Source organism: Aythya ferina (assembly GCF_964211825.1).
Source record: "Aythya ferina genome assembly, chromosome: Z".
Taxonomy (NCBI): Eukaryota; Metazoa; Chordata; class Aves; order Anseriformes; family Anatidae; genus Aythya; species Aythya ferina.
In genome coordinates, this window is record NC_140299.1 from 51,937,580 (window position 1) to 52,009,668 (window position 72,089).

At 43.0% G+C, this 72,089-nt stretch overlaps 2 protein-coding genes and 1 long non-coding RNA gene across 3 annotated transcripts in view; 1 reads left to right on the plus strand and 2 right to left on the minus strand.

The window, feature by feature from the left end:
* Window positions 1-31,330: 31,330 nt before the first annotated feature.
* On the minus strand, window positions 31,331-46,250 carry TMEM38B (transmembrane protein 38B). Its single transcript, XM_084504940.1, has 6 exons — window positions 46,086-46,250; window positions 40,266-40,422; window positions 36,974-37,158; window positions 35,819-35,906; window positions 33,738-33,855; window positions 31,331-32,733 (listed from the first exon to the last, which is right to left on the minus strand). The coding sequence occupies exons 1-6, from the start codon at window positions 46,189-46,191 to the stop codon at window positions 32,524-32,526; spliced, it is 864 nt and encodes a 287-aa protein (XP_084361066.1). The 5' UTR covers window positions 46,192-46,250; the 3' UTR covers window positions 31,331-32,523.
* LOC311427511 lies at window positions 46,036-48,699 on the plus strand. Its single transcript, XR_014687393.1, has 3 exons — window positions 46,036-46,155; window positions 47,524-47,621; window positions 47,702-48,699. It is a non-coding gene; the product is annotated as an uncharacterized lncRNA (long non-coding RNA).
* Window positions 48,700-65,249: 16,550 nt separating this feature from the next.
* Window positions 65,250-72,089, minus strand: part of TAL2 (TAL bHLH transcription factor 2) — an 8,363-nt gene continuing 1,523 nt past the window's right edge. The window contains exon 2 of the mRNA XM_084505232.1: window positions 65,250-65,647. Within this exon, the coding sequence (XP_084361358.1) occupies window positions 65,281-65,637 (357 nt within the window). The 5' untranslated portion in view covers window positions 65,638-65,647 and the 3' untranslated portion in view covers window positions 65,250-65,280. The remainder of the gene's footprint in view (window positions 65,648-72,089) is intronic.

The following is a 72,089-nucleotide window of genomic DNA, read 5'->3' on the forward strand; positions in this document are numbered from 1 at the left end:
CCTCCTTGCCTTGAAGAACACTAGAACCAGTCCTCTTCATCGCTACATCAGCAAGTCTTACATGAGTTTTTAGATCCCATTGTTACCTATAAACGCTCCCAGCTACTGAATGATGGGGTTAGAGCCTGTACCTACAGCAAAGGACACAGGCTTTGCCTTATTAGTTTTTCTGAGATACCAGTAGTATGTTAGCGTTTCATCTTAACCCATCACAACATTTGGAGATTTTTTTGGTTTTGTTTCAGCTCCAAAACTGAAGTGTGATGCTAAGCAGAACTTTCTCTACTATGATAAGAACATTCAGTGTCTTGTTTGTTGGCCTGATAAATGCTATTTCTCCAGAAGACTACATAAAACCCTATGTAATTAATTTGTTTTATCTGATTAACACTGAGCATATTGAAATTGGTCATAAAAATGGAAAGGCCAAACCTTGTGGCTTTTCTCTCCCCTGTGGTCCAGGATCAACATACATAAGCCATCTGTAATTGAGGCCATGCAGTAATCTCCCTTCTTTCAAGAGGTGTAAAGCACCATTCTGTTTCGCTGTCAAGTCACAGACTTCACTTTTGTCTTTCCCTCAGTTCATATAAGAGCAGACCGTAACTTGGGAGAGGTTTGCAACCCACAGTGCTGCTTCTCCATGAGGTTCTCCATGTGAGGACCCATCTGCTGGGGACCACTGCAATGGTAGCTCCTGCCAAGAAAGACAGATGCATACAGTGAGGATACAGACTATCCTGGACTGTAGCTTAACAGTCACACGAGTATCTGTTAGTCTGCTAAGCTACTGGAAGATTTTTCTGTACAACCTTACCACAAGCTATTATCTATGCCAAGATTAGCACCACTGAGATCAGAGGTCCATTCACCATTCAAAGGATAAGCACAGAAAATTCTCCAGTTGAGACATAGCTTACTCCCTTGTCTTTTATGTTAAAATGAGAAAAATGCAGATCAAGCCTCATCCACAAAGACTGTCACTGAGTACATGACTGAGAAAATCCAGCCCCCAAAACAGCCTATATGACAGTGATCTTCTACTTTCATCACCTGAAGAAAACAAAAAAAATGTGCATGAGCATTCAGAACAAAATGTTCTTGAGCCCAAAAATCAGCTCTGGAAAAAGAAAAGCAAATTATAATAGCTGTTTAGCTTCCACTTCAGCAACCCTACCAGGTGTTGCTTTTGCTGGTTTTTGCTGTGGTACCCCAATGCAACCGAGTAGCTGTGTCAGGTTTTGATACTGAATTTCATGCAAGTTTATTTCCTTTATGTGGTTAGCAAGTCCTCCAGGTTCCTACCTATGACTTGCAAATAGTACTGGAAGGAATCATTCTGATAGCCCAGAGAAAGACCATCCACTCCAGGTATGTCCAGGTGCTTTATGAAAAGGGAAGTCTCTGCAAAATGCCTGGAGCCCTTCTGTTAGCTAGCCACCAACATATCTGCACTTACAAAATGTCAAAGCAAAACTCAAACCAAAGGTGTTTTCCAGCATTTGAATCTGGCTAGGTAACTGCTAGCATGCTGAAGAGTTTGGGTGTGAAAAAACTCTTTTGCAGCCGAGAGAATTAGAGACTGGTAGAAGCATGCATTATTCAGCTCAGTTCTGTTCCGATGACTTGTTCAGCTTGGCGGCTGTATTGCAAAAGGTAAACAGGTTTCTACCCATAATCTTGTTGTCTCTGAGCAGCAATCCATCTGTCTCTCATTTACAGTATCGTCTAGTGGTGTGTCTTCTTACACAGGTGACACCCCCTTCAGATACTATTTTAATACCATTGAAGACAGACAAAACCCCAGATTTGCCTAAGTAAATTTAAAGGAGCTATTTAAAGATAAAGATGTAGCAAAGCTGAAGTTAATACAGTAAAGATTTCTCAGGAGGGTTCTTAAACGGAGAAATTACTGAGGAAGAAAATAATTCACTAGAAAGTGCTACCAAATAAAATGAAGTATAGCAGCTTCTAGTTATGACTCTATAGTAAGGGATATATGCATATAAAGGTATCTTGGTAAATTTCATTCCTGAGAGGCTCCAGTCAACTACAGGCAGATTTAAGTTTGACTCTAGTCTTTGATAAAAATATCTAATGCTCAATTTAGAAACTTCTCAGGAGCCTGAAGCTTGTGCTGTGCTTCAATACCCAGAAGACAGAGAAGTCCATAGTTCATGGGATAAAGATGTTGAGAAACAGTCAGCAGGGCAACGTCTGGAAACTCAAAAGCCTGGGGTGCCATGATCTGGGAATCTAAGTACCATGCAGGGATTTTGCATACTGCAAAAACTCTGTTATGAAGATGGAAGTTATTTGCCCTCTCTTAAAGAGGTAATTACCCATGCTATTCAGAGTCTCTTGTACAAAGAGATGGCTATTGTGAACCAGTTTTTCAAGTCTAACAAATAGATCACCTCCTGAGGCTACACAGACTGTATTGTTAACTAACCAAGAGTCTCCTTGACAAAGAGGACCTATAGCTATAAAAACAAGGTGGTTCTCACTGGTCATTTGAGTTTAAGAGTGAAAAGACAGAAGAAAAGCTGACTTCAGGAATGTGAGGAGACTTCACCCCAGTAGAATCATGCCTGAGCAAGAATATTGAGGAAGAGGAAAGATCCTGGGCTGATTAAAAAGGTCTGATCAAAGCCCAAAGAACACTCAGAGCAATGCCAAAGTGAAGCAAGGTTAAGCATATGCAGATGTTTCACTGTTCAGTCTCAATCTGTACATGACCTCTTGGACTATCTGAAGTAGAGAGTAAGTGTGTCTAAAAGGCTTTGCAATGCCTACTTGTTACATGCCTAGAAAGGTAAACAGTAAATGAAAAACACATGCAAAGGCAGAGCACTGGAAGAGAACATGTTTAAACGGCATGGGTGCCTCCAGATGCCAGCCGTGGTCCACAGGCAGCTGGGGGTCCTGGCCCTATATCTGAGCACAGAAGGGATCGACTGCCTATTTTAAGAAAGCAGTAGAAAAAATGCACCTACAGCCTAGAAAAAAGGAGGGAAACTTCCTAACACACTGCACGTGGTTGGTATGACATAAAGACAGCACAGTCATTTTGTGAGTAACAGCTGTGAGTCCAGGAGGGCCACCAAGCTGAGAGAAAACAGTCTGGCTTGAAAATGACACCCTATCTATCCATGGCAACTGCTGGATCCTGGCAACCCAGCATACCTGGCACAAAATCTTGTTGTGAGGAGGTGCACGGCATTTAGTGGAGCTGTGCTCCTCTGCCACGTAGCCTCCCACCGACACAGTATTCCTACACTCCCCTATTTTCACTAGTAAAACTTTTCACACAGTGGAGTCAAGATTATGAGCAGAGTCTGTAGACTATACCCTTGGTCTCAACAGCCCCAGGTACCTAGGGTACCTAGGGAACCAGGTGCCTGGTTCTCCAGCACTTTATTTCTCAGATGAGCCATCCACACATGCACACATCCACTCCCTGCCCACACATCAAAACCACCTTCAGAGCAAACATGTAGATTGGCAAAATCCTGCCTCAGCCCTCAGCCTCCCTGTACCCAAAACTGCCCTCTGACCTTGCCAACACTGCCACGTGCACACAGTGCAGGGATCAATATGGGATCGTGTTTAAAACCCTACACCAACAACATTGTGAATTTTTCTCTTTGAAAAGAAAGCTAGGTAACTGCACACAAAGAGTACTAATCACAGCACTTAAGGTACTTCTGGAAGATAGCAAAATAATAAAGGATAGTGTGGGGAAAAAAAAAAAAAAAAAAAAAAAAAAAAAAAAAAAAAAAAAGAAAACACGAAACAACAGAGTAAGGCAAACCTCTCCTGGTTTCCTGTCCTTCTGTCCTGTCGCTTTTGAATACAAACTGTAAGGTACAGAGGATGTCCAGTAGTCTCCACCTGTACAGCACCTAGCACAATAGAGTGAAATTTCAATCAGACTCTCTAGGTGTTCGAACAAGAAAAGCAGTCCGTACCAAATGATAAATACATGAAGCAGCAATTATTATTTCCACAGAAATCTCATGGGGAGGAAATACTTTGCAAGCTCCATATGCATTCAGTCCTTCATGTTAATAACTCATCTACTGCTAACTCCCTTCACTTTAAAAACATTAAAATGAATTGGAAAAAAAACAGCTAGATGGGGCATTTTATGGTGCACAGCTTGTGAGATAACAGTAATGCAGAAACTGGCCAAGATCATTAAAATGACTACATCAACTTCTGTCAAACTTAAACCATCAGAAAAGCAGTCAGTTTTCAGAAGACAGGTACTCAGCATTCTTTCAAAAAGTAGGTCCTTTTAAAAGACTTAAAGTATTTTTAGACCAAGATCCCCGCACATCAGTAGTCTCTTCAGAAAATATTTTAGACCTCTCATTTTTTGTTCTTCTATCCTGCAAGAAGCAAGGAGAAGACCTGAAGTATCTTCTATTAATACACAACCTCAGGATTATTTTTACTTATAGACAACTATTTTTGGAAAGCTTTATGCAATACTTAGGCCAGATCATTATTTGCAAGCATTTATCTGCAGTTTGTTCTAAGTACACACCACAGCTCTTAATATTTACTAACCAAAGAATCATCTTCCCCGTCTTCCTATAGAAAGTCACAAAAACCTGAAGAAGGTGTGGCTGAGGATAAAACCTCTGCTGAAATATGGGTCAGAAATCAAGAGGATTTTTTTTTTGCCCATTTAAAAAAATAAATAAATTAAATTGTACGTTTGTTTGTTTGTTTTGAGAAAAGTATGAGGGTAGAATTGGTGCACAGTAGAAATGTGTTCTGGGAGAAGCAGACCAGAATCTCCCACACAGGTATCTCACCAGTTGGTGTCATTATGGGAAACTATCTGTCCAGCTTCACTCTCCAGCAGCCATTAATGAATCAAACCTGGGCCAGGAATCATGAGCCAATACCCTCTGACCAATCTTATGCATGAAGGAAAGCTAAATAACATTCAAGAAATTGCAAGTTTAACGAAGCAAGTTGTTCTATACTTAAGAAAAAAAAAAAAAAAAAAAGAACATTTGCAGTAAAATTCTTTCTTCATACTGCCTTAATCCAAAACACATTTGGCTCTTATGAGAGCTCCACAAGACACTGTTGCAGCTTTAAGCCAAGCCCAATACAGGAAGAGAGAAGCCATTGAGTCGTATACCACAGTCCACCCATCCAAAAGAAAGGAATAAAACCCATGCCAATTTTGTTTTGACCAGACACAAGTAACTGGAGTCTAAAACTGTACCACTCTGGCAGTTAGACTTGAGACAGGAAAGCTTCACACCTTAAATATTGGTTCCAGCCCAGACCACAGTGCAGCTGCTGAAGAAGCTGTACTATTCACTGGCTGTCTGGTGAAGCAGGTTGGGGGCCACAGTCTCACTGCTTTCGTCTCACTGTCAGCAAGTCCCCATCCTGGAGATGAGCTGCCAGCCTCCGTGGTGCCAGCACCAAGCCCCAGCTGAACAGGCTGCTGGAAAGTGTCAAGATGGGGTGAGGGGAAGGCAGAGGCAGCATCTCTTCTTCTTCAGCAAACCAGTAGGCAGTACTGCCCAGCTAAAATCTCTTATCAGGAGGAAGAAAAAAAAAAAAAAAGAAAAAAAAAAAGAGGGTGGGCTTTTTGGTGTTTTTATTTTTGTTGTTGTTGTTGTTGTTTGTTTGTTTGTTTTCTCCTTCTTTTCAGCTTAAAAAGAGTCATGTCCAAATTACTGCAATGTCTTTTAATGTAGTTAGAAGCAGGCTTGTACTATTCAGCCATGATCATACCCTCTTCCAGGTGCCTATCAGAGAACAAAATACATGGGAGATTGCTGTACACACAGAAAGAAGGTTTAAAAAATTCATATATGTGTATAAAATACAGAACATATCAACTACACACAATATTTATTGACATATCTATGAGTTACTAGGCATCAATGAGAAAAAAAAAGTTTTAAATATCTAAATGCAAATATCCTAAACCGCAGACAACTGAGGTTTTCCTCATGTCTAATTCTTAAATAAAGCATTTCAGAACATGATTGAGGTATAATATCTTCCCTCACAAAGGCTGTGTATTAAATTCCTCACTGGCAAAGGAATTTTTATGGAAGGTTAATGCTTCCTGTAACATTTATCCTGGATACTGTGGCTTCTCAAATAATTTTGTGGGCTTTATTTCCTGCACTGTTATAAAGCTTTATCTTCACAGTAATAGCTTTACAAATACCACATCTTCTGCCAATATAAAGACAGCAGTTACTTCTCAGTCCCACCACACAGGTTAATTAAAGACAAAAACCAAGTTACAATCATATGTAGAGTGGACATAAAACCTAGACAGCAAATAATAACCAAGCTGAGGTTGCCATAGCCAATGCTCCATTGACTTACACAGTCAAAATCCTGTTCCCTATGACTTTGATTAAACCTGAAGTTACCACCTTTCAGCCTGGGACCTACTGCCCTCTCACACTCTGCAGAAGAGGTATTTGCTCACCTGCAGTGATGACCAGGACATTTGTATAAAACAAAAATTCTGGTGGTCAGGGCTCTCCAGTCTCCACAGAGTCACCAGACATGCAATGGGAGAAGTTCCTCACCAGAAAACAGGTGTAAATGGCAAAATAGCATCAATTGCACTAATTGGGGATTCGGTTGTTGTGCAAAATGAGTGCAGCTGGCATGCTGAGGTGTCAGACAGGGCTGTAGCAGAATAGCAACTAAGAGTAGAGTGTAAAACACAGCAAGAAGTGCGCACACAACTCCGTCTTGTACTCTCACTCTTGCTGCCATTTGGAGTTAGGTAGGTTTTTAAGCATGCTGCCATTCTAGCAGGCAGAACTAGGGCCTCCAGCCTGCTACTATCTGTGACATCTGACGAGACACAGACCGCTGTGAAGCCCTGCTCCACGACACAACTACCCCAGTGCTGCACACCTCACCTGACATACAGAGCAAGGCTGTGGGGAGGGCATGCATGCCATGGACAGTGATGAATGAAGCCAGCCACACAGGCATTTTTGGCATGCGGAGAGGATGGAGAGGAGAACTTTGCAGGAACCAGCTTGGCATGCTTTTGGTTTAAAACAAAACAAAACTAAACCAAACAAAAAACACGTAAAATAGCACATACGCATAAAAAAGTGTGTCTTTGACTTCCTTCTTACATTCATCTTTAGCATCAACAGTACAGTGACTGTGCCAGTATCCTCCTAAGTGTCTAGCAGCCCCATTAGGCCAGCTTTATTCCAGTCCTGTTAACAAGGGGCTCCATAGCTGGGGCATCCTCCCTTCTCAAATCCATGCAATGGATGCCAAGTCTAAGCATCTTGTGCCACCACTATGAAATGTTTCATAGCACTTGCCAGCAGTTGCCCCGCAAGGGGGGTCTGTGCAGTCAGAGCTGGTTCATCATGGGGCAAAGAAGGCTTTGAGGCACCTAAAAGCACATCCCACTGCATACTGGGAGAGTACTGATGAAACAGGGGTGGGCTCTTTCCAGAAGTGCTAGGCAGGAAGGCAAGGGACAGTGCTGTCAGCTGTAACTGGAGCATTTCAGGCTGGAGACAGGTAGGGCAACTATTATCCTTTCAGAAACAAAAGTGAAAATGCAAATGAATTTCAAATGTATCCATGAGGTCCAATATCAGAACAGAGGCTCAGGTCATTAGGGGAAAAAAAAAAGAAAAAGAAAAAAAAGAAAGTCAGTTAAAATTTATTTACATTAATTCTATTATCAGTAAAGATAATAATAATAATGATGATGAAGAAACACACCCAACCAAATCTTGAGCCTCAGTTACACTGACACTGTCCAACAGAAGTCTTGACTCAGAGTTGAATTAGCCCCACTCTGTCTAATTAATACCTCTCATAAAAGTGGAATCGTTGCACCCTACATGCAAGTGGATTTGATGACAAACCCTTGCAGCATTTTTTTCCTTATTTTTCCTGCTGTTGGAGGTTTCTGAATAGCATCACTACAGTGCAGGTTAGAAAACGACTCACTGGACCAATAGCCAAGAAAGGAAATATTGCTTCTCATCAGGTTGCATTCCTAAAATTCACCACATTTCAAGCAGCTTTTAAAAAATTATACTTTTGTTGGAAGGGGCTAAGGAACAAAAATAAGTCTCTATCATTTTGTAAAAAGTCTCCACTGGCAGAAGATTTGGACATCTGGTTTAATCCTGAGGGTTTTTTTTAAATCAAGATATCACTCCGGAAAGAGTCTGGTTTTGACCCAGTTTCCACAAACAGTACAGAAACCTGGGCTGATCTAGGTTAAATACAAGGAGGGTCATTGTTTTAAAAGTAAAATGACACAGTGCAACCAGGAGTAACTCCATGTACAGCACCACAGAAGCAGTACAAATGAGGTAACAGTAGGACAAACAGGTGCTTGGTAATGGGTGTTGCAATCTGTCTCCTTCAGCAGTACCAAAGACCTGAGGTAAAGGAGGAGGGGGCACCTACCAGGGTTGCTAGAAAGTCGGCTTTACTGCTACTGCCTTTATGACAACAATATAAAGTAACTCCCACAACACAGTGAAGATAAGCTCTTTAAAGAAAATATAAAAGCATTAGCTTGGCAATTCATCCGAACCTCATCATGCATCGTAGACATTTTTGAAGTTTAACAAAGAAAAGCACATCATTAAAGAATACTGCTCTATCACCATTCTTATGCAAATCCTTTCAGATAGTTGGGTGGAAAATTCCATCTAACACGCAGTGAGAAATAAATGTTGCAGGGTGGAAATTTCAGCTATACCAAGTGCATCTATCACTTGTATAATCCAAACTACTGTATGTGCCCTGACTACAGAATTAGTATTGATCCATTCACCATGTAAACATCAAGTACTTTCTATTATTACTTGAAATAGCATGCTATCACAATTTCTATTTCCTCCCTCTATCTTAAATAGAAGTATTGCACATTAGCTCTTCCCTTCATGTACTTTTTTGCACAGCTATCTAACTACAGTGTTCAAGGCTGTGCTGGGTTTCCTGCAGACATCTGCAGTATTACCATCAAAGTACTTTATTTTCAAGTCATCTCTGATGGAAGGCAATACAACTCTCATTTACACGGAAACCTGTTACTGTGGTTTCTCTTGGTAAAACACACAGAGTCCTTTGTTTTAAGATTTCTGTTGTGACTACCATTATGAAGGACTACATCAAACAGCTTTTCCCAAATGCTTCCAAAACCCGTACACACTTCTCATGAGTACCACTAAGATAAGAGTGGACTTCGAGAGTCCAGACAGCTATGTCATCTCAGCATACACATATAAATAAATAAATAAATAAATAAATAAATAAACAAATAAATAGAAACACGATTTCCATCTTACCTGTCTCAACAACAAAAAAGCTGATGTAGCTATAACTTAGCACTGGGAAGTGCTGGGAGATGCTTGGAAGCATAACGTGTTTCACCTGTTAGGATCTCTCTTTGTCTCTGAGCAGAGTGAAAAATTTTAAATGTCATGATGAAATTTTAGACTTGAGAGATGGTCCTGAAATCTGGAGACTTCAGCAAGACAGCAGTGCTGACATGGAGCTGCGTGGCACGTTAGCTGTTCCTGTAGCATGCCACCACCCACACTCTTTGCATGCTGGGTGCTGGGTCACACCACCAGCAGTGTTTCACTCATTATTCAGTGCAAAAGGAAGTGTCTTCAGCCCATACAGCTGCTAGAGTCTGAGAATAATTTGATTCAAGGGTAATTTAAGGATTGCAAGTGAGACTCCTTCCCGAAAGAACGAACACACTTTGGTGCCCACATCTCACGGCAGCCTCGGTAGAAACGGAGTCCCCAGTGTTCGTAATAGTTTGAAAATCCCCATCTGCAGCTTCTGAAAACATTCACACCTCCCTCCATCTGATCTGTATTGGTGTCCCCATGTATAAATAATGCATCCTACTGAAACTCCAGTCACTGTTCAGGCTACTGCAAAAATAGAAATGCTGTGACACCCTATCCAGACAAAACCTACAAGAACCAGAGTCCTTCCAGGTAGCTGCAAAGAAAGCACGGTCTGTAGGCCAACAAGGAGGCATTACAGCTGAAAACATTTCATTGATAATGCCCTGCTGACTCCTTTCTGGAGCCATTGATTCGAGTCCCTGTCTGAGCTCAAACACTGTGCGTCAGATGGCTGAGATCATGTCTCCATGGCAGCCAGACCCCTAGCCATTTAAAGCTTTAAATGTCAAAGGAGACTTTGTGGACTGCATCAGGGAGTCCTGCAGCCTCCAGGAAGAACAGGCGCACGTTGCCCAGAGCAAACCCCAATGCCTTCATTTACTTCTCTAAAATGAGAGTGGTAATAAAGACCTTGTGTAGTACTTCCAAAAATGTCCACCGGAGAAGGTGTGGCAGGGACTGCAAGTGGCATATGCAAAAGCCAGTGGTCCCCTTTGCTTTGTTGATGCAAGAAATGGTATGGTTTGCTGCACCAGTCAGAAGTATTGGGCACCTGTCCCTAATCCCACAGAGCACAAAAGTCCTGAGCCATGGCTGTGCATACCTTCTGCGCTGGGAGATCTTCTATCCCATGTAGGCAGAAGAAACAGAGCCCAGTTGCTCAGGATTGCTTTTTGGACAAGCACACACAGCAGAAGCACTTATGCATTCCTGATCCCCACAATAGCAGCACAGCTCCACAAAGCATGCACAAGAGATGAGTTTTCAATCTACTGCTCAGCCACATTGTGGGCTACCAAAGATGCACTCTCTTTCATCTTCCTAAGTGAAAAAAGACCAGAAGACCTAATAGACTAATAAGCACACTGCTTGAAAAGCCCATCGTCCCCAGAGAAGACAAGGAAGATGAGAGGGCCCTTTTTCTCCAAGAGAACAAGAGTGTACCTTCCAGATTTCCCTCCAACAGCACAGTGAGGCCTCCAGCCTCACAGGTCACGGTGGTGCTTCTCACCACATTTTGGATGCAGGCTGCCTGATTCTGCAGCACACCAGAATGTTGGCTGGAATCAAAATTCCAGCAACTGAGCCCAGAAACATCTGGGCAGTCTCAAGCCACACAAAAGTGATGGGTGTAAGTAAAGAGTAAACATGACTGAGGAGGAGGAGAAGTACTCACAGTCTGTAGGTCCTCATGCGCCCCCCCCGTTACGGGCTCATTTTCCTCAGAAGGACTGCAGCCCCTCCTGAAAGACCTGCATAGAAAATAAAGGATCCGGACTGTAGATGAGCATGGTTCAAACATCATTCTTTTCAACTTCAGTGGAATGGCAGTGGTTTATGCCAGTTTTTAATCTGACCAGTGGGTGTTGGTGTGTTGTGGGGAAGGGGTCATTCCACCACAACAAGAAGGCAGGAAGAAAGTCCTGTTTCTGGGCAAAGTATGTAAGCTTCAGAGTCACACATTTCTTATTGTTTATTAATCATCATATAGATCTGTTGTCCTGAGCAAATGTTGATAGCCATCTTGGTGTTAGTTGATGAGAAGCTCAACATGAGGTGATTGCCCCCCTCTCCTCTGCTCTCATGAGACCCCACCTGGAGCACTGCATTCAGCTCTGGTACCCCCAGCACAAGAACATGGATGTAAGCAAGCCCAGAGGAGGGCCATGAGGATGATCAGAGGGCTGGAGCACCTCTCCTATGAAGACAGGCTGAAGGAATTGGGGTTGTTCAGCCTGGAGAAGAGAAGGCTCCGTGCAGACCTCACAGTGGCCTTCCAGTGTCTAAAGGGGGCCTGCAGGAAAGCTGGTGAGGGACTTTTTGTCAGGGGGTGTAGAGATAGGACAAGGAGCAACGACTTTAAATTAAAAGAGGATAGATTTAGATAGAAGGAAGAAATTTTTTCCTCTGGGGGTGGTGAGGCACTGGCACAGGCTGCCCAGAGAAGCTATGGATGCCCCATCCCTAGAGCTGTTCAAGGCTGGATAGGGCTTTGGGCAACCTGGGGTGGTGGGAGGTGTCCCTGCCCATGGCAGGGGGGTGGAATTAGATGATCTTTAAGGTCCCTTCTGACCCACATCATTCTATGGTTCTGTGATCTTCTGAGCATGATTCTTTTGATACAACCCAAGCAAGAATTAACCCTCTCTTCTCAGAAAAGCAAGTATGCCTATTTGCTGGGATGCACAGGGATTGTCAGAGTCAGACCCACGAAGGCAGAAGACTGCTTCCAATTTCTGTCAGACACTGAAATGTTCAGACAGTGACAGAAGCAACTCACTTTCAGCTCCCAGCTTCCCAACTGCATCTCAAGATCAACACAAGCAAGGGGTCCTCCAGTTGTTTTACTGGGCCCTGTCTGAGCTCTTCCGCTGTTGGGAACTTTAGATGCAAGCACAATGCCAGTCCTGTGTGCTTTGTCAACCAGCCATAGCTGTTGGACTGCTGTAGCAATCAGTGACCGAAGACAGAGGGAGAAAGGTGCTGGACACAAAACTGAAAACCCAAGAGTAGCACCCTGAGGAGAGGGAGCTCAGCTGCTCTAAAGAACTGAGGGTGAGATTGTCAGGCACATTGAAATGCATTGGTAGCTGGGCAGGTACCTTTGCAGCTCCCTTTAGGCTTCACCAAGACTCCAGTCTTTGGGAAAATGTTTACAAGCACATCATAGAAGGAGTGGGAAGCCACTGGAAGAGAAAAGAGAAGACAGAGATGTGTAAGGGAGATGAAGGGGTAAATGCATCATGAACTCTCTGTCCGCAGATATGAATGGAGTTATGCTCCACTGCCACTGGAAAAGCTGACAGCAAGGACATAGTGTGGTGTGTTAGTCTACCATTACCATTTTGGTCATTTATTTATCCTTCTCACATCTCCCAGGCTACCCTAATCATCACGCCAAGATGTTCCTAAGTATCATTGCTGTGCTCCTTGCCCAATCCACTCTTTGCCAGAACATGAGCTTCCTTTAATTTCACAGATACATTTCAGACACCATGAATCTCAGTAGCAGAGACCTCTGGACCATCCCTTGTAATTTAGGTTTGTCTGTTTGTTTATTTAAAGATGTGTTATAAAACATGCTGAAGTGTTCTTTTTTAATTAAGCAATGTAAAAAAGGAAACTGTGTTATCAGAAATGACTTAATAAGTCTTGCTGTTAATCTCACACAAATGCTAATTATAAGGTCATAAAACCATTCTCCTCCCACTTAGGCTAAAATAGTCAAGTCTTACACATAACCAGGCACCTAAGAAGCAATTAATGCTTTATCACTTACTTGTAGCCCATCCTCATCAATATCTGCTGCTTGAACCTAGCACACTCCTGAAAAAGGCTGGCAGAGGAAGACTTGTAACACACTATTTTCCTAACATTATGGCTAAAGCCTCTAAAGCATAAAGTGCAAAGCCTCGGAGCTCTCTATGGCACTTAGGAATGTTCTCTATAATACTAATTTTATTTATTAAAAAAAAAAAAAAAAAAAAGGAAATAATAGCAGAAGCAGACATGGTGGGCAGCCCCCTTTGCCAGCACGGCAGCCAAATACTTTTCCCTCAGCCATCAGTGTTCCTGGCACTGATTGCCCCTCAGAAGTGGCAGGGCACACATTGTGCAAGCATCAGACAAGCCATTCTGACAACCCCCATACCTAGGAAACGTGTGTTTTGGGATGTCCCACTGTGTCTCCTCTATCTCACATGCTATTATTCAATTAAAAAGTGGGTGAACCCAGCCAGTGACTTCTATTAGCACATCCACCCACATGCAGGGCTGGCACATATCCTAGCTGCCAGGGCAGGAGGGCCTTTAGCATTCCCTATGTCCATCTACAAGATGAATGCACCAGCCATTGCCCCGCTGCATAAAAGGCTCCGAGCTGTGGCACAGCAGTTTCACTCTCCTGCTGCTTCTGTGCTCACTTCCAAAGGGTGCTTTCTGCTTGATCACTTCAAAATAACCACAAGCATTTCTTCCTGGGAAAGGAACATGGAGGTGCCTCTCCAAAGCCCTGAGTCCATCACCAGCGCTCCAGAGAGGAGGGACTGCAGCAGCCTCTTGTGTTTGCAAGTTTCCAGCTGGCTGCCTTCTGGGTGTTCCTCACACAGCACCATAAGCTTCCTTATGGTGCCCATGCCTCATCGCAAACTGCAGCCCAGAGGTCTGGCTTCAGGACCTGAATCGGGGCAGCCAGACACACTGAAACCCAAAGTTTTGACTCCAAACTCAAAGCATCCCTTGCGTCTTCTGTTGGTTCCCACCATGGCACAAAGTCCCTGCTCAGAGCAGGTCCTTCTCTACCTGCTGCTCAGAGTGCAGGGTGCTGGTGGGACGCACAGCTCTCTCTTTGGACGTGCAGTTCTCTTCTGCCTTAATTGCATCGGCACCCTCAGCTGTGCTCACCCCTCCTCCTGCTGATTTCATGTGCACATCTCTGCATCTGAGCTCTGCAGATGTGAACTCCAGCTGCACAGCTGTCCCACCGGCAAAACGTGGTTCAGCCCCACCAATCACCCAGCCCTTCTTGATCGCTACTGCAGTGTCAATTAGAGTCTATTTTCTGTGGGGGTAGTTTCTGTCATGCAGACATATCATGGATGTGCATCTACACAAAGGCTTTCCCCAGGGAAAACGCCATGAGATAATTCAGGATAGAATGACGAGCTTGCATCTGCTCAAAAAATTAGGAGAAAATGTGGAGGCGATGCATGAGCTAGCTCCTCTCCCTACAGCAGGACCAGGACATGCACATGGGTCGATTCATTCAACATAAGTCGCAGAGAAGCTGCAAAACAGTAATTAATAGCCAAAGCTCTAGAGTCTTAATAACAAACTTCAAAACAAGGATCTGAAGTCCAAGCCCTCGAAAGAGCGTCTAAGCTCCTTCGATTTCAGCACCATCAAGTATCTGGGCCTGGCCTGTAAAACTTCAAGTGCAGAAGCAAGGCCACATTCACTGGTCACACAATTATTTTCTCCATTGAGTTTGTAAAGATTTTAGAACCAACGTGCACAGAAGCATGGTGGTAGGTGGTCTTTAACAACCCTGAGAAAAGAAACAAAGGCACACCAATTGAGAGGCATCTTTTTCTTTTTCTTTTTTTTTCTTTTTTTTCTTTTTTTTTTTTTTTTTGTATAAGAGAAACAGGGTGTGTGTGTGTTTTTTTTTTTTTTTTCTTTTTTTCATTGCTGCCTGTGCTACTCTTTAAATGAATCCTACATAGACAGTTAGTTGGATCCTATGAAACAAGAAGGCTACACTTGGCACCTGCTGCGTTACAGATTGTGCCTGTGAAATTGAATTTACAAGGACAAGACCAGGGAGAATGGCAAAAAAACAAGGAGCTGCTGAAATGATGTATTTGCCTATATTATATTAATAATTTGCCATCAAAAACAAGCAAAGACTGCCATGCACTTAACAGTGAGCATCTTCTTCAGTAAGTCTTCAATGTGGGACCTCAGCTATTTACAAAATCAGCATTTTGGGAGAAGGGCTATCCCTGTCGTGTGTCGCTAACACACAACAAAACCTGGCTGACTTGCAGGCACGACCATCCTGTATGCATTTCTTAGACAATGCCTGGGAAAAAGGTTACCCTGTGAGTGACAGGTGGCATTACCAATGTAACTTCATTCGGCAAAACCGAAGCCCACGCACGTTGCTAATTCATACATATAAAAATGCTACAGCCCCAAACAAAAGAGGCATAAAGACCATTGGCTGCCTGCTGTTTGGGCTCGTCTATTGAGAGCGGAGGAGAAATCTCAGTAGGTCAAAGCTAGCCATTCACTTGAACATTTGTTAGGAGGAGAAGAGCTTTGTGAAGCCCTGCAGAAACCTTCTCCAGGACACGCAGCACGTACGTGCACATGCTGATGTACATGGAAAGGAGAATTGTGTTTGCGTGAATTAACTTTTTTTTTTTTTTTTTTTTTTTCCCCCCAATTTGTAAGTATGTTTATGCTCACTGGCGACCGAGTGGGCAACCGTGGCACAGGGTCACTGCCACGGGAGGCGTTCAGAAAAGCGTGGTGAAAAACCACCAGCCCCTCACTGCCAGCAGGAGCAAGAAGCGTGGTGAACACCAACCAGCGCCTGCAGTCCCGCGGGGAGCAACCGAAGTGCAAGGAAACGGCAAAAAAAAAAAATAATAATAATAATAAAAATACTAAAAAAATATATAAATAATTAAAAATAAATAATACAATAAAATACAGCAGCCCCAAGTTGGAAACAATGCACGGCGGAGAACAAAGCTCAGGTTGTCCGCCCGCCGCACGTGTCGGGGGGCCCGCAGCGCCTCGCTGCCTGCAGGGGGGCTCCGCGCGGGGACAGGGGGCTCCGGGCGGTGCCGGCACCGAGCAGCCCTCGGGGGGGGGGTTGGGACATCGGGACCGGGACCGGGACCGGGACCGGGACCGGGACAGCCCCGGGACGGGCACCGAGCGGGGCGGTGGCGGGCGCGCGCCACCTGCCGGCGGGCGCGCGCCACGCGGCGGCGCGGCCACGTGGCGCCGCCCGGCCGGGGGCGCGCAGCACGGGGGCGCGCCTCCCCGCGCCCGCCCCCTCCCCTCCCTCCCGCGCCCCCCTCCCTCCTCCTCCTCCTCCTCCTCCTCCTTCTTCTCCTCCTCTTTCTCCCCCTCCTCCTCCTCCTCCCGCTTCACCCCCTCTCCGCCGTCCCCAGCCCCCTCCCCAAGCCCCCCCGAGCCCCCCCGAAGTTGTCCTCAGCCCGCAGCCCCCGGCCCAGCCAAGTTTGGGCAGCCCCTCCCCCGGCCCCCTTTGTCTCGCCCGGCCCGTGCGAGGTTGCGGCCACCTCGGTTTTCCTCCCCCCTTCCCCGGCTCCGCCGGCGCGGCCATCCCAAAGAGATGGGGAGGCCGAGATTTGGAGCCCTTGTGCTCCCAGCACCTCCGTTGGGTTGGCCTCGGGGGTACTTTTTGGTCTTTGTTTGCCTCCCAGGAGCAGCAGCTCCGAGCTTCACAACAAATACAAGCCCTGAGGTCATCTATGCTGTCGGTGGCCGGTCATCTGCCACCCAAAATGACTCTTTTTTTTTTTTTTTGGGGGGGGGGGGAGGAGATCGTGCAAAATTCATTCAAAATAATTCTGCAAAACTAAGCCAAAGTAGACAAGAGAGCAACATGGGGAGCTTCAGCCAAGTAGGTTATTTCCCACCAACAGCATTGCCAATTGTTACAGGGGGGTTAAACAAACCTAATTTCTCAGCTGTAATCCAGTACCACTGGAGAAATAGCAAATTGAGCGCTCCCCCATCTCACTTAAAGCAGGACAACACTCGCATCTGCTGACAATCAACTGCCGTGTTAGAGCACAGCCTTAACATCACGAAATACTAGGACAACTTCCAAAGGTACCCATCTTTCAAGATCTTTAACACTTGGTTTCATTTTTATTTTTTATTTTTTTATAAAAAACTCTGTGCTTTGTCATAATACACCCCGGTGCAGAAACGCTCGTGTAAACAATTCTGTCACGTTGCCACCTGCACCGAAGGCGCTGATAGCCCACCTGTACCTGACTCCCCTCCAGGCACAGCAGAACAGATGGGTTCCCTCGCTGCTCAGTTCCAGGTGGTTACCTGGGGATGGCAGGAGCATGGGCAAGACGCTCCAGTTCCATACTCCATCTTCTGCATCCTCCAAGATTTCTGGTGAAAACGTGTAGCCAAGTACAGCCAGCACCCACTACAACAACAGGAGTTTGTCAGAGGCTTGCTGCTGCTCCAAAGCAATGCTATAAATACGTACAAGTAGTGCAGCAGGTCCACACCTTTTGAACTCGTGGCATCCACACGGCGGTGTCTTTGAAACATAGGGCTGGAAAAATCCCCCTCACTTATCAAACAGAGTCCCTATTACTGCAGGTAAACACATCTTATGCTGCCATAGCAAAGCACTTCTGGCAGTAACATTTTTATTCTTCTGAACAGTATTGTGGTCTGTCAGCACACGCACACACACACAGGGCTGTGTTACCTGCTGCAGAATTGATCTGGCCATCAGGCTTCCTGGAATCACTTACGGGATTCACCACTGATGCAGGGTGCATGCTGCTAGATGGAGTCCTTTCACTGATTCAGGTAAATTTGGCATCTAATTATTGGTGAGAAACACTGGAAAACAACCAAGTACATGTAACAGCTATAATAATCACGGTGGTCATTAGGGGTTTCTTAAGCTGGATACTTAGAAGGTGAAGGCTGAGATATGCTGTGCAAGTAGTCCGTCTGAAATTCTAGTACATGGTAATTTCTGAGAATCAAGTGTCACATCCACAGAGATATTAAGGTGACTGCCTCCTATTTATCAATCAGTCAGTGGGAGTTTCAGGATCAAAAGAGACCTGCAGTCAACTTCCTACTCATATCCCCAAGGCATTGCTTGAAAAGGAGCTTCAACATGCACAAAAAAAAACTTGTCTTCTGCCCTGATAACTGAAGGATGTATGCCAGAGCCATCATCTGCAGAATAAAATATTGATGGAGAAGCCAAAGCCTAAGACTTCCCAGGGAGATCTTCCAAGAAGAGACTGCACTCGTGGCACTGATGGTACTTTAAGCTAATTGGAGCCATTATTAGCAGTGGGGCAGGAGAGAGGGTTGGTAGAAGAAGCGTTATTACGCTTAACTTCTAGCATAACTCAAGGAGCAGCAGCCCTTAGGTTCTGGAGGCACTTGGGTGTTAGAGGTCTGCTGGGATAAACAGAAAGCATCAGCTGGTGAGGGAAGGCAGTGCAGAAATATATATATATATATATATATATTTTAAGCATGTAAATTTTACACACAGGTCCTAGGTACTTGCACAATACCACCACCCACTAAGTCACATACAGACCTACGTGTGCGAAGGGAAAAGGGCATCTCATTTACATTGCATGGGAAACACCGTCAGTATTGTGCACAGCTCAGCCAAGTTTGTGGCAGACCTTGAAGCCTAACAAAGTGCCAAAATACATGACCTAATGGGTTTTGCAGTATATATGGTATCATATTTTATTTGGTGATGAATACTTGCCATAAAGTGTTTGTGGAGACAAAGAGAATAAAGGAAGAGTGGTATTCATGTTGTTTGCCAAGAACAATACCGCAATATTTGTTTATGTAGTTTGCCAAAAATATCAAGTATCACAATATACAGGCATTAGGCCAAGTTTATCTGTCACTGACACCATCTACCCAGCTGATCTCAGCTGAAAACAGCATTTGGTCCTCTACTGTAAGTATTGAAAAGAATACAGGGTATCACTTTTTGATTTTTAAGTCAAATACTCTTTGCATACACATGTATGATACATTACACATACACACTCGACTCTTGCAGGATACTATTACAAACAGAATGACACAGAACCAAAGCCTTTTGTAATTAAAGTTAACAAGAAGGCATAACCAGTACCTACAGTGCATGCATTCATGAACACATGCAAATCAAAGTGACATGACAGCAGTAGAAAGTTATTTTCACTATTCTCCACCTTCTCTGGTATCAACCAGGCCTGTCAGCTTAATTATAAATGTGCTGTGTGATACAGACATATTTTAAGTTTGTTTACCTTGATTTACTCTTTTTTTTTTTTTTTTTTCCTTTCAGAGGGGCAGGATGGTTTCAAAGCAAAAGTCTGAGCAACTCTGGAGCTACACTGAAATGTTGTGACTGGACATTGCCTCCAATGAGCTCCCAGGTGAAGTACATCCACACTTTCAAGACAGATGGTTTTATGTAGAGGCCCAGACTGTGGAAACGAAAAATATGAGGAGAAGGAGGAATGGGTAGTGTTAAAAATTGTAAATAAGACCAATGCATTTCAAATTACATTCTGGTGGAATATAAAACAGTGAAGGTGAAATATCATCTGCAATAGCAAAGCAAGAGGAAATGAGAGAAAACCTGAACAACAAGCAATGGAATAATTACATCTGACGCATCCCTGTTTCCCATAGAGGGTGAAAAGATCCAAAGGCTCGTAGTTGAGCAGCAATGACACAAGGTCCTCTTCTGGTGAAGTCAGTGAAGACACTGCTGCTGACTTCACCATGATAAAGTTCGAAGTTTGAAGGACAAGTGCTAGATATCTGCAAACTAATAACCTTAGAAAAAGATCCTCTGTCCATGAAAATTGCCTTGCCTTCAAGGAATTTGGGCGAATTTTGCCAGCCTGCTCTGTGTGGGGATCCAGCCATCTTACTAACCAAATGCAGCCATCACTGCACAAAATGATCATGGGAAAATGAAGGAAATGATGGAACACAGCTTAACTGTGTTTATTTAAAATGAGTGTTTCTTACTGATGCTGAGTAATATTTTCTCACGCTGCAACTACTGGCATGAACAGTGCTAATCAACAGGAGAAGGAGCACTCAATCTGGCCGCAAACAAAGGCTGCTGAATTTCATTATAGCTAAAAGGGAGTTTCAAGGGAGGCTTCTGGAGTCCAGATGAACACTTAAAGTGATGGGGAACCCTCTGCTTCCACCGAAGATTTATTCCTGAAAGTAATCACTTTCCCTTTTTCAAATGTGTACCTTGAGCACAGCACAAGCCTCCCTCTCGAGGCTTTGCCGTCAGGCTATCCTTTTCATCAAGAACAGCTCAGGCTTCCCTAGAAAATATTTGAGCTTGAAGTCTAAAAATCCATTCCTCTCCCAGTTCCTTGTCACATATTTTCCAATACTCATAAGCTATAAATAGAGACAGATGGAGAGAAAAATAAAGACGCTCATTCCCTTGAAACCTCTTGGGCCAGAGGAACTTTCTGGCAGGAAGCAATGGAAGAATGATAACTATTTTGTTTCTAAAAACCTTTGAGTTGTTCCTCCTAAGTAAGGCCAGCTGATGTGTAAGACAGTCAGCTATTTTAGTACTGTCATGGAATTGGCCAAGGAGTTGCTGAAATGCTAATTCCTTTTGACAGAAGCCCTGTAAGTCAACTCTAGACAATTACCTCTGGAACTCCCCAAAAGACAGACTCCAACCGTGGCAAATTTTATATGCATACAGAAAGACACAGAGACGGTGACTGTTACTTGTATGGTGCCAGCTTCAGGGATACACCAGGACTACTAGAGACAGGTTTTCACAAGTCCATTTTGACATCCAGATACCCACCCATAGTCAGGAGGAGACTTGCTTTGAAAATGTGCTTGTGGGGTTTATTCCAAAGACCTGGCACTTGTCCTTGAGAACCGTTTCTGATCCCTGGCTGTCGTTCAGCAGGTTTTGGTCGTGCAGCTTTCTAGCCTTCATCAAATTTCAGTGAAAGAAACAGAGCTTTTGCAAGCATGTACAGTTGGAGACAGGTTGACCATATTTAACTATCAAGAATGCTATGTGAGAGATGAATTATAATACGTAAGCAATTTAGATTACATGCAATTTACATGCAATTTCAATTATATGCCACTCTCAATTCTAATGCAAACCTCTTCATTGGAAGTAACAGTTACACAGACATGCAAATCAGCCACTAAGCCTACATTACTGTTGATGGTTTTCACCTTGCGTATTTTGTACTGATGTAACAAGCCACTTAAATGCAGGAGGTAGAACTCAAGGCTTTTGTTTTGCCAGGCATGACTACCAGACTGTTTGGTCATTGGATTTTCCTAGTTTTGGAAAAGAAAAGAAGAGGCATGACAGCTTTTGGAATAGGTCACTGGCCCATATGAACTAGCACAGCTTCTTTAAAGCAAATACTGCTGTTGTTGTTGTTTTCCCCCTTTTGGAAAAGAAATAAAAATCAGTCTGTAGTTCTACCAAAAAGAAACAATAAATTCTATGATTTTTTGATAGATCCTATGGACCTTTCAGTTTGGTCAAGAAGTAGCTTTTAATTGCATAAGCGTGAGCCTAAACATGCTGTAGACTGCCTGCATCCATCTGCTTTCAAGCCAGGGCAGCAGTTGTGTAGGCAAAAAGTGCATTTACAGAATTAGACAGCTGGTTAAGATTGACTAGTTAACGATCTCTGTACTTACCAGTCTTCTCTTAACCTTTTGCTTGCTGAATTACTTGACATGTGTGATATTACTGCCATCTCTGTCATTACTGTCCAGACTGCCTGTGTTTCAAATTCTGTATTTGTGCAAAATGCTACAATACCTTCCACCAGCAGATGTCTCTCAGGCTGTGCAGAAGCACAGTCTGAAAGCATGTGTTGCAAGACAGAAAAGAAAACTGAACAGCTACAAGCCCTGTTACAATTCCAGGATGTGACATATGTAAATTTTAATGAGCACGCCTCAGCAGCCTAACTGCTCCATATGAGAAGTATTAGGGCAAAGCCGAGTTCGATGCATCAGACTCCCTGCACTAAATATTGAATACCTCTCGCTGTTTCGCAAGAGGGTTCCTTTACTCCATGCATAGCTACTTGTCTGCAAGATCCTCCAGGACTGCTTCCGGCTGTATAAATTAAAAATCCAAACTGAGCAGTCTGCTCCTGCTTTCAGGCTGACAGGAATACCTTAGTGTTGCCCAGAGTACATTGCTTTATTGATACCACTGCCCATTTTCCAGAGAAGGTTGAAAACCCCAGCATTAATGCATGTATTTTCAGATACACTCTAGAAAAAAAAGCCCAGATGGTGGCAGGAAACACAGTAACAAGGCAGAAAAAATGAGAGTCTGGAAACAATCCAACTATTTTTTTCCCCAATTTATTTTCAAATATGAAAGTTAAAAAACATAATCAAGGCTGTATGCATAGAGAGCATGGTGATGCAGAGCTTGCAAGGGAAAATGTACCGCTCAGACAATTAACCAAGTTGCAGTCTCTTCCTCCCTTATGGGGGTGCGGACTGGAAATAGTGGAACCACAAAGATAAAAAGGGAAATTACCTCCCAAAATGAAGAGAGCAGTTTAATGGTGCACTTCAGGCTCTCTCCTACACAGGGCTTACACAGTTCAAAGGGGATGTGCACCACCTCGCACACCTCTCAGCAGCACCAGTAGTGTGACAACCATAACTTGAGCTTTAGGAGGGAGGGACTGCTTGGTGTGGAGGCTGAGCAGTGGAAGGCAAGTATTTGTCATTGCAGCTGGACTGTCACTCCATGCATAACACTTTCCACATTCTGGTTCGTGGTGTCCTAAATAAAGACCTAGAGCAGTATCTGTGCTAGTGTAACACCATGTTCTTACTGTCAGGGTAATCAACTTATTTGGTTTCTTTTATTAGTATCTTAGCCATGAAACACAAAATTTATACACACCTATTGTGCTCTACACGCTGATCTTCAGGTTCACGTCTGTCTTAGCTGACAGCAGGAGGACTTCTCCCTTCTTAAATCAAGCATGTTGCGTGTTTACATGACTTTATTTTCACTTTCTTTCTGAACCTTTCTCCCATACTTTGCAGGATGCCACTAATCCTTACATACTGCTCTATGTTGCTAGAGCTCCTAGGACTGACTGTCTCACAGGGAAAGTCATTTCATTATTTTTAAAAATAATTGCCATATTGTTACGTTGTATTGTGAATGTCAAAGGGGATCAAGGAAAATAAGGAAAGGTGGAAAAAGAGTTTCACTTAGCAGGTAATTAAAAATCTACCAGTCAGAGTATGAACAAAGAGTTGCCATGGCTTAACAAGCTACAGTTCATCAGTTGAAACACATTTAACTAAGCAAGCCACTAATACAAAACAGAACAGGTTAATTTAATCTATTTTTGGTTAAAGGCTCTGTTAGGTGATGATAGCAAGAACAGAGAGGGAGCATAAAGTGAGAGCAGCATGTATGTGTTGATGGAAGTGTCATGGCTTAATTACCAGCAGAGAAAATTTTAAGAATGCTTGTTCCATAGGAAGAGGAAGACTTAAAGGACACTTAGGCATTCAGCTTCAGTCACTGCCACTGGGAATTGTGGATGTCATTTCCCACTGTGCTCTTTCCCTCTCCAAATCCCTATGAGAAACAAGATGTTCATAATAAAGCGGAGCCAGAAATTGCCACAGCAAAGCCTATTCTCCAGCTGGATCCTCAGCATACCCATATGGGCTTGTAAATACATGTTGGAAAAGCCCTAAATAGAGCGCTTACAAGACAGAATGCAACCACTCAAAGAAGATTTCATGGCTGAGGAAATAAAGGCTTTAAAATGTGCCCAAACATGCATGTGTAGAAGAGGATATGAAGGCTCCAAAGAACTGTCCTTCTTCTTTCTCTTTCCTAGACTAGGTCTAAAAGCAGAGGCCCATGAAAACCCAAAACCCAGCACCCCTCTCACCTGATGGCGAACCAAGGATGCCCAGTCCCTCACTAGGTGTGTACAGTGCAGAATCTCCAGGCCAAGAGTTTGCACTCCCAAGATGGAATAAAATAAATGCTTTCAGCATCTTTCCAAGCACCCCCTGTTAAGTGTTTTCAGGCTAAATCTATAAATGAGCATAGATAGAGCCTTCACTTTGCTGCCAATGCCTAATCACACAGAACTGGAAACAGAATCTGCATTTTTTTTAATCTTACTAGCTGTAACACATATTAAATGTTTTGAGGGCAAACAAGGACTTTTTTTATTTGATGTGATTCTATTTATTTATTTATTTTGCTACAGGAATGCCATCACAGTTGGTGAGAGGCACACCATAGGAGATTCTGACCCAACCTTTTTCATGGCTTATCTAATTCCTTTGGCAAAGACCTTTGGTTGTTAGAGCAAAACTGTTCATGTCAAGTTCTCCAGACAATTCAACAACAGTATTCAGGCTATTTCACAGGTTACACTGGAGTCACCTGATCCATCCATTTCATGCTGCATTTATTGGCTGTATGAAAGAGCATGCTTTTGTGTGAAAAAGAGCACACTAAGCAGCAAAACTTCTGCACATCCACAAACCAATCATAGCAATATGAGGCAAAACAGCATAAGTAAAGGAGAGGTCTGTAGCACTATTGTAGTTTAGTTTCACTAAACAGTGTAACAAGGGGTCAGGTACTCTAATTAGATGCACAAAGGCCATGGAGGGTGACCCACTGCTTTCCACTGCTCACATCAAGGCCAACCTTCATGTTTAGCAAACATGGCAGAAGGGCTCCCAACTCTGACTCCTTTGGAAGATAGCTGCCAGGTTTTGGAGTCATTCAGATCACACTACCCTCTGTCCTTTCAGGCAATACCCTTGAGAGGGGCCCCATGGTCTGAAGAATAAGAAGACTCCCCTTCCTTCACTATATACATTTCTTCTGGATACTGAAGCTTTGTTACTGAGGTAGAAGCTTAGAACAGGATCCATGTTCTACTCCCATTTTGCTTTATCTTTCAGCAGTGTTTATGTTTCCATGCCATCAAGCAAAAGGCAGGTGAGGAAAAGCTCTTCCCACTTGCTGAAGATGCTCTGTTCTTGTAAAATGAGAAGTAAAATTGTGTGAGTTTGTACAAGATTAAAAAAAAAAATCAATACCCTCTTTCTGTTTATAACACTGTGATTAAACAGGTACTCTTAGTATCAATTTAACATTTGATGGGAAAAAGAATGGGACTGTAAATAAGACTGGGCCTTTTTTTTTTTTCTGTCTAAAGATTTTTGAGGTGTTCCAACATGAGAATAATGCATATTTAAATGTATCTTTCATCAAGAAATAACAAAACATCCATTCTGACCAAACTATCTGTGCAATAAAGGCAAGTAATACTACCAAGTGACCACAACCTGATCAGGTGATAATCTTTCTTCCCACTACCTAATATTTCAAAATACAGTATTACAGCAAATTTCCAGCTGAAATTTGGTGATTCTTTCAAAAACATATATGAGCTGAAAAAAAAAAAAAAAAAAAAGACACATGCATATTATTCACAGAGCAGATATTTGCTGAAAGTTTCAGTTATTCTGAAAGTGTGCGTTTTCAAGAAATGACAGCCTCAAAGAAAATTTTCTGCTATTACCTAAGCAAATGGATAGAATGAAGTTGAGGAAATTACTTTTTAACCCCCTGAAAATCGTAATTTTGGTTAAGGTTTTTACCACTGTTCCTTAATGAACAATTTTCCATTAAAAAAAAAAAAAAAAATCCATTAAAAAAAATCAATTTTCCAATTAAAAAAAAAAAAAATGTTAGTATCTTTAATTAAAACAAAGGGAAAAATCAGTTTTCCTAAAACAAAATCCAGTTTTTACAAGAAAAATATTCATTGGCTTTTTACGCTACCCAGAGTTAAAAACAATTTCCACAATATAGCTTGCTTGCAAAAAGAAATTTCCTTTCCGTCAAACCCATTTTCTGCTGCGGAAAAAATAAATAAATAAATAAATAAATAAATAAAACCTCAACAGAACAATGATGTCCAACACTAAAAGTAATAATTCATGTGTCTAGAATATGCTTTCATCTTGGCTCCTGAAAGCATTCTACAAATAACAGACTGACTGTACAGGGGCAAAAGACAGACTTTTATTTTATAAGAGAGGAAACAATAACATGGCAAGGGCCCGCTTTTCAGAAGCAAGCATAAACATTACTACTACAATACAGGATCCGCCCAAAGGTCTCTCTAGCCCAGTAGACTTTTGTTTACCTGGTAGGGTAGTTAAGTAGGTACCGTGTAAGGTGGGTTTTCTAGGGCAAAGCTAATCCTTTATGCTCCAGATCAGCACATCCAGATCCCTGTAATTTCCCAAATGGAGGAGCCTCAACTGCATAATTTTTGCTAGCAGGAAATTGTCAGCACCCTTCCCTGGCTAATAGGGGCTGCCAAGAGTAGATGCCAAGAGAAATATCTGAGAATAGGTCAGGCAGGCACTGTATAATTTACCCATAATGCTCTCCCTGACAATACACAATAAGTCCTACCTGAGTCAGAACTGATACCTAATTGATTTCCATTTTTGGCATGCACAAATACCTCTGGCCATGCGACCAACAGCTTAATTATAGATTGTGGGGAAAAGGAAAAAGGAAAAAAAAAAAAGTAGTAGCTTTTGTGTTTGCTCCAAGTCCATTGCCTACCCCTTTTACTTACATTTGTCTCACTGCTGTATTATGAGAAAATCTTTCCATGTGCATCTGTTTCAATTACTGTCTTACAGACTTTTATGACAGCCCATGTTCTTCTCTCTCTTCTCCAACAGCTTTATGCATCACTCTCTGTGCAAAGGACATTCCATAGTTTTCATAAATTTTCTTACTCTTTCCTTTCACCTTAAAAATAAGTAAATAATTAAATTAACTGTTAGCCTCACCAGCGTGATTCCCCCAGAGAAGCTCCATATTGCCCACGCTAGAAGTGGTTAAAATCTGTACTGCCTGGCATGACTACTTGACTGCATACCAAGAAGCAAGGGCACTTTTTATTAAGAGCATCTTGTTCAATGCGCTCTGTCTGTCTGATGTTAATGAACTACTCAGACATAATTCCACTCTCCTCTACATCATTTCAGCCAGGTTCTTTACACCACAGGGTAAAATAAATAAATAAATAAATAAATAAATCGATCAATCAGCACTGTTTAAAGATAGCAGCACATCTCATTAGTAACATGAAATGCTTGATAGTGTTCTTGTAGTTCCTGATGCAAACATATTCCCAGGGGTCTTACCCAGCTTGACCTTCTTGATCACTGCTTTTCCTTACAGCATTGACGCTCTAATTTCATAGATATCCATATAGACCAGCTACCGGCTCGGAAATGTAGCATCTCCTCTTAGGTCAGCAGCAGCAAAGTTGTACTAGTGCTAAGAACCATATTGCTGGTTCACTTTTGATAGCAGCCTAAGTTTCCTCTGTATGCTGTAGTAATAGTATGCTGCCTAGCATTTCCAGGAGTTATTCCTCTTCCTCTTGACTCCTTGTGTGCTTTCAGTTTGCTCCAGTTTGTTCTGAAGCTGATTAGCCTTGTGCTCAGTTCAGTTTGCATTTGAGGACAAAAACACATATATAGCAACACACAATTTGGAAACCTGTTTTCTTTGTCGATATACAGCAATTTCTCTCAACAGCAGTGCACAGTTTTCTTTTCTGAAATCTCCCTGCTTTTCTTTTCATAAGTGTGGGCTTTCAACATTTAAATTATTTTGTTGCCACTTGGTAAACTCTTTAGCATTTGGCCTCTGCATCTTACTTAAGAAGAGATTTTAGCATTGACATGTCTCATTTTTTTAAAGAGCCTTTGTCTTTCAGCTTCTTCCAAACTCAGTTCCGATCTGCTTCGTGCCAAACTTAATCACATAAAGGTTCAGTCTGAAAGAAGTACAAGCTTTAGGTGAAGATTAGGGAATGAAAAAGTGACCAATATATTTGATTTATAAGGAATTATTCTTTTGGCAAGACTCCTCTAAACTAAAGCCAGCTACAAGACATCTCAGTTACACTTGGAAGAGATGGATCCATATGAATCCAAATGATCCTGAACTTTTTAATCCAAAAGGTGAAGTATAAGGATAAAGCACATGTGTACTAGCTACAGGAGAGGATACCCTAATTACTGGAATGCAAATCTTAGGAAACACAAAGTCTAAATTACCAGGCTCTGAAGACTAAACTCACCATTGCTGAGGTTTGCTATGAGCTAAACATATCATGTGGAGTTACCTCGCTTCATTTTCAGCTGCTATACTGAATTAAAGGGACCTAAAAATATATGGGGTAATTGGATTGAAGCCAAAGAACATGTCTCAACTAATACAAGAGCAGCTGCTCTGAAAGATGGGAATCTTTACTAGGCTTCATACTTTTCTTTTACTCAACTTTGAAATAATCAAGTAAAGCTCTAAGCCTCTCTCTAGACACATAAGCCAGAATGCAAACATCAAGAAAAAAAAAAATCATTTGCACAACAACAGCTTACTATGGGAGAGTCAGAACCAAGTTTTAGTGCATGATGGGTGGGTGATTGGTAAGATAGCAAATTCTAATGCAAACAAGGCTTGAACTTGTCCCACCTGTAAAACGGGAGTTGCCATGAGACTGTGCTCCATTCAATACAAAATTCATTTTTCCACCTTGGATTTTTCTGATATTCTGCCATGACTATACAGGAACCATAAAAAGTCACATCTTCAGCTTGCTTAGTACAACTTCCTTTTCAGGTGCCTTAAAGGCATACTCAAATTCCACTGAGCAATACCCGTAGTATATAGAGGATATAATATGCATAGTAGATGCATGCTTCGATCCTTTACGGTTCATTCACAAGAACTAAAGGCCACTGGCACTATCGGTTTCCAGACAAGGCTGTCTTAACCACCTTGACAGCATGCTCCAACTCAAAGAAACATTAACAAACTAATTTGTTCTTCTGCTGCTGTTGTTGTTGGGCATAAGCATATATTATTAGCCTTTTAGACTTGGTTGAAGCATTTTTTTCTTTGGTATAGTATTTTCATCATCATACCTAATTTATCGCTCAAAGATAAAAACCCATTTGCAGACCAGAGTGCAATAGGCTGTTCTTGCCTGAGAATATTGCAATATCCTCCATAAGTATTAACAAATGTTACCTGTTCCTTGATGGACAATTTCATACATTTCACAAAAGGCTTTTGACTGCTTAATGGGGCAGTTTTCTCACAATAAACGTCAAGCACTATTTACATAACATTTTTGATTGTCATCTTAATGTCAAATGCTGCTTCTCAATTCTTGTGCTTTATAACACTGCTTAGCCCTTATAAATGAAGATTCACCTTATAAATGAAGATTGTTCCTTGCATAAAGCTTGCATTCACTGTCTAGCTTGTTGGAAGATGTTGAGATGTAGCACAGCCCTTATGTTGTGCAGATCCTGATACTTACAGAAAACACAAGTTTCTAAGAATCATAATTCTTCAGCAACTGTACCTTGCCTAATAGTACACTGAAGAATTAAGGTGAGAATGAAGGCACTACCTGTATGAGGCCCTCCTGTCTGCACCTCTTTCCACTAAAATGAAATGAAAAAGATGCAGAAGAGGGAAGAATACATTTATAATTTAAAGAACCTTTGGTTCTGTTCATAAACTAGATCTTTTGGTGTTTCTTCTTACAGAAACTGGGCACATTTAAGAGAAACGAAGATCAAAAAGAACCTTTGTATTAATCAGGTGTAGGCCCTTCCAACCCCAGAACTCTCTCAAGCTTGCATTTACATGAGCAGTTTCAATTTTTACCAGGCTAATGCTAAAATTATACACAGCCAACTAGTTCACATATGCAGCTCTGCTAAATCTGACATGCTTTACCCAAAACAGAACATTTACACTGATTTCTTACCAGTCTCACAGGTAAGATAAAGAACTACCACCATGAAAGCTAGAAAACAGTGAAGTGTTTATTGAAGGCATCCTGGGTACGCTGCATTAAAGCCTCCTGTGGAATTCAGGTTAAAACATAAGCAACTGGCTTTTTTTTTTTTCTTTTTTCTTTTTTTTGGGGCGGGAGGTATTGAATAAGTAAATAAGTAATAAAGCTTAATAGTTGACATAATACTTGCATATAGCTACTCAATGTGGAGTTCTTTTGAACAGCCATCCTAAAGAAGCCTGTGAGGTCTTTAAACATGACCGTTTGTTTTCATGATGCTTACAACAGGATTGCTTTCAGCATAGTGTATGTTTTATCTCCTAACAATACACACTTCAATATGCTTTGTATTTATTTTGAGATGTTCAGTCAAGAAGAAAATAAAACACTTCTATTTCTTTTAATATTGTGGTTTTTAAGTCCAGAGTGAATAGAAAGCCATATATTCACCTTCAAACTGTAAACTAGTTCAAGAATTAGTCAATGTGTATTTTCACATTTATTTGGGGTAAGAGTAGTCAGTCATCAGTCAGTATTTCACAGTTGTGCAACACAATTCCATACCACAATCCAATTAGATTAAAAAACGTCCCAAAAATTTAAAAACAGTAAACATACAATTTTTGCTGGTGTTGCTGAATAAACAAATCGATCATTAAGTAGAAAGTTGACAGCTTCAAGCTTATCCAAGCTACAAAACCCTGAGACACCCTGCAAGTGTGACTCCATGCATTTATATACAACTGGACACACACAGAGTTTGCATATAAAATGGCAGGAACACAATTACTACTCTGTTTAAAGAGCTGGAGGTTCATTTTTGTTATTCTTCTGTGCTGAAGTAAATACTCGGCTTAATTTTCAACGTAGCACACATTTGCTATACAGCTGAATTCCAAACTGAACTCAAGGGATTTGGTCACTACCAAGGAATTGTGGCTCAACGGGCACAAAAGAAATTTCTTGGATGCTTTTTTTTTTTTTTTTTATGTACAGTACTGGTGACAGTTTTTCTGAATTTAGATCTGTACCTGGAATTAGAACATTGCCTTTTCAAATCACACTTGCCTTCACATTCTCCTTGGCATCCCTGTGCAAAGATTAACCAACCTCCTTTTGCTAAAGAATACTCTTCAAAGTAGTACTTTCCAAAGAATCGAATTCTGTAAAAATAGTTTAATACATTCTAAAAAATGGCACATCAAATAAAAGATTCCTCTGAAAAGATTAGAGTCTTATAAAATATAACATCTCAGAAATGTTAAAGTTCCCAGTTCTGAGCTGTGTATGACTTGCAACTGCTTCACATCACATGTAAAAGAGAAGCAGCAAATTTCAGCATTAATAAAACAGTTTCAGTGCTTCTGGTATTAACTGTTCTTCCCCAATAGCACCAGAGGTAACTGCTAAAAACTAGTATTGGTATTTATTATCAGCGTGTACAACAGAGCAGAACTGATGATAGACAAGATAAATATGCTGTCCAGTATTCTTTTTGAAAATGTTTGATAGTTTGGCTTTGAAAAAAAAAATTATGCTTGGATGGAAGTGCAGGCAAAGATGTCTCATCCCAGTCAAACTGAAAGATATTACAAACCACATAAAAATCACATATGTAACATAAAAATATATAAATATCAAACGCTTGCAAATAAAGTGTCAAAGTGAGCCAACAACAAAAATATTGGTGTTTCTATCTGCTAACAGTAAAGATTTTTAAAAATACTAGTAAAGCACTCTTATTTTGAAAAATAGGAAAATGCAAAAAATATTTACTTAAGTGAAGAAAATCTAGACCAGTGCAAAGTGAATTACAACAGTAATTCCATTATTTTTCTAGTTAAAGGCATTAGTTTGGTACATTTTCATGGTTTTACAGTGTGATGTGATTAAGCCTTAATCAGGTGATGACTAACTAAAGCCTTTCTTACTTGAGACATTTTACTGTGAACACTTGGCAGTTCAAGTTCATGTTATCCAAATGAAACACAAGAATCAAGAAAAAAAAAAAAATGAAACAAGTGATAAACCATAAAAAATAGCAAAGCTGATTATCACATTTTGAAACTCTTTTTAGCATGTAAGCATTTAAAATTACTAATAAATAAAATTAAAATTGAGTAAACTTACAACCACTATAAAAAAATTGTACTTTTACACTTACAAATCCAACATGTTCATTCAAACATCTGAACACATTCCAGAAGCAAACAAAACGCATTCTGAAGGCAAGTAACACCACCATATTACACAGCCCTACTCTCACCTCATAAAATATTCTTTAAAAAAAAATTCTCAATCAGCCTAATCTGACATGGAAATATCTTTGCAGGTTTTCAAGGATTTTAAGTCACTTATTCTGTTTTCTTTGCCTGTCTCTTCTTAACACCATCATCGGACTGTTCAGAGGAAGACTGGTCACAGACTGAAGAGCCATTGGAAGATGTAGCACCTTCGCTTTTCATTTTGGGTGGAGTTTTTGGCAAGCCGAAGAATATATAGCCTAATGCAGACTCAATGGGAGCAAATGGAGACGTTGCAGATCTTGTCAACATCATTTTTACCTATGAGTAACAAGGAATGGTCAAGTTTCATTAAAACTTTTAATGGCTTCACAACAGTTTGAACACAAGTTCTATACTGAACCAATGTACAGCATTCCAAACTTGCTACATCATAACAAGAGTCTACGCAATGAAGGGAAATATGGTCATTTTAGGTTGAAATCATCAGTGAATGCTTCTCTTCCTGACCTACACTCTTAAAAAAAAAAAAAAAAGTAAAACACTTTTTAAAGTTTTTTTTTAAACTTTTATTTGTTTAGGTGAAACATCAGCTTAAAGTCTTGGCTCCCTAAAGAAAATTCTCTAGAATTAAACTCATGAGCAACTTCACAGAAATGAGACTGGCAACCACCACTTTAAGATATTTTCTACTCTGCTCAACAGCAGCTCTGAAGTTTTAAAAAATTCTAGCCTTCTTTTAACTCAGAGACTACACTCTTCTTATTAGCTAATAAATCTCAAGACAAGCATCATCCTGGAAACAAACATGACTAAAGGGGTCAAAGCCAGAAATTAAGTGATGCTGTGTAAGAAAATACTATTATTTACCTTTAATACATTAACTTCACTAATTTTACAGCAATGTAAACATACATAACTTATACATAGACAAGAACCTATTTGGTTTGTTTTGCAAATCCACAGATGACTGCACAGGTACAAGGTGGGCATTAAGCAGCTAGCAACAAGCAGAGAACAGGACAGTTCTTCTCCACATACAGGAGCTGTCTGAGATTGTGGACATTAAAACCTACCATATCAACTGTTGGGTGCCAATATTCCTGATTCCTTCCCCCTCCATACACTGAACCTATCAGCATAGGTCTGTTCTGTCTATGTGTAAAAGACTAAACACAGGTTTAAGGCAGTAGCAGCTGTCCTCCCCTTCCAAAAGCAAGCATTATAAACTGCAGTATTATGTCTGAGGACACGTTTTGCTCTGAAATGCTGAAAAAACATATTTTTTTGTTATTCTGTTATTTGCAACACTTTCAAATTCTTACCTTGGAAACTACAAGAAAGATGGTGTACAAAAACATGAGGTTGTGTCTTGCTATTGGCAAGTATTGGCTATGCTGAAGAGTGAAGAGAACCGCTCCTATCAAAGTTACCTTCACTGGGCTGGAAATCAAACAAACAACGTTAATTTCTCTTCCCTACTCCACAGTGAAAGATACCATGACCTAACAAACACTAAATGTTCTTAGCATGCAAAGCAATTACTTCTGAATAGAACACATGTATACTTGCAGTTATGAGGTCCAAACCCTAGGTATTATTAAACTAAGACCTTCACTTTATGTATTACTATGCTTACAGCATTGTGGACAAGCATTAAGTTCAGCACTGATTTATACACCAAGCAAACTCATATTTGACAAATCCTCTTCAAATCAAAATGCATTCTGATGTCTCTATTCAGTCTCTACATATCAGCTTGCTCTTCCTCTTCTCCCAATGTGTCTTACTGAAGAGTTAAATTACAAAGCTTGCGCTACTCTAGCAGTGCTTAAAAATACATTCTCCTATACTCTAGGTGTTAGTTATTCCAAGCAGCTGCTGCAGGTGTCAAAGAACAACTCCATCCATGTCTGATTCCACTATGATACTCCACCAGTTTTAGGGTTGTGGTCTGCTCATGCTTGACTTGAGCCAGGTCAAGCATTGGTATCACATACCAATCTTGTTATGTTACCAAGTTTCACCAAAACAGCTCTGTTGACTTGCAACATGTGAAGATTTACAGTTTCAATGTACTTTCATCACAGTGGTATATCACTTGACATGTATGCAGTCAGAAAACAAAAGAATATGAAGAGAGAGCACTAAAATACTGGCAGAAGAATTCTGCACTTAAGCTGTATCTATAATAGAAGGGCAACATTCCTGTTACCACAAAGCATCTATTCATAGACAAATCCTTTAGTCTTTTCAGTAACTCACAGATTTCTGCATTTACTTCCTGCTTAACAAAAAACAAAACAAAAAACTAATTCTGTGTAAAACTATCTTATCTGATTGCAGAATATTTTATCCTTTAAATTTCATAACTTACTTCTATTTAAGTTTTACATATTGAACAGAATTTAGAAAGAACAGTACTTTTTGAGCTATTTTGAGTCTCACATCCACCACAGAAAAGCAGGATATATGCTAATCAGTAATCAATGTTCTAATGCTGCACCTGTAAACACAGTGCTATTACTAACAGTGACTACTTTCTTCTGGAAGTCTGGTAAAAAGACTGCAGACACCTAGGCACTGACTGAGGACAAGTAATTCCCTTACAACTTTCTCTTCCGTTATTCTCTATTCCTAAGAGTAGCTGCAGAAAAGATTTTTTTTTTTTAATTATTGTTTCTAAAGACTTGAGAGTTACATGGGAAAGATCAAAGCCATTTTGGGAAATTACTAAAATGAGCTTATCTTAACTTACAATAGCTTGTGGCTTTCTAGCCTGCCTCAATATTCATTTTACTGTCTAATCTAGAAGCCATGTAATTTTCCATTCTTTGCTTCTGCAAGAGAAGGCACTTTTCTTGTTTTGCAGTATAGAAAAGATGTGTTGCTACTTTTTTTTGCTATATTGAACAACCAGTTTGTACCTTCTCAAATAATCAATATCTTTGGAGGAAAACAGTGCTTGCAGAGGAAGCAAGAGTGACAATACTCAAAGGAAGCCATATTGATGATGTTCAGAACATGCACTAAAAACACAGTCCTTACTCATATACTTGTAGTACCACTGGCCTTTCATTTTGGATAGAAAACCATGTCCCTACAAGAGAAACTGACTCAATAATGTTTACCAATAAATTCCAACAATTTTCTAGCCATAATTTTTATTGACTTCTTCCAACTTGGTATTCTTGTGCTGCAAACCTAAAATGACCAAAACATTTGCTAAAATTATCAAATATCAACAACCAATCTTTCATACGACAAATATCAAGCATCTATTACAAACAATTGAATTTTTATTAATACTTTCAATCTTTAAATCTGAGCCATTACATGTGAGTGTCAACATAAGGAATTAGTAAAACAGCTGTTAACAGATTGAACTTCATTATAAAAAACTTACTAGGACATCTTCAGTAGTTCATTAGTTTCAGGTTTCCACACTCCTCTCACCAACTGCTCGAAGTTGGAGATTAGGCCACCACCAGCTCCTGAAAATCCAGAGATTAACAGTAAGCCTCTGCTGGCATGCTACCACTGCTGCACAGCCTACTACTGCTCCCAGCAAAACTCATTACACCAGCTGCCAAATGTGGCACCCAAAGCTCACACTTAAAGAGATTAATTGAATCTTTCGTATGTGCATGACTTGAGTGACCAATAAGAAACCTCAGAGGTTTAGCTACTTAGAAAGAACATAAGGTTCACCTTTTTGTGATAATATCTGAAATGACACACTGATCACTGCAAACAAATGTTTGAATTGACAGAGAAAATCTCCAGAGAGGCTTGTATCATTCCATTATTCTTGTAAGCATCTAAGTACAGAGAGTGTCACTATAAAGTAGGAGGATTCTCCACAGGAAAAGGGTGGATATGTTTTTAAGTTAAAAAAAGGCAAGACATAAGCAAGTGTTAGACACTCTGGCCAACAAGATTGATCTGCATCATAACCTGTAAAACTAATGCAATATATCTTCACGTTAACATGTTGTTTCCCAAAGCACAACAGCATCAAGCGGATAGAATCAGGAGCTGCTTTACTACGTCCTGAAATGGTTCTGGTTTCGTGACTGTAAACACAGCTGCTAGGGAGGGAGCTTGCAGAGACATATTCCAAACAGCAGGCAGGCAAGAAGGGTCATTCCTGTGTTTAAAATCAGCTCCTGTTAGCAATCCCAAAAGCTAAAAATACAAGCTCTCTTCTTCAGCCACATGCAAGGAAAACAGTTCTGAAGAGATACGATGGAAAGTTTAGTGACAGCACTGGAGCTACATGGGAGATTTACTTCTTTATTGCCATCAGTCGCCCATTCTAAAAGTCCTCAGAAGACCTTCCAAAGAGACAAGACGAACTTCCCTTGGAGTCATGCAATGTCACCCTTAATCCAGGCAGAAAAACTGACTTCTCCCTTGAGGGGATAACGGACTGTATTAGGACCTTAGGATCATACCCACCACAGCAAGGAATGGTGCTACAGATATGCTGAAAGGCTAAACATTTAAATACCACTCCAAAACTTCATAATTCATCAGAAGAAGTTGTTATATATGTTACCTCTGGCCCAGCCCACAGCTATCATGACAAGCCAGGCGTCTTCGAAGTGACTGTCTGCATGTGCAACGCCAGCCACTATTTTCCAAGTCCTAGTCACTTCTTTCATTCCTGCAACTAGAAGCCGAAGAGGGAGAAATGCAAAGCACCGGCAGAATATGTCTTCTGGGCAGTAAAAGACAAGATACCTGAAAATCACAACGAAAAAAAAGTGTTATGAGCTTTCAAAAGCTTTTCCTAAGGAATTCACTTTCTAACACATTTAAAGATATTTCTGGAATACGACTAGCAATATTTAATATATTACTGATAGCTCAATGCCTTATACTGCACATAGAGAAAATAAATGAAATGCTTTTGAGTATGTTTGAGCTGTTGCACCAAAATCATGAAATGATATTTAACAGTGTACTTGCTGCAACGCTGTCCCAGCTAAGAATTTATTAAAGTACATCAGAAAGATTTACATTTTCACACAATATCCCAGGTTAGAAAGAACCCACAAGGATCATCAAGTCCAACTCCTGTAATTCCTTTTATTGTTGTATAGTTTATATATCATATTTACATAATAAAAATTACTGAATTATTGTCACACCTTTTTTTTACAGGATTAAATCACATTGGTTAAATTACTTGCAGACACTATCCTTTCCTACTGATAGGTACATGGAATTATATAAGTTCAGCAAGAATGCCTCCACTTGTTAGAATCACGTCAGATGAAATGCACAGCTATTTTCAAACCCATTTCACATCTTAGTAACCACAGATTCTAGCTTTTCCAGCTTGCCAATTACAAGCACATTTATTTTTTCAAAGCGTTAAAAGCAACCCAAAGGTGTACTCAATATTTAATATCTTTTTCCAACTTGTTCTCAAAACAAAGTAAAGATGGCTAACAATGAGGTCCTAAGCTGACAGTAAATCTTAAGTGAATAAATTATGCAGTGCTTTATTTTATCTCCTCAGTCTCAAATTTCAGTTCTTAAACAGACAAAAAACATCCAAAAAAACCATCTGTATTAGCACAGGAATAAGACAGCAATAAGTAAGTGGTGAAGGCAGAAAAAGCCTCTAAAAGATGGTAATGTCTTTTCTAAAAAAAATACTTGCCTCTTGGTTTAGGCTTCTGAGCTCAATCCTATCTACCAAAAACTTCTAGGGCTGTATCTTTTTCCTCAGGCAGCAAGGCATAGATGCACCCCTTTATCTAGTTTACCTTATTAAAACTAGTGGCAGACACCATAACCAGGAAGACTCATGCTTCTTGGTTAGAGATTAAAAAGCATGAGAGCACTTGGGTGTTTTGTTGTTTGCTTGGTTGGTATGTTTTTGTTTGGTTTGTAGTTTTGTTGTTTTCCTCAGAAAAAAATGCTTATCCTTAACAGCAGAATGTCGGGATGCTTCCTCCACAGGAAGGCAAAATTTAACTGAAGTCCTATCCTAATTGTATATTTGCTTTTGCTGCAGTGTATACAGTTTCTTGTCATGGCAAACTTATAAAGCTTTTTTTTCTTCAAGACCTCCCACACTGAAGCATGCAATAGCCTACTTCTCACATACAAGGAAGTTATTGGAATTTACATTAATAGCTATGTACTGCTTCGACAGTCAGTTTTAGTATCACTTTTGAATAGCTTACATTCCTTCCCTTTTTTCCTATTGTAAATCCAACTGCCTTTGTAGCAATGAAGCTTCAGCTGGTATTAATTCAAGGATGTATACAGAGCATGTGCTTTAATGGCTACTGCTAACAGCCATTTAAGCTATGTACTCAGAGAACACTAACCAGAATCAACTTACAATTGTAAAATGTGGGTTTAGGACACTGAAGCGCACATAGCTGGATTTGTCTGGAATAGCACGGCTATGCTACCATACCGTTTTTGTCTATAATTTCTGCTAGCAACACTTGCTAACAGTAGATGTCGCTGTCCTACAGACTATTTAGGAGCATCTCTCCAGCACAGCACAACCCCTTTTATTTTCCAGTTTTATGTGTAACTTGGGGAATTTTGTTTCATGTGATTTGAGACCAAGAATTAAAGCCATTATACTAATGAAGAGAGAACTTTGTAAAACTAAGAGCTTGAAGGGTTTCACAGCATTCACAGGTTCTTCTTAAAACCTCATTTTATTTGAGCATAGCAGGTCAGATTTGCCCGTATTAAGTTCAAATGAAAGCATGTTCTATTCACCTGTACTCCTAACTCAAGTATCATTTGTTAAAATAAGCAGTCATGTTGCCCACACCAGACTACTATGAACCAGAAGCAGATTCCATAAACTTTGTTGTTCTGCATGTTTAACTGTATATTACTCATTTCACTGATTTGCTTCAATTAAATTTGTCTGCCATCTTCCATTGCAACATGAAGACCAGAACGCTAAAACAGATACACACATATAAATATTTACTTTCATTTTAATGAATTCACAATTATAAATCTTAAGTGGCAACAAGGAATAGATACTGAAGGATTTCAAGCAGCTAATATTCTTCCAATATAGGAATTTAGATTTTTAAATTCAAAAAATCCACAGCTGATCCCAAATTTTGTTAAAGTAGAGGGTTTTTCTCTATGATCGCTCTCTGGAATAAATGAACTCCACTGCAAGGCAACCTTTGTATGAAAATATTATTTATGAAAGTATTATTTATGAACTCCAAAACAGGCCAAATTGCTGCCACACACATACCTGACTTCCCATTCAGCTCTCTACTGGCTTTCACTACCACCCCATCCATTTGGGAAAACAGTTTGGGAAAGGGCAAAAGATTAAAAAAAAAAAAAAAAAAAAAGATGTCAGAGAGCAGAGACCAGAAGATAAAAAGATCCATGTCTTAGTTTACCAATCACAGAAAAGTGTAGGAATTTTACTTCAGCCAGGTTCAAAAGCTGTCACTGGCAAAACTAGATGGCACTTATGAATTCTTTATATTCAGAAAAGCAATAACTCGAGTCCATTTTATTCCAGAACACATTTTCATCTGCTTGACCAGGAATACTATAAAAATCTAAGAAAAGTCTAGTGACTGAGTATTTCATTATCAACAGCTCATAAAAGTTGCTCTTATGAAAAGAGCACATTTCACTCCTACAGAAAGGGTTCATACCATTTTTTTGCTGCAATGACTTCTCTGACGGAGTGACAGCTTCTAAATCCATGACATTTTTAAGTTGAGCTTCTGATTTACATGGAAACTTGCTGGTATAGTCTTACTATTTACAGTCAAAGTACAGTTTCCTCTAACCAATAATACTCGTCTAACTCAATCGTGGCGGCTTACCAGACTGAAGATGCCAGTAGAATATTCGTGCCTTTTGCCAAAAATGCTACTGGAGGTTCTCCAAGCATCAAGAAAGACAAAACAGAACCACCAAAGCAACAAAGCATAGCACTAAACCAGCAGGCAAACGGACTTCGGACTGAAACATCCACAGCTCCTAAAACAAACAGAAAAGAGGCATAAACAGAAACAAACATTGGAGAATCATGTCAAGTCTTAAGTCATCATTTTTCAAGTCATGCAATCTTACATCGTTTCTTTAGATCATGAAAAATCCTGCAGAAATCTGTAGGCCTTCACAAGAAAAGGCCTCCTAAAATAAAAGTTTCAGATGACACTGACTTCAGTATGTATTACCTAAATAAAAGAGAAAGACTGACCCTGTGTTCTCTCAGTATCTTTTGTGGGTTGGTTCAGTGTAGCTACCTGCCTACCAGGAAGCAAAAACTTTCAGAGCACAGCTGAGACGGTTCATTGCTAAAAATTTGTTGCAGGTACAAAGTTGCTTTTTAATTTGCACTAAGTACATACAATTGGCCTTGCTGTCCTAAAAAGGACAGGTATTACAACAGATACTTTTTGAAGGTTACGCTACAGCTTCCAATTCTGCTTTTGAATCTTTATGAATACAAGGTCACTGTTTTTTGTGTTTGTTTTTTTTTTTGTTCCCAACACCCTCCTAACAGTGTTCTCTGGGCAACTACCCAATGCAATTAGGCAAATGTTGTTTCACCCGCAGTTCTGAGCAAATAAAAAAGGTTACTCAAAGTCTTATAATATGGGCTACGAACATGATTAGAGGACTGGAGCACTTGCCATATGAGGACAGGCTGAGAGTGCTGGGCCTGTTTAGCCTGGAAAAGAGAAGACTGAGGGGAGAGCTTGTCAATGTGAATAAGTATCTGAGGCAAGGGTGTCAAGTATAGATCTGGTCTTTTTTCAGTTGTGCCCAGTGACAGGACAAGAGGCAACAGGCACAAACTGAAGCATGGGAGGTTCTTGCTGAACATGAGAGGGCACTTCTTCACCGTGAGGGTGACAGAGCACTGGGACAGGATGCCCAGAGAGGTTGTGGAGTCTCCTTCTCTGGAGATATTCAAGACCTGCCTGGATGCCATCCTGTGCAACGTGCTCTAGGTGATTCTGTTCAGCAGGGGGTTTGGACTAGAAAATCTTCAGAGGTCCCTTCCAACCCTGCCCATTCTGTGATGCTCATTATTAAAAGCACCAACAAGCATCCCAGCTTATATTGGAAGTAATGTGGCTGGCAGGACTACTGAAGTGACAGTCCCTCTGTACTTAGCCTGGGTGAGGCCACACCTTGAGTGCTGTGTTCAGCTTTGGGCCCCTCACTACCAGAAGGACATGGAGGCCCTGGAGCATGTCCAGAGCAGGGCTATGAAGCTGGTGAGGGGCCTGGAGCACAAGGCCTGTGAGGAGCGGCTGAGGGAACTGGGGTTGTTTAGTCTGGAGAAAAGGAGGCTCAGGGGAGACCTCACTGCTCTCTACAGCTACCGCAGAGGTGGCTGTAGCGAGGCAGGGGTTGGTCTGTTCTCCCAAGCAACAAGCAGTAGGACACGAGGAAATGGAGTTGCCAGTGGAGGTTTCAGTTGGGTATTAGGAAAAATTCCTTCACTGAAAGGTTTGCGAAGCATTGGAACAGGCTGCCCAGGGAGGTGGTTAAGTCACTGTCCCTGGGGGTATTCAAAAGGCATGTAGATGTGGTGCTTAGGGGCATGGTTTGGTAGTAGACTTGGCAGCGCTCAGTTAACGGTTGGACTTGATGATCTTAGAGGCCTTTTCCAACCTAAATGATTCTATTATTCCACTAAAAGCTTGTTAAAAGTTTCATTTATTTTGTTATCTTTAGAATCTTTAAAATTAATCATCCTTTTAAAATTGCAATTCACGTATGCCAGAAGAATTCTCAGTATCAGAAGATTATGCTGGAGGAAAGGGAAACCTTAACGTGCTTTAAGGGGAAACAACTCTTTATCAAAAGAGAAATATCTTGAAATAGTTGTTTTGACAACTTTATTTCCTTCCACTTCAGGAGTCCATCACTGCCACAGCTTCGCCTTTACAAAGATGCAGAGCTCCGTTTGCATGAAATAGTTACTTTTTTCATAGTCTAAAGGATGAAGGTTACCAAATCAAGGATGAAACCTATGGTCTGCACCAAAAAGAAATGTGGTGTTTGATTAACAATTCAGAAGATAAGCTTTTAGATTTTCAAGAACTTTAGTGGGAAAATAAGGTTCTTACCAAAGATCAGATGCTCAAATATTTCAAAGAGAATACAGCACTCTCACTATAATTCACTTTAGATAGAAGTATTGACAAGATTGTTCTAGTTTAGTGTTGCTACAGTACTACAGCACAAAGTGGCCATTTAGAGGAGAAACATCCCAAACTTTATGGGGTAACAAAAAAAACAGGTAATGGCCGCAGCCACTACAGATCACAGATCACAAGAGATCATGTGCTGCTACAAGAGGCGAATATTGCTAATACATCAGCAGCTGCATTATACACAATCTTTAACTCTTAGCCTGATGTAGTACAGGAAGTAGTCCGTATGGTAATCTGATTTTGGACCAAGACTGGTAACCATATTATGACAGGAGGTTCCACATGCAAGAATTGTCAGCGTCCAGACCGCACTTAAATCTTACACTTCTGACATCCATCAGCAGGTGGGTCTGTACCAACCTCTTTCTTTAGTATGAAGCTTCTCACCTTGCATTAGCAGAGAAGTAATCATCTTAACATCTTACTGGTGGCCTCCATGAGAAGACTGCATTACCCTCCTCCCTCCCCACAAATGCAGCATGGCCAAGAGCTAGCTAACAGAAAGCTTAATTCACTTCACCAGGCATTTGGTCAGATTATTGATTTGGTCACTTCTTTTTTATAAAATCAATTCAATTAACTATTAGAGCTGTTTTAAAATCAGTTAGCTGACTGTTCTCTTTTCAGTTTTATTCCTCTCCCTTTCAGCAACCACTGCTTCTCCACTCTTGCTTTGCCCCATGACTAACAGCAATTTCCAGTTTTTAGGCCATGCACACTAATGACTATTATTATTACCAGATTGCCCTCTACACAAAAGCTTGTAAATTTCTTCAGTAAGCTATTAAAGGACCTCACGATTTTTTTTGTTGGTCAACAGAATTGTCTTGGCTCATGCACCATTATTTTGTAATTCCATAGCTGCTTTCTAACAAGGAATATAGCCAACATAGAAAGCAAAGGGTCAAAAAATGCTGATACTAATTTAAAGCACATCTTTTTTGCGCTGCTACCTAAATTATAAATGAGATGTAGCCTTTCAGAAAACAAATTTAATTTTCAATAGGTCACATTTTTAAACAAGAGGTCACTTATATTTGTCCTCTGATGCATCACAAAGAAATAATGAGGCATCATGCAACCACAGAGGATATCATCTGCCAAAAGGCCTCTAGTCCTGGTGCATACATTAGAAAGCACAGATACAGTTCCAAAATACAAGGACTACTGTTGAATGCAGTTTTAAATACTATTTCTAGATAATTGTAATAAAACCCTTGGTGGCTAGCTCTTTCTGTAAGTAGGGTAAGATCTAATTTATGCTTCCCAATGTGTTCTGAACATGCAAATGATCGTACGTACCACATACACATCTAAAGAGCAAACCTATAGGACTTGTAGAAGTTTTTCCAGCACCCCTATTCAACTGTACATACCATGAATTAAGCTAAAGCTTTCACAGTCAGATTTAACTCAGCAAAACTACGCCAAAAAGCAGTAGCTCTCTTCAGATAACTTGGATCACATCACAGAAAACTTCCAAGACCAAAACCAGCACATTCCTTCCAAACAATGCTGATCCTCAACCCTCAACACCTTTTGATGCCTCTCTGTCCCCAAAAAGAAAATTGACCCAAAAGAAAACTCCAACTGGAGCTACAAATGAGTAATTCTTAAGCAAGCTGAAATGTACTAATGAAGAACTTCCAGTTTAACATGTGAAAAGCAACATGTTGGTTGTCACCACGGTAGTTGTCAGCACCCACAAGACAGCAAAAAAATTTAATTGAAAGAACTGGGAAAAATCCCAGTTGGTAGGTGCTCATCCATGATACAAATGCCCACACTGACTCTGAGTTTAAGGGTTGGCATTTTAATGAGATAGTACTCTGGGATAAAACAAATGTGGCTCTGGCTTGACCACAGGCTTCCTACATGCTCAGACAATTACCCAAGTATCCATTTGTGAAAGAAAGCTACACTTCAAATTTCCAAGAATACATGGTAATACCTAAGAAATAAAAGATCAATGATAATATTAGCCATCCTATTTCATAATGGCTGCTATTTCAATTATGATTTAATGTTCAGTTCAAACCGCTTGCGAGCAAGAAACAGAAGAGCACGCAGTCACCTGAATTAAGTTATTAACAGTGAGTATTAGAGAATACTCCAAAGTTCTGAACTTTCCAGCTGTTAAGATGAGAAGGAAAAATGTTTCACTTTCACTGTCCCAAAGTGCTGTCTCACTAAAACTGCTATGTTACACGTCAGCAAAGTAGATCAATTCCTCCCACCCCAGTCCCCAAATCTGCATCCACTTCAGAAGAAAGTTTAAAGGTGGTGCATTATAATGTCAAATTCCTTTGGACAGAAAGTCTCTTCTCAAATGGAAGAGTTGTATTACACAATGTCTCATGTCAGCACCCAGAAGCAATTTTAGTAGTAGTAACAAGATCTGTTGAAGATGCCAGCATACATAAACATTTTATATCGGCCTTTACAATTTGCCAAGTGCACTTACTCAGCAGGAAGTAAAAATTCACCTTGGCACATTTAGGAAGTGACCAAAGCTCTCACCAAACAGAGTGCTGAGCCTTAAAAATTTGAAGCAAGCAGTAACTCCCAAATCTGCTCTATAATCTCAAAAGCCAGCTCAGTTTACTACACCGTCACCAGCTGGGATGCAAGGTTACCACAACTGTCCGAAGTCACTTCACAAGTAGCTACTCTAAACACCAAAATGAGGCACGTCTCTGTGCTTATGACAACTAGAACTAGGTTTGGGGCTAACAATGACAGTGGAAAAGATTTTCTGGGGCAGAGCAAGGAGAGATTGAAGCAGAGAAGTGTCACTGTGTGCACTCATATCGCTCCCAAAACATTGGCAGTGAAAAGCTTTCCCAGCTTAACTGTATGAGATATGAGTACAGTGTGAAGTCATTAACTAGAACACACCCAGCCCATGACAATCCTGTGGCAGGTCTCCTACCAGAGAGAATTGCCTGAGCACCTTTCTGCTTAACCAGGACACCAGAGGAATATTAGGGGGCGAGCAGAGCAGCTCCTTGCACCCCCCGTAACAGTGCCTGGCAGCGAGGTGCCAGCCTGCCAGCCGCACTCCTTCCCTCCACGCAGAAACCCGATTTCAGAGGTTTCTGCCCTTTTATTTCTGGGACGTTTTAAGCCTTCTAACTGTGATAAGATCTCCAGCAGCCGCCTGGGCTGGCTTCCCTTGTGCCCCTAGTGAGGAGGAGGCAGGAGGAGCTCGGCTGGAGGCAGCCAGCGTTTACAGACATGCGGCTTCACCAGCACCGCAGGCCGTATTTCCACGCTGAAAGAAGAAAAAAAAAATATGAGAGGAAAAAAAAAAAAAAAAAAGCGGGGAGGAGGGGGCAGAGCCCTGAAGTGCCTCAGTCCCCCCGCAGCCCACCCCGCTCCCCGCGGGCAGCCCCCCGCCATTTCGCGCAGCGGCTCCGGCTCCGCCTCGCCTGGCCCCGCCTGTCCCCGGCAGCGTTCCCCGCTCACCCCGCTGCTCCTTCAGCGCCATGACGGAGGCAACGTAGTGCGCCATGTCGAAGAAGGGGAACATGGGCAGGTGGGAGAAGGCCAGCGGCACCTGCCCCAGCTCCATGGCGCCCGCGGCACAGCCTGGGCCTCGGCCGGCGCCGTGCGGCAGGGGAGGAGCGGCGGTGCCCGGCGAGCTGCCCGCCCCCGTGCCGGGCTGCCCCCGCTGTCCCCTCCCCGCTGGCCGGGTGCTCTTTTTTAGCGCTTTCTGCTGGAAGATGTTTCCCCAAAACCCGCTCATTCATCGCATATTAAAGTCCTGTCAGCCTTCAGTGTGGTATACAGCTGTCGTGGTTCCGCTCGAGTGGGCAGGCGAGCTCCACCACAGCCGCTCTCTCACTCCCCCTCCTCAAAGAGGAACGGGGAGAAAATATGTGAAAAGGGGCTCAAGGGTTGAGATAAGGACGAGAAAATCACGCAATAATTATTGTAACGGGCAAAACAGACTCGGCATAAGGAGATAGTAAGATTTATTGCCTATTACTAACAAGCGAGAGAAGTGAGAAAACAAAGGAAAAAGCAAACCCAAAGCACCTTCCCCCCCATCCACCCTCTTCCACCTCCTCCCCCCGAGCGGCGCAGGGGAACGGGGGAATGGGGGTTATGGTCAGTCTACAGCACTTCTTCTCTGCCGCTCCTTCTCGGTCACTCTCGTCCCCTGTGCTGTGGGGTCCCACCCACGGGATGCAGTCCTTGATGAACTGATCCAGCGTGGGCTTCCCACAGGCAGCAGCTCTCCCAGAACTGCTCCAGATATGGGTCCGTACCACGGGGTCCATCCCTCAGGACAAAACTGCTCCAACCTGGCTCCCCCACGGACAGCAGCTCCTGCCAGGTCACCTGCTCCTGCGTGGGCTCCTCTCCACGGGCTACAGGTCCGGCCCAGAATCTGCTCCGGCAGGGGTCTTCCACAGGCAGCAGCCTCCGTCAGTGCAGGGCCACCTGCTCCACCGTGGTACTCCATGGGCTGCAGGGGGACATCCTGCGTCACCATGGTCCTCACCACAGGCTGCAGGGGACTTCTGCTCCGGCACCTGGAGCACCTCTCCCCCTCCTTCTACACTGACCTTGGCACCTGCAAGGCTATTCTCTCACTCCCTTGACTCTCCCAGCTGCTGTCTGGTGCAGCATTTTTTTCCCTGTCTTAAATATGCTCTCACAGAGGCGCAAAACAACATCGCTTATTGGCTCAGATCTGGAAAACAATGGGGCCCTTCCCAAACATGGGGCAGCTTCTAGATCTTTCTCACAGAAACCACCCGAAACCACCCCTATGGCTCCCTGCTACCAAAACCTTGCCACGTAAACCCACTACAACAGCTGATTCCCTTCCTCTTCTTGTGCTGCCAGCTTGAATGCTCACCGTCTCCATTAAGTCTCTCCTTTGCCTTTTTTACAGCGTGGTGGTATTTCTGCTCCCTGATCAATTTGTGGTTGGTTTTAGTCCCCAGAGCCTTTTCTACGCTACTGGTCATTCCCTACCACAGATCCACACAGGTACAGGGCACTGTGCTTAACAGGTATAAGTGTGACACCTTGCCTTTCCCCCTTTTTATTTTATTTTATTTGTTTTTCAGTTCATCAGGAGTACTTAGAACTACAATCCTGTCCTCCAGCCTGTGTTCCTTCTCAGGTTGATGTCATCTATCATCATCTGCCTAATAACTACCAAGAGCATTCACATATCCCAGATCCCGGTCACACCTCAGCAGAAACCCTTTTAATACACGCGTAAACCCATTTTGACAGTAAAACCTGTTGTTACCTGTTTTATTTTCTAAAAGTAGATTTCTAACCAGTTTTGCATTACACTATAAAAACAACAACAAAAAAACTGTCCATGAGCTTCCCAAGTGAAATGTTTTCAAAAACTTCTGCCTTCAAGATACACAGCATCTTCTTTGTCCACCAGACTGGCTAACTGGTGATAGAAGGCAATTACATTGAGGTGACACTGTTTTTCACAGATCTATGTCAAGGATTTTCGGCCTTCTCATTTTTTTAAGTGAGTTAACTTTTTTTTTTTTTTCCCCCTCTCGCAATGAAACTTAAGTTTAGCGGCTTATGATTCTTTTAACGTTCTTCCTACTACAGGAAGGCACTGTTTTTGTCTTTGTATTTGATTTCCACAAGCTGCTAAAGAGAACAGTTAATGGCTCTAAAATTGACACACTGTATGAAATTAATCAAGCTAAGCAATCTGAAAACACGTATGTTCAGCTGGTGCTCTCAAACCTGTTCTTTCCCTACTAAGAACTAAGTTCAGCAAATAACTGGAATAACAGTTGGACCATTTTTAGGGAAATGTTTATGCAGGAAGAGAGAGCAAACACCTAAACTATCCCTAGAATGACTGTTCTGCTGTGTGAAAAGTAAGCCATTTCTTTGTTTTTGTTCTTATGAGTACCTTATACACAGAACAAGTTTTCATTACTCTCAATGCCTCCTCCTCTTTGTTTTTCCAGTGACTCATTTTCTCATTAATGCTAATACCACATGATTATACCTAGTTTATGCTTTCTGGACATTTTCATTTTGCATTTTATCTACATTAAAAGCTCATGATTCAGCCAAAGTGATCTTATTAGTCTTATTATTAGCATTTATAATTCTTACTTCCTATTCTGTTTAAGTGCAGACATGGAAATCACAGGTTATTTTCTAGAGTAGGATATTGCTTTGCCACGGTTAATAGATGGTAAAACGTAACAGATTAGTAAGCCATGTTCGCTGACCTGTGGCAGAAATCAGTTCAGTGTTATTTTTTCTCTCACTGAATAGTGGCAAGAGTCCATGCAGCTGCAGCAATAAAAGAATTTCTGATAGGGTTTTATAGGATGAAACAATATTCTGCCTACAGGCTTCAGAAGTACTGATCATTTCTACTCCTTGCAGTACTGTTTTATGGCCACCGAGTGGCATCAGGTTCATTACTAGAAAGTAAAAACAATTCAGAGTATCTTTTGTGTGATCAAGGGGAGGGAGGGAAATAAAATACCAATGACCACAACAAAGTGACATGAAAGAAAATCTTAGTTTGGGCCATCAGCATGTGGCAGTGCCTACACTGCAGCAACGTCTACCGCTGTGCCTGCCACTCATGTAAATAAAACCAAGTTTTCTAAAACGCTAGCAATGCTACCAGTCCTATCATGTGGTAGATCTGGCAATGGCTACCTGAATCTTTACTCAGATCCTCAAATACATACTGCATCCTCTTCTGGGAGCTCTTTGCTGCACCTGAAGCATTTCTTTCCAAGGCAGAGTTAGCTACTGTGAAGGTGAATCACCAGAAGACACCCTTGCAGCCATTAGGTGGGAAACGTGTTAACTGACACAGCTACATGAGAAAGAAGTTCTAGCGTACTTTCTACCTCCAGTACCAGCAGGAAATAAGAGGAAATAAAAAGTATTTCTGAGCTTGCTGCTAACCAGGGAGAGATTCCTGAGATTCCTATGCATTCAAGGTAGCAATTCTCTGTCTCACCAGTGTGTAGGACAGAGGCACCAACCAAAGAGAAATCAGATCAAGGAACATGGTCTGTGTAATAAAAGTAGAGTAAGAAATAAGAAAACTTAAAATTGGTCATTGATTTTCCAGCTGTCCCAGATGTTTCAGAAATAATTTAAAGATAACAGAGGATAAGCACCTCTGAAATAATCCTGTTCATCCTTGGATCAAATATGCTGATGCTGAGAGAACTCTAGCAGTGTGAGAGAATGGTATTAGTTTGCAAGCTAGTTATATTTGGTGTGTGATTGTGTGTGTTACCTAGTTATACATTTGTTCAGTGTTTTTTTTCTGATTTTAAACTGGAAGGACAGATCTGTCTTCCCTCATTTTGAAAAGGGGAGAAAAGCAAGACCCAGGAAACTACAGGTGAGTCAGTCTCACCTCTGTTCCTGGCAAGATCATGGAGCAGATCCTCTTGGAAACTACACTAAAGCACATGGAAAATAAGGAGGTGACTGTTGAGAGCCAGCATGGCTTTACTAAGGGCAGGTCATGCCTGACAAACCTGGTGGCTTTCTGTGATGGGGTTACAGCATTGGTGGATAGGGGAAGAGCAACTGATATCTACCTGGATGTGTGCAAAGCATTTGTCATTGTCCCCCATGATGTCCTTGTCTCTAAATTGGAGAGAAGTGGATTTGATGGATGGACCATTCGGTGGGTAAGGAATTGGCTGGCTGGTCACACTCAAGGAGTTGTGGCCAACGGTTCAACGTCCAGGTGGAGACCAGAAACAAGTCGTGTTCCTCAGGGGTCAGTATTGGGACTGGTGCTGTTTAACATCTTTGTAGATGTCATGGACAGTGGGATTGAGTGCACCCTCAGCACATTTGCTGATGACCTGGACAGGCATGAGAGGTGGGGCTGAGCAAACCTCATGAGACTAAGACTAAGTGCAAGGTCCTGCATCGCAGTCAGGACAATCCCAAGTACAAATAGAGGCTGGGCAGAGAATGGATTGGGAGCAGCCCAGAGGAGAAGGACCTGGGGGTGCTGGTTGACGAGAACCTCAACACAAGCCAGCACTGTGCGCTTGCAGCCCAGAAAGCCAACCGTATCCTGGCTGCACCAAAAGCAGCGTGGCCAGCAGGGCTGGGGAGGTGATTGTCCCCCTCTGCTCTGCTCTTCTGAGACCCCAGCTGGAGCACTGTCAGCTCTGGGGCCCCCAGCACAAGAAGGACATGGACCTGTTAGAATGAGTCCAGAGGAGGCCACAGAGATGATGAAGGGTCTGGAGCAGCTCTCCTATGAAGACAGGCTGAAGGAGTTGGGGTTGTTCAGCCTGGAAAAGAGAAGGCTTCGGGCAGACCTTACAGCGGCCTTCCAGTACCTAAAATAGGCCTATGGGAAAGCTGGGGAGGGACGCTTTGTTAGGGGGTGTACTGATAGCACAAGGGGAGGATAAGGGGTAATGGTTTGAACCTAAAAGAGGGTAGATTTGGATTAGATATAAGGAAGAAATTCTTCACTCAGAGGGTGGTGAGGCCCTGGCACAGGCTGCCCAGAGAAGCTGTGGATGCCCCATCCCTGGAAGTGTTCAAGGCCAGGCTGGATGGGGCTTTGGGCAACCTGGTCTGGGAGGAGAGGTCCCTGCCCATGGCAGGGGGGCTGGAATTAGATGGCCTTTGAAGTCTCTTCCATCCCAAAACATGCTGTGATTCTATGACTCCATGATTTCTTGTTGGTAGGCTAATTAAATAAATAAAAACAAAAAACTGAGCATGCTGTGCATATAAGAAATGTAAAGATGGACTGATTAGAATTCGGCTGTGTTGTTTGAGTGTAAAGCTCAATATTGACACAAAGCAGAAGCCTGACCTGATTCTGTTGCCCAAGGAATGTTAGCATTACCTCAAAAAATATCACTCTAGACACTTGCTGGTTAGCTTCCCAGCTTCCAGATGTGCCAGAGTATATTTTGGCAGGATTAATTGTCCTTTCCAACATGATACTTATAAATTAATACAAATATTTTCTGAATTTTCTTCAGAAAACATTCCAGCTATTAATGAAGCTGCCACATTTTTAATTCTGAAACAGCTGTGAAAGTTTGAGATCTTAGCATGTTTGTCTGCTGTTCTTGATGGCTGCCTTCAAGCATGTCATAATTGATCTTGGATGTACAGTTGTTCTTAGTCAATTCCAGTCAAAGCTGAATCCACCACAGAGCATTAGGCAATAACAGAGAGAAGTAATGAAGAAAGTTGGTCTTAAAGTGAGTGCACGTTCAAATCCTTATTTCCACAGAGCATGACATCAGTAACCTTTTACTCCCTAGATCTTATAAAAACTGTGGATAACCTGAGCTGGAGCTGTCATACCTGATTCACTTGATGAATTCATTTTATATGGCAATTACGCCAATTTAATTTTTGAAGAGAAGGTATGTGTACCTAGCACAGAAACATGGCCTGGTTTCCCGCTGATGAAGTTATTGGTAAATGTGGGATATGTTTATTTCTCAATTACTGTGATTCTACAGGCCTTGACTTGGAATGTAAAGGTGGAGCCTTAGGTAAAAAAGGGCAGGCATTACTTATTACTTATTATTACTTAATGATCAGCGTGCCTCAAAACTCATACACCTGTACTCTATTTCCTAAAACAAGGGAATTTGAACTATTCCTACTCTATGGGTTGCTAGATTTAAATTGCCTTTTTTAGACAATTTCTCAAACTCAAGTCTATGCATCAAAATGAAGTCAGGTTAAAACAGCAGTCTTTGCTGCACGCAGAAATGGACCTTCCCATTGTCTGCTGTAATCTGACCTTGCCTGTGATTTGTGGTCATCCACTATATCTAGAAGATTTGGTCACTTGACTCCTGAGTGCTCCATTTTTTCATCCCTGTTTAGATTTCAGCCTTTGCATAGCACATCATGTGCTTTAGCAGCTTAATGCAGCCCAGGATCCTGTTGGCCACCTTTGTGTCACACTGCTGACTCATGTTCAACTTGGTGTCCACCAGGACCGCCAGGTTCTTTTCTGCAGAGCTGCTTTCCAGCTGGGCTGTCCCCATCATGTCCTGATGCCTGGGGCTGTTCCTCCCCAGGTGCAGGACAGCTTATTAAACAGGGATGATTTCTAGAGTGGGCCTGAAATCTTATTTTTCTTTACATCACAGCTGCATCATTAGATGTATCACTCTATGCCTTGTTCACAGGACTTAGGTTCCAGCACTCTGCTCACAGGATCGAATTGTTAATGTTCATAGGGACTCCTGGAGACCATCTGGTCCAACCCCTCCTGCTCAAGCAGGGACACGTAGAGCAGGTTGCACAGGACCATCTCCAGATGCCTTTTGAAGATCCCCAAGGAGGAGACTTCACAGCCTCTCCGGGCAACCTGTGCCAGTGCTCAGTCACCTGCACAGTACAGAAGTGCTGATGTTTAGATGAAACCTATTACGTTTTAGTTCATATGCAACTCTTGAGTAGACGGGATCACCTCCTTCGATCTGCTTGTGATTGCATAATGCAGCCACGGATCCTGTTGGCCACCTTTGTGGCACATTGCTTGCCCTTTTTCAACTTGGAGTCCACCAGGACACCCAGGTCCTTTTCTGCCAAGCTATTTTCCAGCTGGGTGGCCCCCAGCATGTCCTGGTGCCTGGCATTATTCCTCCCCAAATACAGGACTTTGCAATTCTCCGTGTTGAACTTCATGATACTCCTGTCAGCCCACTTCTCCAGCCAGTCGAGTTGCCCTTGTTAGGAGCATGACCCTCAGGTGAATCCAACACTATCCCCAGTTTTGTGTCATCTGCAAATTTTCTGCGTGTGTGCTCTACCCCATCATACAGATCATCAATGAAGATGTTAAAAAGGACTGGACCCAGGCTGGACCCCTGGGATACTCTGCTCATTACCAGCCTCCAACTGGACTTTGTACCACTGACCACTGCCCCCTGGGCCTGGCCACTCAGACAGTGTTCAACCCGCCTCACTGTCTGCACACCCAGCCCACACATCATAGCTTCTCTGTAAGGATTTTATGGGACACAGTGTCAAAGGCCTGACTGAAGACCAGGAAGACAATATTCACTACTCTACCCTCATTGATCAGGCTGTTCATTTCATTATAAAAGCCTGTCAGGCTGGCCAAGCAGGACTTTGTTTTGGTGAATTGCTGATGACTACTGGTGATTTTCTTCTCCTTCATGTACCTGGAAATGGTTTCCAGGATTCGCTGCTCCATCACCTTCCCAGGTAATGACGAACTGAGGTGAGGCTGACCAGCCTGTAGTTTCTCTGGTCCTCCTTCTTGTCCTTCTTGAAGGTAGGAGTGACAGTCTTTAGTGTCTTATCTCATTCACCATGCTTGACTAAAAATAATTATTGTGTGGTCTCACAATGATATCTGCCAGCTCCCTCAGCACTTGTGGGTGGATCCCCTCATGGCCAGTTTGATTAAGTATTGCCCGACCTGATCCTCTTTCTCTAAGGACACATCTTCCTGCTGCAGTCTTTCCCCCTGGTCCAGGGAAGTCTACTAGCAAAGACTGAGGCAAAGAAGGCGTTCAGTACCTCAGTATTTACACTGTCCTGTTCAGTCAGGTTTCCTGTTTCATTCAGCAGGGGGTCCACGTTTTCTTTAGTTGTCCTTTTGTCACCTTCTCTTGTTCCAGTCAAGGTTCAGAGATGGCTTTCCCTTCACTATCGGCAGGCAGCAGCACATCGGAGTGCTGCGGTGCTGCTCTATTCCTACAGTGCTACATGGCTGCAGTGTTGGTCGTTATAATGACTTGTGGTTCAGCTCCAACAAGGATGGCAACAGCACCTTCTCTCTTCTCTAATTACATATATGATTCCCCAGAGTGTGTGCTCAATAAAAAATCTTCACCTTCCGTATTTTTATCTCTGTCGTTATAGTTAATTGACCAGTCTGACTTTGTTCTCCAGAAGGCGATAGTCTGTTCTGGACCTGGAAGCCTACTTCTGGACCTGAGAGCCTGATGAAATTAGGCCTACTACTGAAGACCTACTTCAGCTAACTTCCTGGGAATTTTCCAGAAAAATTCCATGTTACTAGTAGTCACTGCTAGCTAGTTTCAAGGTGATTGCCAGTAATGGTTGTCAATACATTCCATAAATATTTCTGTTACTTTAACTGTTATTGCATTAGTATAATGTATTGTTATATTAATTAGGAGTTTCAAATGGGGCTAAAGCCCACTGAATTAAACACAGTATCAGTATACAACAAGAGAAATATGCTTGCTTTCTCTATACTTACTCTCTATAAACAAAAAGTCAGGAGAAGCAGTGGTCTCAGCAAGGTCATCCCCCAGGTTAGGAGAAAACCGAGGTACCAGAGCAACACATTCTCTGGATTACACTACTTACCATGTTTAGCTCTTTTGTCAAATCCTCAGCAGCCTGATCTTGCCTAATACCTGCTGAACAAGGGAAGAAAGGGATACAGTAAGACCTTGTACAGTTCAGATCACCATCCAACCTAAATACCTCTATGATTCTATTCCCCTTGCAAGAAGTCCTGCTGGATGCACTGTTCTGTGTGTGCTAGATCCACTAATAGGGCATAAGCACAGGTCTTTAAAGTTCATTAGATAACAGCAGATTTTAGATGTTTTGGTACCTTCAAATATCTGGCCTGAAGGTAGCACAGGGTCTGGAATTATGGTTTGTCTGTTATCAAGCTCTTTGTTTAATCAGATGTATTCATGTACAATATATAAAAATACCCTTTGGTTTGGCTCATATCTGATAAGCTTCTGTGTTTCCCAGGGAAAAGAACAACAGGGGATATTTCCATGTGTATTATGAACAGAGGCTCCAATCAGCATGTGGTAATTTCAAAAAGCATATTTTATACATTCACACTTAATCTGTTAATATTGCCTTCCTGATTTTTTCTCTGCTTCTTCGTTTAGTAATTCCACTCACAGTTTTATTTAGAGCTGGTTTTGTTAAATACTGATATATATGTATATTATAATGCACTACTACACGTTCAGCGAATGAGATCTCACATATAGAGGAGCAATGCTAGCAAGATACTAATTTCTACCCTATCAAATAACCTCAATGTAATCTCCTCTCTGAAATGTAATGCAAATGCAGCTGAGTTCAAGACTGAACCTGAGATGACAGCTTTAAGACAGTCATTTTTCCTCCTCCATTTGCTTTCATAAAATGGTGTCCTGAGATATTCTGCTTAGGGCTGCAGGACTGAGCGAATAGTCTGCTCTGCATGAGAAGGGGGAGCTATGCTATTTAAGGTGGAGTACAGAGCAAATGTCTTTCTTCCATTTTTCCCTTTTCCTCCCAATAGCAAATAATTTGTTGTCACCAGAGGCAGGAGCTTTTTCTTAGAAACCACCATTCTGAATTTTTGCCTGAAAGGGGTGCAGAACAAAAAAAAAAAAAAAAAAAAAAAAAAAAAAAAAAAAAAAAGCCATTAAGGAAATGCTTAATATTCCCACCATACTCTTTTGGGTAGTAAAAAGCAATATTCACCAGATTTTTAGGGACAGCAGGTTCAGGCCCATCACTTGCTGGAAGAGTTGCAATGTCCCTTTCTCTCTCTTGTCATCTCTGCAGGTTTGCACATACACGCTGCACTTTAGTGATGTGTGGAAATGAGATGCCTCCTTCCAGCAGTTACCAGCTTGGAAGACAAAATGTACTTCAGGTCTGTCTGTGACAAATACAGTTAGCAGAGGCAATGGTAGAGCTGTGCATGCTCACTCCATTCAGAGAACCTGAGCTCACACCAGTGCTGCAGCAATGTCAGTATCCCAAGCAACAATCAGGGCTGAGGGAGGTGATCCTTACCCTGTTCAGCCACAGCTGGAGTGTTGTGTCCAGCTGTGGGCTTCCCAGGGAGAGATGGGGCTACTGGAGAGAGCCAGCTGGAGGTACACAGAGGTGATTAAGGAACTGGAGCATCTTATCTAGGAGAGGCTGAGAGATGGGACTGTTCAGCCTGGTGAAGAGATGTTTAAAGGGAAGCATCAATGAGTACAAGTGTACGTTGGGAAACAATGTAGAAGGAACTAGACTCTCCTCAGAAGCACCCATTGAGAGGATAAGAGGCAAGGGGTACAAATTAAAAACTTGAAAGTCCATCTGAACGCAAGAAAAAAAAATACTGTGAAGGCAGCCAAACATGGGAACAGGTTTCAGACTCTCAGTCTGTGGAGATATTCAAGGTCTGGCTGGGCATCCTGATCTGGGTAACGTGGCTTGAGCAGGGCTGTTAGACCAGATGATCCCAGGAGGTCCCCACCAAACTTAACCATTCTGTGATCGCCTAAACTCTACAATAAGGTTGCTTTAATCTTATGCAATTTTTCCATAACCTTTCTGTGTTTCCTCTCAGGGCTGTTCCCTGAACAATTCCAGCTGCAGCAAAGCAAAAAGCTGGTAAAACAAGGCTGGGGGCACCCGTCATCTCCAGCAGGAGGGGTCCCACATTTCCAGTTGTGTGTGCCTATCTGCAAACCCACTGCCCAGCTTCCAATAAATTTCAAGTGCAGCCCCAGCCTGGTTGGACAGATTTGCGTGTGTCAGAAGCTGTCTAGTGCCATAGCTACCACCTGACCAACAATTTGCAGACCGTACTTCAGCTACGAGGTACTGGGAAGGATTAGCTAAGGAGAAAGAAAAGCAACGTTCAACAGGAAACAGGCTTTCCATTGTGCCCCTTCATTGTATATTCTCCGTGCTCCCTTTTCTGCTCTGTAGCGCAGGCCAGTTTGGGACACTCTAAATTGTCAAGAGCAGCAAGGGGTTACCTACAGACGGCTTTTTTTGTTAACTGACTTGAACCCATTGTCTGTGCTCCCCTCTCCCACCCCCTCTCCTCTGTCCTCAGCACCCTCATCCCCAGCCCAGCTCACCCTCCACAGATCCCTTGCACTGTTTGGGTTCATGAAGTACAAATTAACATAATCAGATTAGCTGCATGGGGTTGTAGAGCTGAAAGGGAAGAAAAAGAAAAAGTGGTTCACAAAGAGAAGCCCTGAGGAGGGCAGAAGGGGGTGATATTGCTGTTGTGCTGTGGTGCTGAAAACTTGCACCTGCATCGCAAGCGGATCCTCTTCTCACTGAGGACTCTTAGATGGTATTAACGCATGGGAATCCATTGAGGGGAGGAGAAGGGGGCGCGGAGAGGAGAGGAGAGGAGAGGAGAGGAGAGGAGAGGAGAGGAGAGGAGAGGAGAGGAGAGGAGAGGAGAGGAGAGGAGAGGAGAGGAGAGGAGAGGAGAGGAGAGGAGAGGAGAGGAGAGGAGAGGAGAGGAGAGGAGAGGAGAGGAGAGGAGAGGAGAGGAGAGGAGAGGAGAGGAGAGGAGAGGAGAGGAGAGGAGAGGAGAGGAGAGGAGAGGAGAGGAGAGGAGAGATTAATTGAATTGTCTGGACTGGGGATGTATGGTTTGCTGACAGTAGAAAACATTGTTTGATTCCTATTCATCATGGAGAGGAGATCAGCTTGGTAATCTGGCCTATCAAGATAAGAGTTTTAGAATTTCTGCAGGAGACTGATAAGAGACATAGTAGGAAAAAAGCCTCCTGACTGGGGGTGGAGTTTTCTTTTTGTTGCTGTTGTTTTTCTTTTCTTTTCTTTTCTTTTCTTTTCTTTTCTTTTCTTTTCTTTTCTTTTCTTTTCTTTTCTTTTCTTTTCTTTTCTTTTCTTTTCTTTTCTTTTCTTTTCTTTTCTTTTCTTTTCTTTTCTTTTCTTTCCTTTCCTTTCCTTTCCTTTTCTTTTCTTTTTCTGGGCATTTTCTGTGTTAGGCTTGCATTGCTAAGAGTAGTAAACAATCTATTTGATTGCCTTAGTGCCTGCCCTAATTATCTCCATTCTGCCTTTGCTGGGAGAAGACCCTTCCCAGAGGACTCAAGACACAAATCCATAGCCACAGGTTTTAAACGCAGCCAAGGGCTTGGGGCCTTATATCCTTATATATTCAGGAACAAAGATGAAATGACTTGAAGGTGCCTGACTTAATAAGAGTCTTCAGATACCTTCCAGAAAAAGCTCCCTATCCAGAAAGCACCCCGGAAAGCAGTCAAGACAACACTACAGTGTTTTAAGTTGAGCCCTCAAGATCAACAGTCTTATTGACGATCTCAGCCCTAGATTTTTTCAGTGCTTCGGAGTCAGGATAAAAGCAAACATAAATGTCAGGGTAAGTCAAGCTTTCAGGCAGTATTTATGACAAGCCCCTGGCTGACTCGAACCTGCAGTTTTCAAGAAGAAATACTGTCTTTGGTTCCATTTACCTCAACAGCACATGGCCGAGACTGCTTGAAGTATTTAAAAGATAAAGTGGTAAAAAAACAAACTTTTATATTTTTATTATTTTACCAACACTTTATTTTTTTTTTAATAAGCAATTAATTTAACAAATATATTGCTAACTGAAATACAAAATGTATTTAGATATTCAGAAGTATAATCAGTATTTGTCTGCATTAGTTCAGTAGCCTCTGCTGATGGGAACCATTCTGGCAATGTTTGAAATTAATGGGAGATTTTACATCAGGGATTTCAGAATTACCTGACAATTTCACTTATCTGTTGATATAGCAGAAACAACGTGTTTTTTTTTTTCTTTTTTTTTCTTTTTTCTGTAGATGATATACAGAGCTGTAACACAGAGGAAGTCTATGCACCCACAACAAGAGTAGTGTCCATTCAGATGTGCCAGAAATGCAAGGATCATCCTGGACGCTTTCTCTCACTTTCACTGACATTTTCTCTTCTTTTCATTCTTGTCATTTTCCTTTTCCCTTAATCTGAAAGATTTCAAAGGAAAAATTTGTGTCCTGCCATTTGCACGTGACCTTACATGAACTTTAACAGCCTTCAAGGAGGTGGTGAGGGGAACACAAACACATACGCTTTCTAATCTGCTCAGCTCTGCAATTAAAAATTGATGGGTGAAGTCTGCCTGCAGAAGCTGCCTACCACGAGTTTCTCTCCCCGTCTTGGTGCTAGGGAACACCCACTGGCCTCCTGAGTGAACATGCAGAAATGTGGCCTGGGAGGCAGGACCATCCTCTGCCAAACACGTTGGCTGGGCGCGTTCGCCAGACAGCAGCTAGCCACTTTCTGTGCCTGTAAAAATGTTGGAGAAGGGTTTCCTCCGCATAGCTCAGGAAGAGGAGGCAGGACCGGTAGCTCCCTTCTGCACCACGCTGTTTCTGTCGCCTTTCAAGCAGTGGGAGCTTTTCCCACCCAAGCAGCTTGTGCCAGAGCTGAGTGTTTTTGGCAAAGCCAGCCTGTCAGGCTCACTTGCTGCGGTGAGCCAGCAGCCATCCTTGCAACTGGCAGTGAGCTTTTCCCGTTCAGACCCACAGAGATCACTGCAGAAAGCTGTTACTCATCTCATAGCAGGGCCAGATACGTCCTTCTGAAACACTTTTTACCCCACAGGCAGTAAAGCACTTTGGGTCACAGTCAGTTGGCCTGAGTTCCTGTGCCTGGTTGGCTCGGTGTAACAGCCTGCACTCCGAGTGCTTTTAGCCACTGAAGTTTCCTCTTTGTAATCTTCAGGTCTTTCCAGTAGATGTAAACCCTTGTACATTGCGAATTTAGTACTGTATAGTCTTGAATTGTGGGATTCTGTAGGTTATATTTTATGTGGTTGTACATCTACATATCAGGACACAGTAATTCTGCTGTGATTTGAGGAAGATGTAATCTCAGCTGCTGTTAGCCCTCCTCAGCTCCAGGAGCTGAGCACTGCTGTCTTCAAGGGTTTGCCAAATACAGTCACCAAGAGAAAAATTGATGCTATAAACCAACCCCATTGTAAACTGTGATCTGCATCCTCAGTTCACTTCTCTTAAGCTCAGGCAGGTTTCCTGGGCATCGTGCAGAGGTATTTCATGGCTAACCTTGGGTGTTGGGAAGGATCTTCCCCAGGTCTGAGGTATTCAGTGTTGCTCGCAGTACCCCCAGCCAGGTGTAATGGGACAGAAAGGTGGGTGCACAGAGACTTCTCCATCCCTGTCCTTGTGAATGCCTCTCTGCATTGCCAACATGAGAATTAGAAGTCCCACCTGGGGCCCAGTGCAGTCCATGTTGAGATTCACAAGTCTCACTGACTTCTGCTCTTCATCCTGAGCCACCTCCATGCTGTTTTGTGGCATTGACACTCAGCAGGGGAGATGTAGCCACAGAAAGGATGGTAGCTTTTCATTTGCCTTTTTTCCTGGGAGGTTCCTTTTCCAAAAGATGCTCCAGAACAGGGACGTACTACAGGAAACTCAGTTGTGCACTGTAGGGTTTGCAGTCTGTGGCAGCAAAACAAGCCATGGAGAGATGGGGTGTGCACACACAGGAAGGTGGCTGGGGGAGGATACAATGGGATGAGGCTATCTGTGTTTCTCAAATAAAAGACCTGGACCAACCCAGAGTGCAATGAAAACACTCCCCGTGGCTTACTGGCAGAACAATAATGAATAAATCCAGCCAGATACATCCATTGACCAGACAGGGGTAATCTCTACCTTCTGTAACCCCTATACTTGTTTGAGCTGCTTCTTCCACCCACCTTCTCTCCTTCGATTCTCTCAGCACCTGCTGTCTTAAAAACACAATTACATCCCTGGAAACTGATGGATTTAGGCTCTGTCACTTTGTCTATGGCCTTTAGATTTTAAGACTGGCTCCCAAGTGACCCCTGCCCCACAGGTCAGTAGTTAAGTCTCCCATTCTCTCCACCTCCTTTCATCACCCAGCCTTCAAAGAACAAAAGTCAGATCTGCCTTGCTCACACTACTTTAGCCGTGGTCACTGCATATCATTCCCTACCAGCAAAAAAATTTGTGGGAGACAGTTAGATATGGGAATATAAATTACTAGGTGGTTCCCGAATCATGTGTTTCTGAAGCATGTTGGTGCTGCAGTGCCCATTTCTTGCTCAGAGCAAGATGTTGCAGTGCTTCTCTAGCTTTGCTCAACCCAAATATCCAATGAGTGCTTCATTTACAATCCATAGCCACAAAGGAGGTACTGAGAATGTGCTCAGTTCCTGTGGCATCAGTCCCCCCGGGTTCCGTGTCAGCAGCGGAGTGGCACTTCTCTGCCAGCAGCCAGCCTCTAAAGAAACTAGTCCTCCTTCCACCTGAAATGCAGAGGTATATTCTTCTGTTGATCTTGACGGAAATTCAAAATAAAGGAGAAGGCATACAAAGGCGTACAAAGAACTTCACGGGACGTGGGTAGTGCTGTTCAGCAGTTCACACAACCCATTTTAGGGCTGCTACTTACCACTAGGAGACTCAGGAGGGGCCTTATGGCTAGGGACACTTTTGTCATTTGCACTGAGATTTTGCCACTGCTGCAACAAGAGACATTTTCAGCCAGCTTCACGTGATGTGGTAGACCTCCATGCCACAGGTACCATTATCTCACAGCACAGCACCATGATTTTACCATGCCCACCCCCAGAGGAAGAGTGGGCACATGATGCTGAGTATGCTGACTGGTTCAGCATTACTTGCTCTCTGCAGAGGACACTCTCTTAAGTTGATGTTGCCATGCATGGTGCAAATACATATTTTAAAGGTCACATTTGCTGATTTCATTATTTTTAAATAGAATCTCTCGGGTCAACATCTTTCTCAGGCACATATTATACAGAAATATCTGTCTTGGTGTTTCATAGAATGAGAATCATAGCATGGTCTGGGTTGGAAGGGACCTTAAAGACCATCTCATTCCAACCCCTCCCACCAGACCAGGTTGCCCAAAGCCCCATCCAACCCGGCCTTGAACACCTCCAGGGATGGGGCATCCACAGCTTCTCTGGGTAACTCGTTCCAGTGCCTCACCACCCGCAGAGTAAAGAATGTCTTCCTTATATCTAATCTAAACCTACCCTTTTTTAGCTTAAAGACATTACTCTTTGTCCTATCACTACACTCCTAGATAAGGAGTTCCCCTCCAAAGAGCAGTATGGGACATCCAGTTGAGAAAGCAGCTGAAATTGTCCCTGTGTCCCAGTGATTTTCTGTCTTTTCCTCACAGCTTTTTCATTTGTCACCTGAGTACTCCCTCTCCCTCTCCCAGCCCTGTATTCAGCTGGGGATTAGGTTGTTCCCAGCGGGTGCTAGCCAGAGCAGCTTTACATCCCAAGCTCCTCTGAACTTTGGAAGAGTTTTTATATCTGAACTTGTGCTCCAGTCTGAATCCAGAGATTGTACCTATTTAAACATTTCTGGATAACAATAGACTCAAATCAGAGTTCATGTTAACTCTTCAGGATTACTTCTGCTTTTTAAAATGGAGTTGGCTAAAATTTTCTGAGTTGTAAATATTTGGAAGACAGAACAGTATTTCACAATTAAATTTTACTTATCAGTATTTTTCAAGAGCTGGTCAAAATCTTCCTCATACGTAGACTGAAATAGATTTCCACCAAAAAGTGTAAATTATAATAAACAAAGAAATTCAGTCATTTTTCATCATCTGTTAGTATTTCCAAGTTGTTCCTTAAGAACAAGAATCTTGCATAAGTGCTGAGTAGTAGAATGATTCTCTACTGGAAATTATACTGTGATGTTTCTGATATCCTCTACCAAATATCACAAAAAATGTAAAATTGAATTTTAGAGGCTATAAAGACAAAGATAGATTTGTTTCTTAAATAATTTATTTGGAATATATTAGATGTTAAACATATAGCACAAAATATGATCAGGTGGTGCACCACATTTATTCATGATCATACAGATAAGAAATCTGCAAAACACAAAGAAAAAAGATATGACAAAAAAAAAAAAATCTTTGGTAGACAGAACTAGTCAAACACAAGTGGAACATGAGAGTAAGAAGCTCCTAAATGGAAAGGAGAACAAAGAAAGTGTTGATATGAACCAAAGCAATAACAAGAAGGGAACTTTTTAGGATAAAAAATACATAAGCATGTTGTGTTACAAAATAGACAGGTTGTCTTTCACCTTCCCTCATCAATAACTCTTCTTACAAGATGTTCTGACTTGGTGATGTGTGTTTCCTAGGATATCAAGTGGGTGATGGACCGAAGAGCACCACCACACCTCACCAATAAGTACCTTGATTGACTTGGACTAATTTGTCTTGCTGTAACTCCCAGCAAGTAAACAGAGAGCTAGGACTTGGCTCATTACCTCTGAGGCTCCATGCAGAAGAGGCTGCGATTCCATTCGGTGACATTAGAGCAGGCAGAGTTGGCAGTGCTAATTGCACAGGCCATCCAAGAGTCTCTCAGTGTGTTTTCACTTAGCTGCTCTCCAGCACAGTCCTCAGCCCTGATAGCTCAGAAATGCAGAGATAAGCAAACCAAAGACTCACAGTATTCAGAAACAAAATGGCACAGTCATCAACCCTTTCAGATTTTTTGTTTTTTATTTTTTGGATCAGTTTTCCACTGACTCCTGCATCCTACAGCACCAGCCCTGAGCTGCCCTCATGAATAAGTGGAAACAGCCCAGGGAGATGCCTTGGCACATGTGAGCTCCATTTATTCACTTGTCATGAATATATATATATATTTTTCTAAGTATTGAAGTGTACCTGGGTCCACATGGAAAGAGAAAAGACTTGTGTCAGTGGGAACAGGATCGGAACAGGATCTGCTTACACCTGGTGTCGTTTTTTCTGTTCCTCTAGAAAAGGTTTATACTCTTCAGAGGCAGACCAGATCTCTGCTGACATAGATCAGGAAAAATCTGAATCCATAATTCAGGAAATTGAATTGATTTGTGTGCAACAACCCACAACGGTCACCCCTCGTGAGACCTCTCTCAGCCTGCTTGTCACCTAAATGCCCAGAGCAAGGTGGTTGTTCCCTGTGCCAACAGGGACCAGAGTGTGCTGGTCCTGTATGTCCAGCAGCTTCTGCCAGACCCAGACTGCACCCACTGCTTCTGCACCTCTGAGTGGGAAGGGGCACCTCTCACTTGCACTTCCAAGAAGGTTTCCTCAGCGCATCACTGAGGCCTTTGTCCTGGGACCTCTTTAAACTAATGTTTAGTTTTGTTTAATAGCATATTTCTCTAATATGATGGATTCCTCCAATACAGTGAAAGGTGTGGCCAGGTTCAAGGGCTAGGACTTGTAGTTTCAAAAAAAAAAAAAAAAAAAAAAATCAAGCTGGAAATAAGATTTGCAGGTTTAACAGTGAGAGACAGTAGCTACTGGAAGCACAGGTGAATGACTGGAGCAAATGTCCCTCAAAAATTGTTCGCAACTGAGGTCAGATGTCTTTCTTGGAAAAATTTTGTGGTACGGTCAGGATTACTTGAGCTCAGTAGCTTTTCCTCAAAATAGCGTGGGAGAACAATCTCTTTCCTTGCCAGAATCACTGGATGAATTTCTTTCTAACAGAGATCAGGGCAGAATGCCCTTCTGGCTCGGACCCTGCTGTGGCAGCGGTGAGTCCTTCCAGGCTCCCAGGGTCTGAGAGTTCTTTCTCTGGTCTTTCAGGTTGCTGGCTGACCAAAGAATTCCTTTCCTGTTAAATAAAAACTTATTAAAAAAAAAAAAAAAGTAATAAATATAAATAAATAATCAATGTACATACAGAAGCAACCCACAAAAAAAAAAAAAAAAAAAAAAAAAAAAAAAAAAAAAAAAGGTGTGGGGGGGAAATACATGTATCAGACTAACACCAATCTCTCATTGTCTGCTAAGGAGACAAAGTCTCTGGCCAGCAGCACTCTGCAATATTGCTGCTCCCACCAGGAGAGGAGGCACCACAGCTCTCAACCAGAGCCAGCTCCTCCATGCTCTGCAGGCGTGGGGCTTGCTGGAAGAAGCCCAGGAGGCTGCCTCGTGCTGCCGCTGCCGTCTGCTGCAGGCCGGGCTCTCCCAGCACCTTGACGAGGAAGTTGATGTACCTCATGGCGAGCCGCAGCGTCTCGTTCTTGCTGAGCTTTTTGTCAGGCGGGTGGGTGGGAATGAGTTTCCTCAGCTTGGCAAAGGCGCTGTTGACGTTCTGCTGCCTCCATCGCTCCCTGGTGTTGGTGAAGATCTTCCTTGTCATTCCCACAGCGCTGCAAAGCAGAGGAGATGGTGAGTCCATGCCAGATACCCCTGACTGCTGACCCACAGGGCACTTCTTTGGAGGGAGGGCAGGCAGGCAGGACGAGGCCAAGAACACCCCCGTGCTTCCCAAACCCCATTCACACCTCCCTGGGGGCTGCTCCCACCCGGCCCAGGCCTCGTGGCTCACAGCAGGAGCTCAGCCAGGCTTGGGTGGACCTTGTGTTGGGGCCTGCAGTGGTCAGACAGCTGATATTAATGAGCACGTGTGATTATGGTTATTTCGGGAGACTTCTCCAGGGAGGCTATGTTCTGGTGCCCTGCCCAGCCCACACTGACTGCTCGCTGCTGGCGGCAGGCACTCTCCAGTTGGATCCATTTGGACTTCTATTTTAGCCTCTGAGAGCTGCCAAGGCTAAGCCACAAATGCCACAAGTGCTCCCGGGCAGGGCTTTGCAGGCTGCAGAGGTTAAGCGTGACTCCTACAAAGCGTGCAGGCATTCCAGCCAAAATGTCCCCGTAGAGATTACTTGGCCGCGCTGCCTCGGGGAGCTGAGCAGCTAAGGAAACCCATGGCCCAGCGCAGATCTGGCAGCAGGAGACTGCTCTGCAAGCTCTGAGGGGTGGCTCTAAATGCAATTTGGCAGAGAGGTGATCAAGGGATTGTGGGGTTGACCCAGCCTTGCTTGTATTGCCATCAAAAGGAATCCCAGAGACCAGCTGAGATGGATGAAGGCATATATGCCCATCTGTAACACGCCAGACCACACAGCTTTTCTTGCCCATTCCCTTTTCCCAGGAAGGCTGTTTTGGTCCCCAACAGCCCTCTGGTCCTTGCTCATAAACATCTGATGGATGTAGTTCCCTCCAAAGAGCCTTCCCTGCTCTCACACAGCCCTGTGGCAGACATCCACTTTTCCATTTCTGAAGCTGCTTTTTTATGCCAATGGCACACAGACAGTTGGAGCAGGGAAAACAATCCAAGGGAACGGAAAACATCCAAGGGAATAAAGGGCACATATTTCCACCGACCTTCTTCTGCATGTGTAAACCCAGGCTCTTAATATGGCAAACTCACCCACACAGCAGTCCCACAGGGGCTGGGGAGAAGCACCCCTCACCCCCAGAAGGGGGAAACTCTGCGGTGATGCAGAGGTTGGAGGGGCTCCCCTGGCAGGGAGACAAGACATGCAAGGCAGGCCGAGAAGTCTCAGCCTGGCACGGATTGCAAATCACCAGACAGACACAGCTACAGGGTCATAAATCACGTTGGAGCCATGGTCAGAGATGTGCCTGTGTAGGCTTTATATGGCTACGCTCACGCTGCCCCTACCTCCCTGTCGCCTCTCAGCTGTAGCCCTCACAGAGCTGCCGCATTGCTATTCTGGTAGAAGCTGGAAATTGCTGGCAGCCCGGTTGTCTACTCCACCTTCAGGAACAAGAAATTTGTCCCGTCAGAATGTCCTTGCTTCATGAGCGGCTCGTTTGAAAAAGAAGCAAGCCCTCGTATTGCAAATGGCTGAGAGATTTTCATATTTCTTGTAGATTTGCATGGAGACCCGCTGCTTGATTCAAATGGGGACCACACCTCTCTTTTAAAATTGTTTTCCTACTCTGCGCGTCACTTTTGGTTTGTGCTATGTGAACAAATCTACTTTGTACTTTGCACCCACCCGGAAGAGCTAGCTACCTTTTTGGCAAGAACACTGCTGAAACAGCAATACAGATTTCAGACGCTGTCCTCCTCTGCTCTTGTCCACTGCGGCACATTCATTCCCAGGGCAAAACTTTCACTGTTACAGTTTTATTTTTCCAAGCAGCTGCTTGGATCCCTGTGACTTTCAGAGTGCCACCTGCTTCCCTTCCCCCCACTTTTTTTATCTGTTTTAGGATAACTTTATTCTTGTACAAGGTCAGCCATTTTTCATGAGGTAGGAGAAGTTATTTGGGATTCCTTGCTCCTTCTAATGGGCCAGGAGGACAGCATTTTGCCAGGCTGCTCAGTCTCTGGGCTGTGGTTCTGGTGCATGGCTCTGGGTGTACATCTGGGCTACAAATGCTGATTGAGGGTCAGCTCCTGCTCTTTCTTCTGCTGCAGGCAGTGCCCAGTGCAGCGCTCCAGGAGAGCAGGTCAGCACACAGCCTTGGCGCTGTGAATTTGTCCTTTTAGCAGCATTATTGGTGGGAAAATAACCCCAGCCTGCTCCTGCACACTACGCTGCCTTTGTCTCTCTCCTCTTTCACTTGGAAAGGACAACACTACCTCTGTGGTCACAAGCCTTGTCAGCAAATAGATGCCTTTGTGGGACCGGCGCCTGCTTTACACTTCAAAAATGCGTGTTTGTACTTCTGATATTTGTTCAGGATCCCCGAACAACAGCTTCCTCCCACCCCAGTGCTCCCCTCTGTGCTGACACCCCATGGGGAGATGCCCTGCAGGTGTGACCCACCTCCATGCACCTCTCCACCTTAAATCCCTCTCCCTTTCTCCCACTGCTGTCTTGGTATTTCCTGTCGTGGCGCTCAGCGCTTCTGCTGGAAGCAGGAGAGGAGCTTCATGAGCCTGGTCCCGTGCTGCCCGAGTGTAATGTTTCAACAGAGCTTCTTTCCTCACATCACGACCTGCCCATCCGTCCAATTCCCTCTAATCACGGCACCTTCCGGCCAAAAGGCAGCGTGTTTGCTGACAAGGGATCTGATTTCCATTCATTTTGTCTCATCCCTTTCCTCCTCTTCCGTCCTTCTCTCCAGCCCTCCTCCCCACCAAGGGTGGCTTTCAGTATGAAATTACTTGCAGCTTCAGGTCTCTGCTAATGTTGCACGTCCCTTAGCTTTCTCTGGTGTGGTGTTGCCCAGGGGCTGCACACAGCCCATACCCCCTCAGTCCATTTTAAACCCATGCAGAGATCACCACTTTGCTTACACACATCATGGACAAACAGCATGAAGCTGCACACCTGGATTACCCTGTGCTTTACGGTCACCTCCGCCAGCCACAGCTTAACAGCCCCACATGCAGCTGATAAGAAAGGCACCAGGACAGCAGCAGGCTAAATTCAAGGGGATTAATTCTGCTCTCAGGAATGTAGACCCGGAGGGTTACAGCATTTCCACTGGAGGAATAACTCTGAGGGGTAAAGCGGAGCCACCGAGGACAAGATTTAACCGGGATCAGGAGGAGATATCCAGAAGCAGCGGGTTAGTGCAGCTTCGTGAGCTGCGATCCACATCTGCAGCGTGTAAAGAGAATTGTGCGAAGCCATAGCCCCAGCTCAGCAGTGAATCTGCCCTGACAGCCAGACAGAGGAAAACAAAACACCGCCACCCACTGAACGGAGAGATGAAGCTCTTCCCACCCCCTGCCTGCTCTTTAGAAATGAGCAAAAATAGGAGGGGGGGGGAAATTCTGGCTGCGGCTAATGCAGCCGCAAGTGTCACCAGACAAAAGACCAAACAATAGAGGAGATGAAGACCTCTCTCTCGGTGGCAGCAGCTCTCGCAGCCTCTCCATGCGAGAGCTCAGGCGCTTCCAGCAGCAGCAGCAGCAGCAGCTGAGGCACAAAGTGCCGTCCCTGCGAGGACATTCCCCAGCAAATGGCCCCCAAGCCAGCGGTTAATGCCTGAGGGCCGGCAGGGGACTCACCGGCAGCCCAGCACTCAGTCATGATTAGCAGGCTGCTATTAAATAAAGATCGTGGATGAGAAAGTTCCTCCCTCAAGTTATACCTTTGACCTCACTGAAGTTAAATCCATGCTGAAACCAGCCACTGGAGACCTACTCCTGCAAATCTTAATCAGACAGCAGATGCCTGCTGCCAGCAAGAATTGGAGTGCTTCTAGTCAACCTGCGATGCCACGCTGCTGCTCCACAGGGGAAAAACCCGGTGCCTGCTAGAATGGGTTATTTAACACATTGATTTTGTGAAGTCCCCTCAGCCCTGGCGTCAATGGCAGCCCAGCAGCAGGTGGTGCCCGGGCCCCGCAGCAGGCAGGTGCTTGGGAGCCTGATCCACCATGGGGAGCAGAGATCACCCCAGCAGAGCTCCCCGTGGCCACGCTTTGTTCGCTTTGCCTCAGTGCGACGTGGTGAAGAGGAGGAGGAGGAGGAGGAGGAAGCTCATTGTTTGCCTCTTCAGCTCCATGCCAGCTGTGGAGCACAGGGCTCAGTACCGTGCAGAGGAGAAGATTGAGTACGGATGTCACAAAACATTACACTGCCTATCAGTAACACATGCGACTTTTTTTTTTTCCTTTTCTTTTCTTTTTCTCCTCCCCATAGGAGAAATAGTCTTGACGCTCTGCAGCTGAACCATGCTCTGTCTGCTCAGGCCTGGAGGCCATCCCTCGGGAAGCTCAGCAGGCTGCAGGAGGGGCAGCACACCTCCAGGCTCGGGATCATCCCTCTCAGCTTTCCTTAGCATTTCCATACCCCTCCCTGAGTGCCCCCCACCCGAAATCCCACTGGTGTGCTGGTGGGAGAGCACAGCGCAGTGAGCAAAAGGCTGTGCAGGCCACCAGGGAGCTGCACTTCTGTCCTCATTTCCACTCCCCTTTCGCCTCAGGCAAATCTCTTCTCCTTCCTGTGCCTCCGTGTCCCTCCTGCCTGCAATTAGCCCATCTCAGCTGCAGGTTTTTTGGAAAGGAAATCATCTCTGTGTGAGCACAGTGGCCTGCTCAGGGTGGCCCAGCCTCACCCGGCAGTGACGAGTGCTGGGCCCATGAGGTGAAGCAGAGCCATCGCTCCCCACTCTGGTGGAGCGCCTCCAAACACCTGTAAGCGAAATTCATTTTGTTTTAAGTCAGGCGTGGGACGAGGAGGGACTCCAACAGTAAACTACGTCTCGTTTCACTGCCTCACGCCTCTGTCGGGAGGGTTATCTGGCAATCGTGCTGCGGTACAAAGCACAGCACAGCAGCTAAAGCGCCATAAAAAACAGCGAGCGCTGACAGAGTGATTTACCTTTTTTAAGGTCTGTAAATCTGAGACAAAGCGCACGCAGTGAAATCTCCGCTTCTGGGAGCTCTCCTGTCTAAGGGCAGCATTTACAGGACGCTCCCAGCTATGCCGTCCTCTCTTTGAACCTCCAGGAAAAGGAGACCACCGGAGTGCAAAAGAGTGGTGTAAAAGTCACAGGCTTAAGTCAGCCTCCACATTTGAGGATACTCATCCAAACTACGTCTGATTACAGTTTCAGAAGGTAATTTTCACAGCAGCCAGCCTTGCCCCACAGTGGTGCAGCCTTGCAGTCTGGTGGCCCACCCGGAGGGTGCATATTTCTTGCAGGGGTGTGAGCTCACTGCTGTCAGCAAATCAGTGAAATTTTGGCAAAATAAGTATTCCCCGCAGACACTTTTAATTTGAACACCTTCAAATGCTGTTCCTAAGACAGTCTTTGGAAAGGTAGATCTGGAAAGCGATGGACTGCCACCCAACAGGTGTTTGGCAGAGAACAAAATACGTGATTGAAACCTTATCACAAATGACAAAGAGATTTGCAAAAATTAACTCCCTGTGCACACAGGATTTTTTTTTTTCCCATGTATCCCCACTTGCCAATGCTTTTTTACAGTAAAATCAATTTATACCACAGCTCTGTGCAAAGAAAAAACAACAACAACAAAGCCCTCTTGCTTTGCAACAGTTCTTGCTAAATTAAAGTCTAGTGTATTGGCATGGACACAACAGCTTGCTATGTTGTACAGCAGCTGAGAAAGAGACATTCAGCCAAGAGCTTTAACCCTTTTTTTTTTTAACTTGCACTAGCACTGTCTATTCAGAAAGATCCAGGAAACATTTTGTAATAAAGCTTTTCTGTCCTCCTAGTCCCATCTCCTGTACAGCCCTCTTGAGTCAAAGGTTCAACTGCAGTTCCACCGGGTTTCCATTAAAAACAGCCTCTGTTGAATTCACTTCCCAAATATTACATATTACAAAGTCTCTGCCCTTCTCAGCTTAAAGGAGGGGGATCAGATGCTGCCCATCTCTCAGCTCGGCAGGGATGGGCCTGTGGCAGCTCACAGCTGCTGCAGGAGTCCTTAGGGACATGTGCCTCTAGGAAGGTCTATCTGCTGTTGTTTTAGGGTATGACCCCATGACAATATTCACTACACATCCCGTCCAGGTCTGCTCTGAGGTCTGCTCTGAGGCTGACAGAAAAATCTCTCTGTGACTTCAGCAGGACCAAAATTTTGATGCCATCCCACTATCTGTGTACAGTGTCCTCGTTTCCTACCAAACATGACTTAAAACCAGTCTGCAGGGCACCATGGCATCACCCCAGGAATTATTGGGGTCTGCTGCATGTAAGATCAGAGGTCAACAAAAGCACTGAGAAACATACCCACCAGGGCAAAACGTGACCTGCAAAGCTGTGATACCAACCACCACGAGGCAAGAACTGTGCTGCTGGTTTTTCATAGGTGTCATGCTGCTAACCTCCACAAGACTACACC

Bases quoted from the DNA above. Each gene is read 5' to 3' on its own strand.
- TMEM38B (XM_084504940.1), bottom strand. From the start codon at position 46,191: ATGGAGCTGGGGCAGGTGCCGCTGGCCTTCTCCCACCTGCCCATGTTC. The intron at 37,159-40,265 runs GTAAGCCGCCAC...TGTGATTTTCAG, and splicing joins CTACTGGCATCTTCAGTCTG to GTATCTTGTCTTTTACTGCC. The intron at 35,907-36,973 runs GTAACATATATA...CTGGATTTTCAG, and splicing joins AGCTGTGGGCTGGGCCAGAG to GAGCTGGTGGTGGCCTAATC.